This window comes from Ziziphus jujuba, chromosome 2 (genome assembly GCF_031755915.1).
Source record: "Ziziphus jujuba cultivar Dongzao chromosome 2, ASM3175591v1".
Taxonomy (NCBI): domain Eukaryota; kingdom Viridiplantae; phylum Streptophyta; class Magnoliopsida; order Rosales; family Rhamnaceae; genus Ziziphus; species Ziziphus jujuba.
The window spans coordinates 162,700-234,788 of record NC_083380.1 but is presented as its reverse complement, the minus strand read 5'-3'; the positions used below and the strand labels follow the sequence as shown (position 1 = coordinate 234,788).

General features: G+C 29.4%; 1 protein-coding gene across 1 annotated transcript; it reads right to left on the bottom strand.

Annotated features, from left to right (window-relative positions):
* Window positions 1-40,158: 40,158 nt before the first annotated feature.
* Window positions 40,159-60,331, bottom strand: LOC125422351 (putative disease resistance RPP13-like protein 1). Its single transcript, XM_048473731.2, has 2 exons — window positions 59,638-60,331; window positions 40,159-40,397 (listed from the first exon to the last, which is right to left on the bottom strand). The coding sequence occupies exons 1-2, from the start codon at window positions 60,329-60,331 to the stop codon at window positions 40,159-40,161; spliced, it is 933 nt and encodes a 310-aa protein (XP_048329688.2).
* Between the last annotated feature and the right edge of the window lie 11,758 nt (window positions 60,332-72,089).

Sequence of the window (72,089 nt, the reverse complement as noted above, 5' to 3'; positions counted from 1 at the left end):
GTGAGATAAAGAGCACTAGTGTTGTCACAGTATAGTTTGATCTGTTTACCATAAGAGATTTCTATCTCTTGTAGCAAGTATGATATCCATGGGAGTTCAGCTGCAGCAGAAGCCATTGCATCTAAGAGGCGCCTATACTAACAATCTACCATCCTACGACTAAGGAAAGAGTGACTAATGCTCACCTCATGCTTACCTCGTAAAATATCTATCTACTATCTCTCACCTTAGCTCTAATAGGATGGTTAAAATCACATAAATCTAATAATAATCATAAAACATTACTTCCAACCAAACTGCCAAGACCCTCACAGGGTTATCTATCGAAACTCTAGAATGGCATTGACTAAAAGAAACCTCACCAAAAATTTTACAGAAAATCCAGCAGCATCTCCCTTGTGAATTAGACTCTCCCAAATATTTCCTCCCTACCTTGCTATAAATTTTCACAAATTTATAGGACTTCGATAACAATAGCATAGGAATACAAATATAAGTAATAAATAATAAACCAAAAATATCTTTACATGTGTCAGGATCCCTTCTAGAACTTGCTACCTAAACCCCAAGATGGCCTCATCTTTTCCTAAGTTTTCACTTACAACAATATCACATTTTTTTTATAGCATTTCATGAATATACCAATCACATATATATAAGTAGAAATATAATAAAAATAATAATGAGAGATAAAGATAACTTGGATCCCATATCCTAAAACGTATAGTCTACCAAAATATATACATATAAATTGTATAGTTAGTAATTGATAAATTGTGAGACAACTTGTAATAAACTAAATTACATTTAAGACGCATATATGGAAACAATACTTTAGATTGAACAATTAAGGTATTACGCTAACTCTGATAACATCATGACTAACCATAACCTATGTAAATATTTATATACATTTTCTTTATATATATATATATAAATATGCTCACAGTCCCTCAAAGAATTTGTATAAACCTATCTTATCTGGTGTCTAAAATTGGAGTTTTTCTTGCAGTTGGTATTCTAATGAAATTAGACCTTTAACTAATTTTCCATGACCATTAGAAGCTTATATGCATCACAAAATACAAACTAATTTTGCATTCTCGGCCAAATTTTACCACGTATTATCCTAAAGGTTCCCCATTTTGGTTTGTACTCAATACTCAACCAAAATTTAAAATTTCACACCAAATTGAAGCTAAAGGAATGGGTATTTCATTTGTGAATTTACCTGGCCCATAGATGGTTGGTGGTGAATGGATTCCTCGCTTAAAAGTCATCGCCAAAGTGGGTTTCACTCTACCAGTCATACATGCTTGATTCGAGCTAAAAGGAGGTTAGAATCATGTTAAAGAAGTTTGAAAATTGTGGAAGAGAGTATCCCCTCGACCTGGAAGTGATCTGAATCCAGTAATTGGATCAAGACATGGCTGTTGAAGTTGGATGTTGATTTCGGTGCATCGATGAGCCTCCCAATGTGAGATTTGGTGGAGAGGTTAGGTTTCATGAAGGCAACAAGGTGATGCAAGCAATGAGGTGGTAAATGTGGCCGACAGAGGGTTATTTCCTTGGTGAAAAAAGTGCGTCTTATTTGACATCATTCTTTCTCCATTTATTTTCTCAAGCCAAACTGGGATTTAACTTGATCAGTAGGGAGTTCTTCAAACAACATGAGGTGTTATTTGAACAACACTAGTTATAGAAAATCCAAATTTAACACCTGTCAAGGTGTAGTTTGGACAACTTGGCTGGTCAATCATTGAAATTTTGACACATGGCATGGTTAGAAGACATTTTTAATTTACCTTTTCATCTTTTATGAAGAAAACGCTACCTGTGGGACCAATATGTCTAAAACAAATCATCAAACTTTACAGACACATAATTTATTATCCATAACTCCAAATAAAGTGTGTTGCTTGTCTATGAATGCTAAAACCCCTTCCATAATTCCTTACTAGAACTTTAGGGTGGTCTCGACTTGGGAAAACACCATAAAAAATTCTACAGAGAGTTCAGCAGCATCTTACCTGAGATATGGATTTTCCTAAAATTTTCTGTACACAAAAAACACACTTCTAAATATACATTCACTTTATTCCTTCCATTTACTATAATTTTCCATAAATTTTAGTACTCCAATAAATGGTAAGCAACAAAATAAATAAATAAACAAATACAATACCCTAGGTCTATAATTTCCATTAGAGTATTCTAAGAGTATTTGAAATATAAATATGACAAATAATCATATTCACAAATAATTAAAATGAAATAATAACATAATTAAAAATGCTTAAATTAAATTAAATAAATAAACCAATAAACGATTTAAATCCATATTGAAACATTTAAAATACATAAAATACCATATGTACACCTGATGCACCATATTATATTCTAAATGTTGCCAGGTGGATGTTTGGCGTCCTAAACACCACCTAATAAAAAGAGGGAGAAGAGACATATGCAATCTACCCTTTAGCATTCCAAAGGCATCGATATTAATAACCTCCTATGCTATAACTAAGTGGAGAGAGGCTAATGCTCACATCATAAAGTACTTCCCTACTCTTTTTCATCTTAGCTCCCATAGGATTGCTAAATATACATACGCCCTAATTAATGATAACAAGAATAGGGAACACTAGTACTATATGATGTATGTGAGAAGAAATACAAACATACTAACCTTTTAGCAAATCCATTTTATAAACCGTGTCCGAAAATAAATACTAACATGTTTCTCATCAACAGTAAGATTTGTCAAATAAGACTAATAAATAAATGAAAAAAATATTTAAATAAAATTTATAGATTTCCAAATCTCAAATCGACATCTCAATAACTTGAATTAATTATTTTTAAACATATTAAACTGTCTAATAAAAATTTATAAATAAACATGAACAAATATATGTGGATATATATATATATAACTGTCAAACCAAGAATTTATATAGATTAATATATATAACACAAAAATATTGAAAATATATCACATACCAATAATTTGTGAATCACTCTAGATCTCTCACAGGATCTGTCATACAATTTACCCGAGTGTCTAAACTAATATCAAGAATATAAGTATATTTAAAATACTATTTTTTGTCGGGTAATAAACATATAGCTCACTTAGAAGAAATACACAAATCTTAGTCTGAACTTACAACTTATATACCAAAATGAAGCTTAAGGCATGAGAATCGCAAATTTGAACTCACCTCGTGTATTGTATATTGGTACACAAGTTAAAGCTATAACTTCTAAGAATAAAAGTCAACTCTGGTATCTATATCGATCAAATGGTCAAATTTAATCAAAAATCAAAACTTTCTACATAAATTTGGTATGGGGCATTACAATGTACTTGTATTGAAGATCTTTTCGCAGCAGTATAAAAGTCAAAGCCCAAACTCATATCAATAAAAATTCAATTCCAAAACCCTCACCCGGTCAACCCATATTAAATTTGGTTAAAATTTAAAATAATTGGATAAATCACTATACAAACTGTTAGAATCAACACAATCATAATCATAATGGGAATGCACACATTATGCATATATTCAAAATTCGCATAGAATGATGCAAATCAATGTGACGTTAACTAATTAACCATATTGTACCATGATGACCATGTAACGGTTTTATAAGTAGAAGCTTCTAGTGAAAAATCCCAAGAATTATAATATTTTGTTTGCCCATTCACACTTTTTAATGACCATATTTTTAATAAACTGGTTTAATTGTTCGGGATGAATTTTAGATATATATTATTACCTTCATGTAAACTCTATTTATTTCCTAGTCAGTTTTTTCTATTTAGATGAGAATTGATATTTTATTAAGAAAGATGTTATTCTAGTACATTTTTATTCATAGTACATATATTTTTTTGTTTTAAAACAATGTGAAATATCAAATTAGATTGATTCAATTAACCATTTATAATTATACTCAAAAGTTATATATTGGAAACACTAAAACAAAGAAAGAAATTACTCTAAATAATTAAAAGAAACACAGTAAAAGATGGAAGAAAATTCTAGCATACTTTTTTGGATACCAATCACAGCACCTCATGGCACCTCACATGAATGCACTCCATTGCTCCTCTAACACTCAATAATTTAATGGCATGTGCATTAAATTTTTTTTCCATGTTGCCGATGTCATGCATCATGATGTCAAATACAAATTGGAAATTAATTTGCTCTTAATAAACATAAGACAAGTACCAAAGAGTACGCAGTGCTCTAGAATAATTTTTTTTTTCATTTTAATTAATCTTAGTATAATATTTTATTAGTTAATTTGTCGATGCAACTATCTCAAAAACCTATGCAAGGTAATTAAATTATTTAACCATGCAACAATCACTTTGAAAAGTACTGTATCTGATTTTAGATATGAAAACAAAAAAAATATCAAAAGATGAAATATATCTTTTATATAGTTTTTTATAATTGATTCTTTATTAACAAAGAGATATGATCATTTTTTTTTTTGTTGAATAATAAAGATGTATAATTTATAGTTGCTAAACCGAGATACATATGCATATGGTTGATATCACTATAAGAAAAACAATAATAGGCGAAGCAATTAATTCGTCGTGTAAATAAAAGCCTATGCTTAACAAAGCGTCGTCTAATATGGTGTTGTTAAAATTATTAATACAAATCTAACACTTTACAAAGGATCTCTTGATTATAAATCTAATGAATCTTTTTTATTAAAATAACACCATTTGATTATTTATCTAGCGACGTCTTTTTTAAGAAAAGCATCACCTAATTAGGTATCTAGCGATGCTTTCGACTGATTTGATATCTAGCAATGGTTTTTCTTAAAACAGCTTAATCTGATTTAGTATCTAACAATGCTTTTTCTTTAGAAAATCATCGCCATATTTGTTGAAATGTGGTGATCTTGCCACAATGTGCAAGGTAGTTCGGTTACACTTGCACTCTTTGTTTTGCAACATCAAAGACCAAATATTATTTATGTTTATGCATTTTATTTTATCTTGTAATGTTTAAGAACAATATCCTTTTTGTAATGCCCTAAGCTCAATTAACTAAAGCTTAGGGCCTTTTTATCTAGTTGCTAGAATTGTATTTCCAGCAACATAAGTCCACTTCTTTGGATGCCGTTTGATAAAGGTTTGGGATTTGTATCTAAATTTTGGATATAATAAACTAGAAACGTAGAGGAAGTAGCAGCAAAAAGAATGGCCCAATTTGGAGCTGGGAAGGCTGAGTTAAGCCTTAAACAATCTAACCCTTGTGCAGTTTTGAATAGGTAAATGGACTTTGTTTTATTTGATTTTTGGCTAGAACACATTTTAATATTCAAAAAGGCTTCCCTCCAATTTTCAAGTCAAATGGAGCTGGTTTTCAAATTCAAATGCCTCAGACAAGCTGAACTGCCCATTAAAGAAGGATTCTTGCATGCCCAGCACATTGATTAGAGTTAGTTGAGGTAGTTTGGCCTGGTTGGTTACTTTTAATGCTTTTGTATTTATTGCTCAATATGGAAGCATGTCTTATTCTCTTTTTGATGTATTTAAAAGTATGAAAAATTGTAATGAAAACGTGAGGAAGCAATATTCAACAAAATTTTGAAAAACAACATTTTTGGCTCTCTCTCTCTCTCTCAACTACTACATTTGTTTTCTTCTTCTTCCCAAAAGCTAACAACCTTCTCAAGAACCCCAAACCTCCATTAAAAACCAGAAACAAAACCTTAACAAACCCAAAAAACAAAATCAAGAACCAAGAACCAACAACAATCATTCTTAACTAACACCTTGAATGATTGTGCTCTAGGGTATAACAACATAAACCTACACCAAATTCCATCAATATTTTGGTATTTAATGACTCTTTTTCTTGAGAAAAGAGTTGCCTTATTTAATATCTAGTGACGCTTTTTTTTAAAAAAAAAAGCATCGCCTAATATTATATATACCGGTGCTTTTTAAAAAAGTATCGCCTGTTATTATATATGGCGATGCTTTTTTAAAAAAGTGTAGGCTATTCTCCCACATCTAGTGGCACTTTTTTGAAAAAAGCATCATCTATTCCCACATCTAGCAACGCTTTTGAAAAAACATCTCCTATTTCAACATCTAGCCAACACATTTTACAAAAAAAAATGTTGTGTATTTCCTTATCTAGAGCATCGCCTGTTCTCATATCTAGCAAAGCTTTTGGCATGTATTTAGCGACGCTTTTCCTTCTATTATAGGGTGACTTTTTTTTTTAAAAAGCATCATCCCTTTTTTTTCTAATTTGAATTTTGCTTTTAATTTTGCCTAATTAGAATTGTTTAATAGCTAGCTTCATGTAAAATAATTAATACTCAACAAAATTCAAATAAATATTTGCATAATAAACACTTATTTTAAATAAATTAAATATTAATTCATAAAATAATTTTGCTATTTGATAAACTATTTCATATATTTATGTACAAATAAAAGCAATTAAACTATTATACTCATTAAGATGAAAGGTTTGAGATCATAATCGATGCCCATTCAACTCTAAATTGGTGGACGTCATCTTACGACCAAGTTAGACCATCATACTGCATATGAAAAAATTATATATAAAAATTATTAAAATATATACAAAGTAAATAAATATTAATTAGTATAAAGTAAATAATTATCATCATGATATAATAACCACATTTGATAAGTAACTTACTCATCGATTAAGATCTAAAATCTTTATTAATATGATTTTTTAATGAAGTATAAAACCATACCACTGTTCAGTAAAGATCAACAACACCTAACATCTAATGATTACTAAAAATACCCATCAATTATTAGTTAATATGTCATTTGATTAAATTAATTATGTAACAGAATATATTATAACTTAACACAACATACCTTGCATAGTATGGAAAGAACCATAGATGACATTGTCTTGCATGTTGTCATCTATTAAATATATTAATCATTCTTTCATAAATATTTGCATGACCAATTGGTGCAATGATACCGGGACAAATAAAACAATCATTCTCTTCAACTTGTGTATCCATTAGTCCATTATATAAGTACCTGCATAATCAAATTATAAGTAAATATACTTTTTATAATGATAATTATAATTAATTGAATTGAATAATTAGAAATAAACACAAGTTACCTTTTGAAAAACAAAATGCACTCAGAAAATAATTCATGCATGTAATAAAACTTAGTTATATCATTCTGTGATATGCATAAATCTTGTTTATATCCCACGGTTCCTTCAATCATATGAAATGTCCATAAATGATCGCTCTCAACATCCTCTATTCGTTAACAACTCGCAGATTGGTGGGGTAATTATTGATAAGGCATCACCATTGTTGGAGTTTGGTGTGGTTTTGGGTTCACTTGGCCAAGAGTGTTGTACACAAAGTGTTAGTCTTATGCACAACCTTTGATCCGGTTTTTGGTTTGATGTTTGGGTGATTTTTGTGTTTGTTTTTGGTATGGTGATATTTAAGATTGTTAATTGAATGAAGAAGAAGAAGATGAAGAAGAAGAGAAGATGTTAGAGTAGGCCACACAAAAGTAGACAGCACACTAATGCATTTTTGCTTTTCATTCATTTGTTGCATATACAGATACAAAACTTGTCTCATATATGTGAGGTGTGTGGGGGGCCAAATGAAAGGCTTTAATATTCAAAATTTACACATTTCCCACTCAAAATTATGATACATGACCGTTCAACCACCAGCTTTACATGTGAGTGCATAATCATGACAAGAGTTGGTGAGATTTTGAATTTCAAAAAATTGTCTCCACCTAATCCTATACCACTATTTTGACCAGATGGAAGGCTGGGATATCTTCATCCAAATTGCTTGAATTTTGGCATGTGGCATGTTGAAATATCAAGGATGAAATTTGGAGAAGACCAAGTCCAAAAGAATTGGATAAGGCCTCCAATTCATCTCAAACCTATGGGCCATAACTGCTGGAAATCTCAGCAGTTATGCCAACTTGCAACCTGCATGTCTTGGGCTTCCCAAGGTCTTTTTGAGTCATTCTTTTTTCTATATTTTTATTTACATGTCTACTATAACATACCCAAAAATCATAAACTTGTTCTAAAATCTCAAAGAACGCAAGTCCCAACAATGGACCTAGTGTTTCCAGCACATAGCCATTTTACAAAATAAAATCAATACCCAACAAAGAGACAATTCCTAGGTACAATAAAAATTAGGTATTCAAAAGAAATTAAAAGGAACATAAAACATAGACATAAGTGTTGCATTAGGTCATTCAACAAAATATTTCTTTTAAAGAAAGAAAGAGGGTGCAAACCTTGGTGGATTTTGGTTTGCACAAGGTGGCAAGATTACCACCTTTTCAACATTCCTCCTTGGTAATCTTGCTAGAGACATTAAGGAGGGTCCTTAATGCCTCAAATATGGTCTTTCCAAGTGGCTTTGTGAAAACATCCGCAAGATTTTTCTTCGAATTCACATACTCCAAAGGGACTTCTCTAAGATCTTCAAACTCCCTCAAGGAATGATATTTCACCGGAATATGTTTTGTTCTTCCATGTTGTACCGGGTTATTGTCTATTGAAATTGCTGAAGTGTTGTCACATTTGATGATGGTTGGACTTTCTTGAGTATGACCAAGATCTCCCATCAACTTCCTTAACCAAATACATTGGTTTGCACAAGATGAGCAAGCAATGTATTCGTCTTCCGCTTTACTTTGAGCCATTGTGCTTTGCTTCTTTACATTCCATGAGAAAGGACCACTCCTAAGTGAAAATAAGCAGCCCGAAGTACTCCTCATATCATCAATGCAGCCTGCCCAATCACTATCCGAATAGCCAATAAGCTTTAACTCATCCTTTGTTTCATACCAAACTCCATAATCACTAGTGCCCTTAAGATGCCCTAAGAACTCTTTTGGCACCTTTAAGATGAGTTTGGGTGAGTGCTTACATGTATCTTGAAAGCACACACACGACATACATAATATCCGGTCTAGATGAGCACAATAAAGTAAACTACCAATTAAGGATCAATAAAGAGTAGGATTTACCTTTGGTGTGCCATCCTCCTTTTAGTACTTCTCTCCTTGGATCATTGGAGTGCTCATTGGATTGCATTCTTCAAGATTAAATTTCTCCAAAAGATCCTTGATGTAGTTTTCTTGTGATATAAATATTTCACTTTGGCATTACATTAATTCCACACCAAGGAAGTAGTTCATGAGACCCAAGCTAGACATCTCAAACTCCTTCTCAAGTTCATGTCTTAGCTTATCCACATTCCTTAGGTCCTTCCACTCTTTCTTCATAAAGGCTTCTTGCACACATGTAGGGTGACCAAGTGCAACATTACACCTTTCATAAATCTCAGACAAAGATCTCTCCCTTCTAACACCATCAACAACCTCCAAATCGACTCCAATGGTTTCTTGGAGTAGATCATCATCCTCCTCATTTTCTTCATCATTTCCATCTTCATCATTGTTGTTTTCAACATTTCTTTCTTCATTTTCTTCTCCAAACCGTGGCTCATCCTCATTCACCAATAACTCCTCCTTACTCCAATCCCATTTTGCATTCTCATCAATCTTCACATCTCTTGTTACCACAAGCTTTTTGGTCTCTAGGTTATAGACCCTAAAACCTTTGGTAACCTCACTATATCCCACCAAGACACCAACATTAGCCTTTTTGTCAAGCTTATCTCTCATGTGTGAGTGAACATGGAGAAAGCACACACTACCAAACACTTTAACATTCTTTAAAGATGGTTTCTCTCCAAACCATAACTCATAGGGTGTCTTGACTTCAACGGATTTGGTGAAGCATCGATTTTGAATGTAGTAACTAGTATAGATAGCCTCGGCCTAAAATTTCTTTGGCATTTTCTTTTCGTGTATCATATACCTAGCCATCTCCATCAATGTCCTATCTTCCTCTCACACACACCATTTTGTTATGGTGTGTATGGTGTGGTAAATTAATGAATTATTTTATTTTCTTTGCAAAAATCTTCAAGAGCTAGGCTAGTATATTCACCACCATTGTCGGTCCTTAAGCACTTCAAAGTGGACCTATTTTGATTTTCAACCAACTTCTTGAATTCCATAAGTTTTTTTAGAACTTGTGACTTATGTGATAAAATAAATCTAACACATCCTAGAGTAGTCATCAATAAAGGTGGGCAAAGAGGACATGTTGGCAAAGTATGTGCCTTCCTTGCTTGCATACTTTGCCAACATGTCCTCTTTGCTCACATTTATCACAAGTTGCATCCGGTCTCCAAAAGCACTTATTTGGTGCATGTCCATGCTTCTTACAATGGGGGCATGGTGGATAACCCCCACGGTTTTGTTGTTATCCTCCTTCTTATTTCCTTGCATTATTATTGTTGTTGGAATTGTTGTTGTTGTTGTTGTTGAAACCTCCATAATCGGTTCCTCTTTTATTCTTGTTGTTATTCTTTTTATTCTTCTTTTTGCTTTGACTAGACATAAAAGCACTATCCAAAGACTCCTCCTTTCTTATGGCTCTTCTTTGTTTGGTTGCTTGGATGGCATTGATAAGCTCACTCAAAGTAATCTCACTAAGATTCCTTGATTCCTCAAGGGAAGAAATCTTAGTTTTAAATTTTTCGAGTAAGCTCACCAGTACCTTCTTTAGAACCCTTTGGTCGATCAATAGCTCTCTAAGGACTTTAATTTGGTTCATAATCTTTAGTAGTCTATCGGTAAAGTCCTTAACCAACTCATTTTCTTTCATTCTAATTGTTTCAAACTCTCTTCTTAAGTTTAAAACTTGCATTTGTCTTGTTCTAGTGTTTCCTTGCAATTCTTCTTGCAACTTTAACCAAACTTCTCTAGCACTTGTACAAGACATGATTCTAGTGAAGATGGAGTCACTCATCGAAGAATGAAGGGCTGTCAAGGCCTTGAATCCTTTAGCTATCTCGGTCTCATGTGCAAGTCTTTGTGCTTGTGTGGCATTTGCTCTCAACTCCTCAACTTCATAACCTTCTTCCATCACGTCCCAAAGTCCAAAAGCTTGTAGGTAGGCTTTCATCTTTATGCTCCAAATGGAGTAATTTTGGCCCTTAAATTTTGGTGGAGTGGGAGGTGCAAAACTTTGAGAAGCCATAACATAAAACCAGATTTTTGAAGAAAATGGATCTTGGGTTGGATTTTTGGTGAGTTTTCTAGCTAGATTTTTGTACCACTTCAAACCAAAAATGAAAGCAATGAAATGGGGCATTCTCTCACAAGAAAATAGGCTAGAAAGAAAGCTCACAAGGTCCCTCAATGGTTCAAACAAAGCTCTAATACCATGTTGGAGTTTGGTGTGGTTTTGGGTTCACTTGGCTAAGAGTGTTGTACACAAAGTGTTAGTCTTGTGCACAACCTTTGATCCGGTTTTTGGTTTGATGTTTGGGTGATTTTTGTGTTTGTTTTTGGTATGGTGATATTTAAGATTGTTAGGGTTTTTTTTTTTTTGAATGAAGAAGAAGAAGAAGATGAAGAAGAAGAGAAGATGTTAGAGTAGGCCATACAAAACTAGACAGCACACTAATGCATTTTTGCTTTTCATTCATTTGTTGCATATACAGATACAAAACTTGTCTCATACATGTGAGGTGTGTGGGGGACGAAATAAAAGGCTTTAAAATTCAAAATTTAAACATTTTCTACTCAAAATTATGATACATGACTGTTCAACCACCAGCTTCACATATAAGTGCATAATCATGACAAGAGTTGTGAGATTTTGAATTTCAAAAAACTATCTCCACCTAATCCTGTACCACTACTTTGACCAGATGGAAGGTTGGTATATCTTCATCAAAATTGCTTGAATTTTGGCATGTGGCATGTTGAAATATCAAGGATGAAATCTGGAGAAGACCAAGTCCAAAAGAATTGGGTAAGGCCTCCAATTCATCTCAAACCCGTGGGCCATAACTGCTGGAAATTTCAGCAGTTATGCCAACTTCCAACCTGCATATCTTGGGCTTCCCAAGGTCTTTTTGAGTCATTCTTTTTTTTATATTTTTATTTACATGTATACTACTACATATCCAAAAATTATAAACTTGTTCTAAAATCTCAGAGAACGCAAGCCCCAACAATGTACCTATGTTGCTGGAAACACTATTTCCAGCACATAGCCATTTTACAAAATAAAATCAATACCCAACAAAGAGATAATTCCTAAGCTAAATACAATAAAAATTAAGTATTCAAAAGACATTAAAAGGAACATAAAACATAGACATAATATTGCATTAGGTCATTCAACAAAATATTTCTTTTAAAGAAAGAAAGAGGGTGCAAACCTTGGTGGATTTTGGTTTGCATAAGGTGGCAAGATTACCACCTTTTCAACATCACCACATTGATCATCCTCAGCATGTTTTTTCTTCAAACTTGCCTACAAATATCAACCAATAAAATGCTAGTATAACAAGAAAAAAAAATTATTATTCACGCATGCATATAAATTATCATATACAATTGCATCAAACGATACAACAAGATGTCTAGACCATGCAATAAATGCCTCTTCTACATCACTGACACATCTAATATCATATGATGATATAGGTAAAGGGGCAAATTCATCAGTCACCTCATCAATAGTGACTTTCAAATTTCGATCACCTAGCATAACATCATGGCACACATCCGATGGGATAGAAGGAACCAAAGTATCACGTACTACTATATTTTCAACACTGCCTTGTGCAATATTGCATTTAACATCCTACATTAGAAATAAAGTTAGAATAAGTAATTAATATAGAAATATTAGTATTTAGACATATATATTAATGCTAAATATAAATTTCAATTTTTTTTTTTTTATAATACCTTTGAAAATGTCAAAGGTGATGGATAAATAGGAGGAGCATCAAGCTTAGTAGTAGATGAGGGCCTTAGATCGGGAACATCGTTGTCATGTACTGCATGGTCTCCATGTGGTGACCAAGTATGAGTACAAAGAGTGCAATGCCTTTCCATACGGAGATTGTTGTCTGGTGGATGAGGCTGAGATTGTAGGTTAATACCACATGCAGATACCAACTCACTAATCTTTTGAATGTTGCCTTTCTTTTGAATGATCCCCAAAAGACCACTAACAATGAGTTTTAGCTTGGTAATTCTCTCACTCTTCTCGGACTTATCCTTTTTTTGTGAACTTTACTTAGGTGTGTGAAAAAAATTAGTTATTGTATAACCTTTGCCTCTACCCCTAAGCTAATCTTCATACTCATCTGTCCCCAAAGCTTGTGTAAGTATATCATCTGAGGTGAAGATTCAATTTCTCCTTCCTTTGCCTTCTTCCTTAGGACATTCTACAATGTATATTAAATGATTAAACAATTAGAAAATTATAATAAGCCTAGTACCACTTTTGCATTTAGTTTTGGATTTAGATGGTGTTAATATATATATATATATATATATTTTATTGTTATTTCTCATTTCCTTAATTATTTTCTAACCTTCAAATGATATTTGGTTTCTCCAAACATACGAATGATTATAAAGTTGATCTGATGAGCAAAATATGCATGTTGACATAAACACAAATTTTGATTACCAGTCGCAGATCCCAGGTGCAATGTTTTTGTTTCAGGATACAATAAAAATAAATTTTCATTGTGCAGAAATTTGGTGTGCGTTCATCATAGCAACCAAGCCTGTACCTGACAAACATGTTGTTCATCAGTTTGAGACAATATCAGTTTGGCATGTGATGACACAACGCAAACACTTGCCCTCTTTCATGAGGACTAAAAGCTTTGTTGATTTCCTCAAACTCCAGGTTGTGCGTTATGTAATCATCAATCCGGATTACCTGCAATATCATAAAAATTGAACAATCAACTCCCGATCCCTTCAACTGCCTTTTCAGTACTTTATCATGACTTGATTTTAGAAACAACTACAACAAAAACCAAGCACCGTCATACCCCTCATACAGAATTCCAGGATGAATATAGCGATCCAAACTGAAACACAAAATTGTATGTCTGACACGTCCTTTGGTACATCTAAATTAAGAATTTTAGTATGGACCAAATATGTTCAGAGTCTTTACTGCATCAAAAACTAGTACTTTTAGCAACCCATGCTAGCATATAGCATTCAATAAAAGCCACCTTTGGTACTAGAGCAAAAAGTAACTTGCCGTTAATGATGGCAAAACAATAAAGTAGTAGAATATCTTTGGCAGAATATTTACATAGAAGAAGAAAAACGAGGTAATGAAGTTATCATGTTAACTGTTACCTTCTCAGTGTACATGTCCACTAAAGAAGGAAGGTCAGATTTGGGTTTCCATCCTCCAAATAGGGTTCCTTTCAATGTTCTTCCCGTAAGAAACATTGCATTGAGCTGTTATTTCTGGTTTTACTTTTGGCACACCAAGTGTAACTGTCAAACCGCATCCCTACAACAAGCAGCAAAGCAAGAATGAAGCCAAGTAAGTTTTTTCAAATAGACCTCCGATATTTAATCAATTACATCGCAACAAGACTGCAATGCGGTGGTTATCATTCCAATATCACCTATGCATTCGAATGAGTAGTCTGCCCCTCCATTTGTAATACTCTTAATAACCTGAAAACAAATTGCATATAATTTGTCAAACAAAATAAACATCAAATTATTGTCTTAATTAAGAATTTTAGTAGTGTAAAGAGGGCTTTCCAGCTGCTCTCTAAAAAATCAAATAGTAGAGTTTCCTAGCAAATAAGCTAAGTAAAGAGAGAGCAATAGAGAGTTGGAATTACTTGGATGTTCCACGGGCGGTCGTTCGCCAAAGAGTACCAGCCGGATAACGCAGAGCGGAGAGAGAGTAGAATGGAGGCAGAGGTCGACTAAGGCAAACGCAAAGCTTTTATTGGAAACGAATAGAATAAATTGTTAAAAGACCTACATATCCTCTGTCAAATAGCATTACCAGAACACCTTCCATCCAAAAATTGAAAAAAAAATATATATATATATATATTATATATTAAAAATTAAGAAACTAATTATTAGAAATATATAACATTTAAAATTTTTGTCAATATTGTGTGAATCTTTCCTGCCAAGAATAATTTGTAAAAATTGAAAACATTTTTGTATTTAATATTTTTTTGTAGAAATATTTTTTCGTATTATAAAAAGATTGGAACTATCTTTACAGTCCAGTCCAACCAAAAGTAATATATTATCCGGTAAAAATACACCCATATATATGGTAAATTCAAACCGGTTGAAATCTCCAAACATTTATTTGGAAAAAAAAAAAAAAACTGTTAATAATAAATATATGTCAAAGGAAGGATGTATATATATATATATATTATATGAAAAATGCTATTGGATATATTTAGTGTATGTTGAAATCTACATGCCATATGGAAATTTAAGTAGTTATCATTATAGGATTCGGTTTCACTAAAACTAATAAAATTAAATATCTCAAATAAATTTATTATATAAGTTGGTGATCGTCATTAATAATAACAAATAATAAAATTTCTTTATATAATATTAACAAATAATAAACTTTCTTTATATAAATATAAAAAGAGAGTGTGCATTGTTATTATTGTGAGCATCTTATTGTTAGTCAGATTTTCAAGGATTATTTTTTTTTTCTTTTTAATATTTTATCTTGAACACGTCATGTCCACATATCACAATGACTGTTAAATATTAATAACACATTTAATGACATCCAAACTTCAAGGCTTCAGAAATTTCATTCAAGATTTAGTTGAATCCTAAAAATATTTCAAACAAGATATTAATGTGCTTATTGAATTCCAAAGAAGTTTTAACCTTGAGCTTGCAAAGGAAAATGAGTCAATCTGACACCAACTTATCTTGCTTAAAAGCAAAATGCAAAACACACATCCTATCGCCTATGAACAACTTAAGTCAATTTCTCAAATCCATAATCAAGTTGTTCAAATTTGGAGGCATTGTTCGATTGAAAAAGCTAAAGCCAAAATCCAAGTGGAAGCAAAATCAAAGATGAAGTTGAAGCCAAAGATGATATGAAAATTGATTTAAAGCTAGATCCAAATTTGAAGTCAGACTTTAAGTCGAAACCCAAGTCGAAATCTTATTTGAATTCCATGTCAAAGTTGAAGTCGTAGTTGCAGTTGAAGTTAAAGTTAGAATCAAAGTTGAGACTGAAGCTAAATTTGGAGCTAAAGTTGAAGTTGAAGCCAAAACTAAAGCCGATTATGAGATTCTTCTTAAAATGTAATGTCTAAGACGATTATGGATCATGCTTAAATCATCCACTTTGTGATAGGATTTAGGCCCAATAAGGCCAAACCTAAGCTGAAACATGAGAGAGAGAAGCATCCCAGTTCAAGCTTCGGACAAGCACATTAATCCCTTGTCTGAAATTTATTTGGGATTCAACTAAATCTTGGATAAAATTTTTGAAACCTTGAACTCTGGACGTCATCTTGCATATTGGATTTCTTTAATGGTTCCATCGGGGCATACAAAAAAGATATGTTAGTAATACTTCTATGATATAGAGGTATTCAAACTTCAAAATAAAATATCAAATTGAATGAAAAGAATAAACTAAATAATGCACATAAATTTGATTAACAATTATTGTGCTTAAACACAAGAATAACTTAAATCTAATGAGAGCTTCAAATGTCCAATAACATAATCTTTGTTTAATATATAAAAAGGAATTCAACTAATAAAGTAGAATTGTCTATTTTATAAACTTTTAGCAACAAAATTTAAAAGGCGTAGCTAAAAATAGAAAGAACAGTCGATGCTTTTGGGACACCATTGATAAAAACCTAAATAATAGCTGACACTTTTGTTGAAAAGCATTGGCTTTTCTCACTTTTGGTGATGCTTCTCAGAAAAGCAGTGCCTTTTCCCCTTTTTTTAAAATTTTTTTTGGTGTGATTTCGAATGGTGCTTTAAATTTATCAACCCTTTTATATCCTGTATGATAACTATTTTTTTACCCCCATTATTAATTTATTCATCTAGCAAAAAATTTGCTGAAAAGAGCAGAAAAATGGCAAATTAGCCGAAAATAGCGGAAGTTCACCATTTTCGCCAATTTTCCTATGGTTTTACTAGTTTTCTAGATCTTGCAGATCTATAAAATTTTTCCTCCATTTTCATATCATATGTAACATAAGTACGGTTAACTCAAATATAACAGCTCATAGACTAGTTTATTACATACCTATATTAATAAACCCTTAAAAAATACAAGTTCATTAAACGTAATGATGTAGAACTTAATAAAAGAAAAAAGAGAAAAATTTTACTTGATTTTAGCTTCAAAAGTGAGGAAATACAATAAAAGAGAGTGAGAGCATATGCGAAGGATAACAAGCTCGATGGTTTTTCAAGGTGAACTGTGTTTATTTAAGAAAAGAGGAAAAATGAAAAGATAAAAAATGTTTGGTAATTTTCAATTTTAGTCGAGGGTATTTTTGTCCACAGTTGGCTAATTATTTTTTAAAATTGTTTTGCTATTTTTCAATTTTTGAGCCGAACAATGGCTATTTTTCAAAAAAACCCTTATATTATGGCAGAATCTCATGATCAGCTTTAGTTTTGGCTTCAACTTTAACTTGTGAATTTGTCTTCAACTTTGACTTCAATTCTGGCTTCAACTTTAACTTCAACTACGACTTCAATTTTGACATGGAATTCAAATTGGATTTCAACTTGGATTCTAGATTCAACTTTGATTTCGAATTTGGATTTGACTTCAAATTCAATTTTGATATCAGCTTCAGCTTTAACTTCAACTTTGGATTTGCTTGTTGCTTTAGCTTTTTCAATTGAACAATGCCACTAAATCTGAGCAACTCGGTTCTGGACTAGTGGAATTGACTTTAATTGCTCGATGGTGGCAAGAGGAGGGTTTTGCATCTAGCTTTTAAGCAAGATGAGTTGGTATTGGATTAACTCGTTTACCTTTGCAAACTCAAGGTTAATGCTTCTTTGGGATTCGATAAGATCATTAACCCTTTATTTGAAATTTCTTTGGATTATCTAAAATTTCTTTAGGATTCAACTAAATTTTGGATTAAATTTCTAAAGCCTTGAACTTTGGATATCATTTTCCTAGTTGAACTTCATTCAATGGTCCCATCAGGTATGCCAAAACACATGTTGGTAATATTTAGTAATCTCTGTGAAATGTTAAAATGAAGGAAAAGAATAAAATAAATAATGTACGAAAATTTGACTAACAATGATTGTGCTTTAATATAGGGAATAAGAGAAATCTAATGAGTTCTTTAAATGCCTAATAAAATAATAGATAGGACTTTATTAATAAGAAGAAATTCAACTAGCAAAACAGAATTAGAGATAATAAAGAAGGAAAACAAATTGAAATATAAATAATAATTAGATAAAAACTATAAAACAACTAATTAAAAACTAGAAGCTCTAAAACTAATGAATACATGAAAACAATACTATAATGAAAAGAGAAGTTGATTGGACCTCTGAATGGTGATGTCAAATGGTGCACTCCACCACTTTATATGGTGTCCAATAAAAGCTTTTCGTTGATGATGAAAAACTTCATAATACTTCAATTTTGATAAATCAAGTATTTATCTAATTTTCTTATGTTATAAATGAATTAATAATTGTAAATAAATACTTACATATCTATAATTATTGTCTTCATTCCAATCCATTTTTTCATGGATTAATTTATCTTCATCCTCTAGGTTTTCAAATTTTATTCGATCTTGTTACAAACAATTATTTTTAAGCCCAAACACCAACAAACTAAAAGTAATAATAATAATTAAGCTATAATAAACTATTTTATATTGTATTATCATTTTACAATTCACTACCATATTCATTGTCGTCGTTTTGACTGTTTTTATAACTGTTTTATTTTAAATGGATGATAGTTTTTAATAAACTTTTTAATTTTGACAATTATTTTATTAAATGTAGGTTTTGTTTTTTTAGTGTATTAATAATTCTATCTTTAATTATATATATACTAGATCCATACCCTTGCGATGCATGGCATATACAATTGTTGTATATTATTTTGATAATAAATTATAAAAAAAAATTGTAATCAAATCATATATAAAGAATCATAAAAACAATATTAAACCAAAATTTTCAATTCAACATAATTAATCCAAATTTTGAAAAACTTCTTTAATAATATATAATATTATATGCATATATATATATATATAATATTATATTGTATAATAATAAGTGTAATTATAATAATAGCAATATATATTACATATTATATTATATGTACATGCACGATATAATATATATAAATATATATTGTATAATATAACAATAACAAAATAATAATAATAATAATATCACTAACATATAATGACAATTAAATAAATAAAAACCTGTTCATCCATTAACACCATTTCAATTCTATTAATTTCTGATTTGTCATAAAAGCATGGGACCTTCCGAAGTCTTAAAAATTAACAAAATAATGAATACCGAAATTTTAAATAATCAGAAAGTGTCACTTACATATTTATAGCTAAATATGTTTAACTTATTTGGTAAATAAGATAAAATCAAATATTAAATGTGAAATTACATCTTAGTGTACATATATTAGGCATAATTCCGTTATTATATATTATACAATATATAATTAACCAAAAAAGTCACGATCCTTCTAAAAATGAAGGTAATATATAATTTCGGCACCACTTTATATAAGGAAATATTATATTATATAATATTATTATAGTAATTATAATAATAATAATATATATAATTTTAAAAGGATAAAAATATATATTTGGTAAATAAGATAAAATGAAATATTTTAAGTATTTTAAATTTATTTTAAAATTATTATCATAAGTAGTAATATCAATTGTTTGATAGTTATGGAAAATTATATTGAAAATTAATTTAATATATATTTGGTTATATCCATATATAGTAAGATAATGAATATAATAAATAATAACTGATAATAAATAAAATAAAATAAAAAATAAAAATGGTGCTTTTGGAGGGAATTTGAATGAAATATGCTGACACATGTCATATACGTTTCTTCATTTATATATTATATAGATAGATATATATATATATATACACATATAGAGTAGTTATCACATTAAGATATCTTTAGAAGAAATTAGGATATAGTGTAAAAAATAGGATAATGTGTACATAACTGTTCTACCCTGATTTATTTGTACTGTATCCCAATTTTAGAATTAGGATATCTTATAAATTTTTTACTTTTTCCACTTAAATATAGTACTTGTTGCATTTCCCCTTTTTTTTTAATTAATAGTATTTTTAAATGTATAGTTCATATGAAATATGAAAATATAAATCTTACTATTTATCATCACATATGACAATTACCAATTTATATGACAAGTTTTAATTTTATTATCTATATAATATATAAAAGAAGAAGCATATGCGCCATGTGTAAACATACTCTTCTTCCAAATTCCCTCCAAACGCACCATTTTTATTTTATTTATTAGTTATTATTCATTATCTTATATATAAAATTAATTTTTAATATAAATATCCATAACTATTAAACAATTGATAAAATTATATATGGTAATAATTTTAAAACAAATTAAAAATAAATAAAAGATTTGATTTTATCTTATTTACTAAATATATATTTATGGCCTAATTAATGTACATATATATTATAGTGGAATTAAACATATATATGGCCTAATATATATAAATATATATATATATATATATATATATATATATATATATATATTATCACAAAATTATACGTATATATGACCTAATATTGGATGACCTAATATATATTATAACGGAATTATGCCTCAATTGTGGCCTAATATCTATATAATATATAAAAGAAGAACCGTATACGCTACATGTCAGCATATCATTTTTCCAAATTCTCTCCAAAAACATATTTTTATTTTATTTTATTTATTATTTATTTATTTATTATCTTACCTTTTTATGGTTATAAATAAATATGTATCAAATGACATATGGTAATAATTTTGAAATAAATTAAAATAAATAAAATATTTAATTTTTTTTATTTACCAAATAAGTCAAATACATAAAATATATTTGCATATATATAGTTTCTTTAAGTAAATAATTAAATATTTTTACATATACAAATATGGTTACATGAAAATTAATTAATATATCTTTTTATTTGAATATAAAAACATAATATCATAAATAATAATTGTTAAACATAGCAAAACAAGATTTATTTTCAAAATAAATTATTTGATCTTATTTTATTACCAACTAATATATATTTTTATTATTATATTAGATGGATGGTTTAGGAAGATCATATTTTAATCAAGTATATTCGAGTCAATGGAAAACATTATGGATATTATTACCCAAGAATGCAACTATTATTCTTTTAAATTATATTATATTATTATTATTTTATTATAAAATATTATATTATATAATTTAAAAATGGTACATTATTATAATAATGAAATTACGATATTTATTGCATCCAATTACTACATACGGTAATAATTTTAAAATAAAAATTAAAATAAATAAAATATTTTATTTTAGTTCCTTTACCAAATAAGTCACATATATTTAGCGATAAATAAGTTAAATAGATTTCAGTTATAAGATTGATCTCCATTTGATCTTCTTAAATATATATGTAAACATAAATAAATTTGTAATAGAATTGATATCTTTATTTGGCAAAAAATTGAATATAATAAATGGTTTTCTTATTATTACTATATATTTTTTTTTCTAAAATTTCCATATACTAATACATATTCATATATGTATATTAATAAATGGAATGATATTATAAAATAATAAAATTAAAATATATTTTTTTCTAAAATTTCCATATACTAATACATATTCATATATGTATATTAATAAATGAAATTATATTATAAAATCATAAAATTAAAATATAATAATTAATAATGATATTGGTCTCCTTACTAATAAATAAAATTATATTATAAAATAATAAAATTAAAATAGAGTAACTAATAATGATATTGATTTCCTTACTAAAAAATTTAAGGTAAATAATGTATTTTTAAAAAATATTTTTCAAAAAAGTTTAAAATGATGTATATATGTTTATATTAATAAAGGAAACAAATGCTTAAAATGACCTCTATATATATATATAAATAAATTTGTTTTTAAAAGATAATTTTAAGATTATGATAATATATATGTATGGTAAATAATATTTGAATTTATTTGCAAGGAATTAAATAATATATTTGAATTTCAAGAAATCAAATAATATATTTGAATTTCAATTTGAATTTCATAAATAAAAAATATATGTAATAATAAATAAATTAATAATGAGATTGAGCTATTTATTTAATTTATTTTAAAAATTTTAAAAGATAAAAAAATATATTTATATATATGCAATAAAAGATTTTATTATATGGATACATAATATAATTTATTTTTTTACTTAGAAATTTATGATGAATAATGCAATTTTTTTAATATTTTCTAAAAACTTTTTATAGATATGTATATGTTAACAAAAGATATATATATATATATATGTGTGTGTGTGTGTGTGTGATTGTGTAAGATGTATTTTTATAAACGTACTTATATATATATATATAGATATTTTAAGTTGCATTTAAAAGATAATATTAAATTATGATAATATATATATATATATATATATGGTCAATAATAAATGAAATTTTATTATAAAATAATAAGATTAAAATACAATAACAAATAATAAGGTTTATTTTCTTATCAAAAAATATATGGTAAATAATGAATTTTTTTAATATATTCCAAAAAATGTTTAAGATGTACTTATGTTATATATATAGATATATATACCTTAACAAAATAAATAAATATTTAAATATTAAGTTGCATTTAAAAGATCTTCTTAAAATTATGATAATATATATATATATATGGTACGTCATCGAAATATTAACTATCATGTATATTTTATTTTGTTAATGATAATTCATTAAGATATTCTCTTTATTATGATAATACATATATATATATATATATATATAGTCAACTATTATGTATATTAAGATAATATATTTATACATGGTCGAATATAATGTAGATTATGATATACATGATAGTTAATATTATGATAATATATATATAAGAGCCAAATTTTCATTTTTTTCATCTTTAATTATTAGAACATCAAAATATTCTCTCCGTTTATGAGTGTATTCAAGTTTATGGATACATAAATTTTATATACTTATAAGAAAACATTAGAAAAAAGATTCTATTTTATATATTTTTATTAGTTCATTATGTTTATTTTATTACAAAATAAAAAGATTTTATATATAATAATTAATAACGAAATTAATCTCCTTCTTTTATTATATAATAAAAGATATTCTTTTTATTTTACAATAAAAAAGAATAGATATGTTATGTATATATACAACTCTTTTTAAATCTACATTATTGAAAATTAAGTTATAATAATAATAATAATAATAACAATAATAATAAATGTAATTAAATTATATTATAAGGATTTTACATATAAAAGTTAATTATTTGTAAAAAATTAAAAAATACATTTGAATTCAACAAATGGAAAATATTATTTAAATATATTTATATTTGCATTTGAATTTAAATTTTATAAATGGAAAAAAATTAAATTGGTAAACATTTTATAAACTGAATTTCATAAATAATTTATCTTATAAGATAAAAATATTTTTATAGAATAAATAATAATAATAATAATAAATAAATAAATAAATTACGTTATTAGTATTTAATGTATGGAAATTAATAATTTTCAAGAAATCAAAAAATACATTTGAATTTGAATTTGAATTTGAATTTTTTAGATGGGAAACATTGAATTTAAATTAAAATTATATAAATTCATTTGAATTTAAAGTTAAATTCCACATATAAAAAAACAATTGGATAGAAAAATTTCATAAATGGAAAAAATTCGATAGGTAAACATTTTTGAATTTGAATTATATAATTGAATAATATTATATATAGTTGTCAAATTTATAGTTATTAATAAACTTTTATTGTATAGATTAAAAAAAAAATCCAAATATACTTATTAATAATAAAACTTTTAAGTAGGTTTTCAAATGTAATTAACTATTATAGACTATTATTAAAATCTATCTATTATGGTTACACATACCATGCATCGCACAAGAATGGATGCTAGTATCTATATTAAAGAATAAGCGTATGCACCACGTGTCAGCATACCCTTCTTCCAAATTTCCTCCAAAATCACCATTTTTATTTTATTTATTATTTATTATTTATTATATTACCTTTTATGGATATAACCAAATATATATAAAATTAATTTTTGATATGAATATCCATAACTATCAAACAATTGATAAAATTATATATAGTAATAATTTTGAAACAAATTAAAAATAAATAAAATATTTGATTTGATTTTATTTATTAAATATATATGTATGACCTAATTAATAAACATATATATTATAATGGAATTATACATATATATGGCATAATATATATATATATATATATATATATATTATCACGGAATTATACATATATATAGCCTAATATGTTATAATGGAACTATGGCCTAATGGTGGCCTAATATATATTTGAGTAATGTCTACTAAAATGCATTTTGATATATAATATTTTTTTATTTTATTTACCAAATAAATTAAATATATTTGACTATAAATTAGTAAGTGACTTATACATATATATATATATATATAATTTTTTAAAAATTGCATTTAAAAGATAATCTTACAATTATGATAACATATGCATATATATGGTTAGCTATTATATATATTTTATTTTGTCAATAATAATTTATCAAAACATTCTCCTCATTATTGTAGTGTGTATATATATATATATATATATATGATAAATGGAATTTCAATATCCCAATTTATAGATTTCAATTATAAGATTAATCTTCTTATTTGATATCTTTATAATATATGTAAACATAAATAAATTAATAATGATATTGATCTCTTTTTTTTTTTTTTTTTTTTTTGAAATCTTAAAAGATAAGATAAAAAAATATACATAATAAATGATTTTCTTATTAATAAATATATTTTACCTGAAATTTCCATATACTAATACATATTTATATATGTATATTAATAAATTGAATTAATTATAAATAGTTAAATTAAGATATAGTAATTAATAATGATTGATCGCCTTACCAAGAAATTTAAGGTAAATAATACATTTTAAAATATATTTCAAAAAATATTTAAAATGTGCTTATTTATATGTTTATGTCAACAAAGGAAACAAATGATTAAAATTACTTATGTATCTATATATATATATATATATATTTTTTTTTAAATTTGTTTTTAAAAGATAATTTAAAGATTATGATACTAGATATATAGCAAATAATATTGTATATATATATATATATATATATATTCATACCATAATCTTAGTAAATAACAAAAATACAAAAGCAATGATATAGAATATTAAATGTATTTAAAATTGAGTACATAAATTTTATATATTTATAAGCAAATATTAAAAAATTTATAATCTAAATATAAATATTTTTATTAGTTTTTATATTTGTTTTATTGTAAAATAAAAAGATTTTATATACAATAATTGATAATGAAATTGATCTTCTTATTTTATTATATAATAAAAGATGTTCTTTTTATTAAATATATTTCACATAAAATTCCATATACAATACATATTCATATATGTATATGTAATAAAAAATTTCAATATTCTATACAGATTTCAATTATAAAATTGATATCTTTATTTGATATCTTTAAAACATATATAACCATAAATAAATTAATAATAAAATTGATCTCTTTATTTGATTTCTTTCTTAAAATTTAAAAGATAAGGTAAAAAACATGTATGTAATAAAAGATTTTCTTATTATTAAAACATTTCACTTAATAATTTCATAAACTAATATATGTTCATATAGATATGTAATAAATGTAATTTCATTATAAACTAATAACATTAAAATATGATAACTAATAATAAGATTAATCTTCTTACCAATAAATTTATGTTGAATAATGCATTGTTTTAATATTTTCCAAAAAAGGTTTAAGATGTACTTATATATATATATATATATGTTATACTTATATAAATATATATACATATATATATATCTATAGATATGTGTTAACAAAGGAAACAAATGCTTAAAATTATGATAATATTTAATATATAATAATCTTAAATAATAATAATAATTACTTGATTAATTAAATTACATTATGAGTATTTAATATATGGAAATGAATTATTTGCAAGGAATCAAAATACGATTGAATTTGAATTTAAATTCTATAGTTAAAAATTATTATTTAATTATATTTGAATTTGAATTAAATTATATAAATGAATTTGAATTTAAATTTTATAAATGGAAAAAAATAGATAGGAAAATTTCATATATGGAAAACATTATATTAGTAAATATTTTTAAATTTGAATTTTGTAATTGTATAGTATTATATATAGAGGTCAAATTTATAGTTTTTAATAAACTTTTATAGTATAGATTGAAAAAAATAATTCATATATACTTAATAACAATAAAATTTTTAAATAAGCTTTTAAGTATAATTAATTATTATACATTATTTTTAAAATTATTTATGATAATTAGATATATCGTGCATCGCAGCGAGATGAATGTTAATTTTTTATACTAAAACTTTAAAAATGAACCTTTTAATGATAATCATTTAAATTGTTATCTAGTATATAGGTTTTATTGGTGATCCTTTACCAATGATTATAAATAATATTTTTCAAAAATATATGATAATTAGGAAAAAAGAAAAAATTTCCTTACACTATTACATATCAATCCAAATGCAACTCATGGTGAGCCAAGTCTAGTGTGTGTACACTAGGTTTGGCCATGTGCATTGCATGTGGCTTAATCTGAATTGGGGTATTTAATAGTAGTTTGTTATTGGTTTGGAATAGTTCAAATCAAAATAATTTTAAGACTACTATGACATAGTAATTTGACAAGTGTGCCTATCTGCTTTAATAATCAATAACTTATAAGATTTTGATTTAAAATACAAATTATCTACCCATTTTAAATTAGTAGTAAGGAAAATTTTTGAATAGAATGATCATATAAAGCATTCTATGAATGGTGATTTGTTGGTAAAAAATTATTATATGTTATTGTTATTTTTTATCACATAAATAACAAAATTACGAAACACATTCATATTTTTATCTTATATTTTTCAATACCTTGCATTCTTTTCAAGTTTGTTCTTAAGCCAAATAAACTTATTTCTCTTGTTACCCTTATCATCTAGAGCATAGGACTTTATAGTTCCCTTCAATCTCTTCTTAGCATCATTTGGTTATGAAATGTCTATATTACTAGCCATTTTGCCTCACATACAAGACGTCATAATCATTGTTAACCTGATAAAATATTGTCAATTTTAATTCTCTCTCATTTCCAAACATAATAGATTCTGAAAATTATAATATAAATGCATCAATACACTAAATAAAATTCTATATAATTGTTTAAGGATTTCTAATTCAAAAATAGAAATCTCCATGTACCAAGTTGCTTTTGTCAATTAGATATGGCACAAAAATAAAAATAAAAAGTGAAATAATTCCTTCATAAAATGAGTTGCCCCTATATACATTAGTTAAGGAATGATGTTAGATATAAAAGTATAACATTTTGAATCGGGAAAATTCCAATTAGATCCCCTCATGTTTAATATAATTATAAATTACACCTGCAATTTCAGTATAATTTCATTTACTTCCCTTGCCATTATCATTTTCCGTTAAATTTGATAGAAAAATGATAATATTGTAATTTTGACTTTTAAAAGTTAATTGCATGTCATTTAATATGTTGAAAAACATGCAAATCTTTATTTTTTACTTCAAAAAATGTGTGGGTCCTTCATCTCTTTCTCGCTCTCACTCTCATTCCCTCTCACACACATTTATACTTTTAATATATATACATATATATATATATTTAAAACTATCTTTTTCATTTAAATTCATTTTACTTTTAATTAATTTTTATCAATTATTTATACATATCTGGTGATGAAATTGTGGACAACCATTAAGTGGGAAATCCACAAGAAGCTGATGAAAAGGTGCTTGAAGACTTTGGGAATGGCAAAGACAGTGGATGAGAAAGAAACAGACTTGGAGATGTAGAGGGAGGTCACAGTGAAGACCACCACAAGAGTGGAAAGGAGAGAGAAAACGAAGAGGAAGATGAGCAGAATGGTCCATCTAGGTGGGTTTGGCTTGAGTTGGCAGATAGGTTGTTGAGGTGAGCGAGAAGTGGGTGGGTGAAAAGTGAGTGAGCTAAGATTGCGAATGAGAGATGGAAAATTAGGGTTAGGGTGATAAGGTAGAATGTCTTTGGAGATTGTTTAAGGATTGAGGTTGATTCCTTAAGATATCTAAGACGCTCAAGAATTGAAGCTCTTCTGGGATAGATCCATTAGAGATTTGATTGGTAAGAGAGAAAGTCAAAAAGAAAAAAAAAAAAAAAAAGAAAGATAGAAAGAAACTGAGTGAAAATAATAGAAAAAAGAAGAATTGAGAAAGAGAAAAAAAATCTGAGTGGTTTCTTATGCTGTAATTTATGTATTTCCTGATCAATTTTTTTGAGAATATTTTTAAATTTTAATCTAGTAATAGCTTGTTTTTTTTAAAATTGATTTTATGAAAGATGTGAATGAAATTGATTTATGTTTAGATGTTGTAGAGGGTAATTTTGTCATTTAAGGTGCCATAGAGGAGAGGGAAAATGGTTCAATAGAAGGATTTCATCTATAAGGGTGCTGAATGTAATACTCAAAACCTAAGAGATTAGATTTGAATTATGGCAAACCTCAAAGGAGGTACATGGAATTTTCCCTTTTGAATCTTAAATTCAATGTGAGCCAACATAAAAGAACTTAAATATGTAAAAATATTGATAAATATTTCATTGCTGTCAATTATATATATTATTATTGTAGCAAACACACCTACAAAATGTCATTTAACATTAGTAAATAGCATAATTGAAAAACAAAAAACAAGAAAACTACATAATAGTGCTCTTTCTTGTGATTTTTCAGTAGAAAAATTTTCAAGGAATTGATTAAAATATGAGGATGTATTTTTGAAACTTGTTACCAAATAAGGCTAGAAGTGACTTTTTCTTTGTTTTTTGTTTTTTGTCTTTTTGTCTTTTTAATTTTTTTTTTCATTTGAGTATCAAGCCTAGTAAAACAAGAGAAAAGACACTTTGATTGATAGATTTCCATTTAAAATTCTCTCATACCTCCCATAATCCTACTACAAACCTAATCCTAACTTTAGCAGTAAATGAATGAAAACCCATATACCTTTAATATCTAACAATGAAAGAATTGAAGAAAGCAAGTGTTTGACTCATTCCTAAGAACTTCTTCCTCTACAGGTAAGGATGAGTATCAGCATCAGCATTGCATTCTATCCAATGATTGTAACTCATTTAAATCAACTTGAAAGAAAATGCTCCATTCCATTTTCTTGATCTCCCCAACAAAATGATTTTAACAAACTTTTCACTCTTATCTCATCTTCCTAGTTCTCACTACACAATCCCATCTTTTTTGTTCTGGTTTTTCATCTTTTCTTTCAAAATTAGGGCATGTGAAGAATACAAGACATTTGAAAAAATAATAAAAACTTAAGTAAATAGAAATTACAAAATTATATCACAATTATAAGCAAAAATTTAAAATCCCACATCCCTTATATAGTCCTTTTCACTAAATTAACATTAAAACTCAACATCATTTTTACACTTAAATGCTACTTCCTTGATGAAGTAATAAAGCAAGCAAACAAAAGAAGAATAGACAAAAGATAAATAGAATTGGGTTTCACTCACAGGCAAATATGAATACACGTTTCAATTAGGTACATCCACATAGGCATATTCATAAAAATAAAAATAAACAAACCAACTTGGACATATCAAATAGCAAGTTCCAGCAATGGCAGATTATCGAAAGTTCCATTAATGTCTTGATGGTGCTACTATTGGCAATGGCAGCACTTCTTCATCTACTTTATGAATCATATGAATTTTGTTGTAGGTTTGGAAGATGTGCAAGGGCTAGCAAAGAATTTCTGAGGGCGAGATGTTGTTAGTTTCTAATCTGAGAAGAAAAAGAAGAAAAACCTCAAAAATTGAGGTATGGTTTGGACTCGAGGGTTGCTTTCTCTATTTTATACTTTCATTTTTTTTTACAATTGAAACAAGTGTGATATTAAAAGAAGGAAACCAAAAGTGAAAATTTTCTCATGAAAAAAGAATTCTCTTTTGAGATTCTTCGTAGGAGAACCACAATCATTGGTCAAAGAAGAAGATGAAAAAGAATTTTTTTTTTTTTTTTTTTTACATATGGTGAAAAAAGTAATTGCCACATAGTCAAAGTATCCATCACAATCAAAAACCATACTGTTGGATTCCAAAAATTGGATTTATTTTTTTTTAATTTATTTTTTTCCTCTTGATTTGGGTATTTGAATATTTCAACTATGATATTTGGTTTTACATATAGGTTGTGCTTTTGATGATGATTATTTCTGTGTTTGATATGTGTGTGAGATAATTTTTTAATGTTTATTCAATATTTGTGCACCTTCATATGTGATTGCGATGTTTAGTTTTTGAGTGTTGAAAGTGAAAGTGAGAGTAATTGAGATTATATATATGCTAGAAACAACAAATTTTGTAATCCAAACTATTGACTTGTGAGGTCCATATACCAGGAAAATCTGTTGAATCCAATATATCAAATGCATTAAGTCTTTATTAGCATCTGCATGTATATCAGGACAAGAGTACGAAAATTTAATTCTAAGATTTACTTTCTTTTCACATAGTTCAGTTAAGCTTTATCAAGCTTAGCCATACTGTTTGCTTGATACGAACCTAGGTCAATTCGCGCCTAAACCCATATTATATTAGCTTTGATCTCAATTAAATTCAAATTCTTATACAGAAACCTTAACCCCTAACTAACCTGTGATTAGAAATTTTGGTATAATGAAGATGCCATAATAGGTTATGAAAGCCATATGATAAGTTAAAACTAAAACACTCACTCTCTAATGGTGTTTAGGTGTTCAAAGAGAACTTAAGAGAATTCTATCCCACAATTAATTTTCTGAATATTCTTGAAGGTTTTTTCTTCTTCAATATTAAGCCTTTAAATAGGCTAGAGTCATAAAACAATAAACCCAAAAAATTTAAGTTAAAACCAGCCACCAAAGAGAAAAGGAAATATGTTGGCCGAAATTCACCTATTTTTCTAAACTAATTTGGATTAATTAATTCCTTTATTTTGAAGTAGGAATTAATTAATTTACAATGAAAATAATAAAATAATAAATTTCCTAAGTTGATTTATCCAGCAAATAAATAAATAGAAACCAAATATAAGACTAATTTCCTAAACAAAATGTCAAAATCAAATTAGAAAACTTCTTGACTAGTTTGACTACTAAGGTATCTTTGACCAATGTCCAGCTTGTTTGAGCTCCAAATCAGCTTTCATATGCCATGTACGATGCCAAATATGATTAATAATGATTCCCATATGTTGCCCCTTGATTGGAATAAGTCAAACTTGCTTGAACGAGAAGAAAAGTCAAAGTCAGCAGCTAAACAGCATATTTTCGGTCAATTTGAGATGCTGTCCATACAAGCTAATTTTAGGTGCTTTTGATTCTACCTTTTCATGATTCCATGACCTCTTGGTGATTTCCATTGAATCCAAGAAGTGTTGGATCCATTTGTTGCTGCCTGGAGTCCATATTTGCACTAAAACAGCTATGCGAGTCTGTAACGATTTCCATCACTTTGATGCTTAAAACAAGCTTTGTATCTTTAGGTATTAATAAGCCATTTTGAGACTTAATTACTCCCTATATAAAGCAGCCAGGTTTTCCTTAAGTCTCTTGGCTTGAGCTCTAGTGATCGGCCTGGTCTTCATCCGTATCGGATCTGCACCCCAACGGGTTGTTGGTTGTGCAAGAACGAGTTTAGGACACTTACCTGGTTGGTTTTGCATGGCCTTGTTCCCTTGAATAGTTGTTGAAGCCGTGGGTGTCATACTCGTCTTTTCTTTAAACGTTTCGGCCTCCCTCCTTTGTTGTATTTGAAATTAATCTCTAAATACTTTTTTTGGAGTTAATGGCTCCAGCTTAACCTTTTTCTCTTTAAATTTAAATACAATGGAATTCTCTCTCCCATAATGTATGGCATCCTTATCAAATTTCCATGGTCTACCTAACAAAATATGATCCGCATGCATAGGAACAACATCATACAATACAACATCCACATATTTATCAATGGTGAATCTTACTTTAGCTTGTTTATTTACTTTTATCTCACCATTATCATTAAGGCATTGTAATCTATATGGTTCTGGATGTTTAATGGTTGCCAACCCTAATTTATCAACTACTAAATTACTAATTACATTTGGACAACTTCAACTATCAACTATGATACTACATATGTTACCTCGAATTTCACATCGGATGTGGAAGATATTCTCTCTTTGAATTTGATCTTCATATTTGTATACGGTTAGATCCCTCCTTACTACCAAACTTAAATCAGCCCTAGATGCCTTGAGAGTTTTGGTTCATCATGCCTTCGTCTGCAACTTCATCTTCATCTAATTTGGCTTCTCCTTCACTTTCTTCACTTCGGACTCTATCTCACCATTACCAGCACCATTATTGTTCTATTTGGGCATTGGACTCCCTTTACCTTAATTTACCTTAATTTTTGTGTGCTTGGACATATTCGGTTTTGGACTCCCTTTTTGGTCAAGTGGTACTTTCTTCTCCAAGTTTTGGCTTTTTTCTTGCTTCAAAAGTGGGATTGCTTCTCCAAGCACTTGGATTTGACCTCCCGCTGCTTGATACTTGATACGAACCTAGGACGACCTGCTCCTAAACCCGTATTATATTAGCCCGGATCTTAATTAAGTTCAAGTTCTAATGGAATTGACCTCAACCCCTAACCAACCTGTGGTTAGAAACCTTGGTATAATGTAGACGCCACAATAGGGGATGGAAAACCTATTGATAAGTCAAGCTAAAACAACCAATTCTCTAATGGTGTTTTAGGTGTTCTCAAAGAACAAAGAGATAATTAATCTCACAAGTATTTTCTTAATCAAATCAAAGTTTCAAAGTTCTATTATTAATGAAAAATAAGCCTTTAAATAGGCTTTGAAAGAAACAAAATAAACCCTAAAAAACCTAGGAAAAACCAGCCACACAATGAAGAAGTCTACCTTGGCCGAAACTTTCCTTTTCCTAATCTAATTTGGATTAATTAATTCCTTTATTTTGAATTAGGAATTAATTAATTTACAAAGAAAATAATAAAATAATAACTTTCCTAATCTTATTTGTCCAGTAAATAAATAAATAGAAACTAAAAATAATGGTAGTTTCCTAAAACAAAAAGTAGAACAAAATTAGGAAACTAAAATACTAGCTTTTTGACTACATTGACTTTGACCAATTCTTTGACCCAAGTGAGCTTCAAATCAGCTTCTAGATGCTTTGTAGGATGCCAAATAAGCTGAATATGAAGTCCCACACGTTGCCCATGCTTGGAAAAATAAGAAAAGGCTAAAACAGTAAAATACAGTAAAGTCAGCAAGCAATACAGCAAATTCGGCCAAATTGTTGATGCTGTCTGTACAAGCCCTTTTTGATTGCATTTGAGGCTGCTTTAACTTGATTCCATGACCTCTTAGGCATATGTATTGAACCCATAAAGCATTGGAACCATTTCATGCTTCCCGGACTCCAAAAATGTACCAAAACCGTCCCCCGGGTCCGTATCGGCTTCCACCACTTGGATGCTTCGAATAGGCTTTGTATCTTCAAGTATGGACAAGCTCTGTTGAGATTAATTATCCTCTGTATAAATACTCCCAGTTTCCCCTTAAATCTCTTAATTTGAGCTCTTGTGATTGGCCTAGTCTTTATCCGTGTCGAATCAGCACCACAGCGGGTTATCGGTGGAGCGGGCTCGGGCGGAATCACATCATTCCCCTCCTCTTGAAAAGGATTTGTCCTCAAATCAAGATCATCACCTGCAGCAAAAGGAGTTAAATCAGCAACATTAAATGCAGCACTCATGTTATACTCACCCGATAAATCAAGCTTGTAGGCATTCTTGTTATTCGGCTCCAAAACTTGAAAAAGTCCATCCATAGGCGGCATGAGCTTTGACTTTCTTTGTTTAGGAAACCTTTCCTTTCGTAAGTGAAACCAAACCAATTCTCCTGGGTCAAACACTATTGCAACAAAATCTAGAAATACATGCTTATTATGGTAAAAATTACACTTTTTAAAGTTAGCAAACAATATTTCCCAAATTTTCAAATTGCCACTAAGTAAAGCTCTCAACAATGCAGATAAAGTTCTATGCAATAAAGACATCTTTAAATAAGTATCTTTAAAATTCATGGTCAGCAATGATTTCTTATTCATAATTACTTTATTAACATCACCAATGCTAAGATAAAAATTTATATTCTTCCTTTCTTGTCTTCCTTTTCCTTTCTCACTTAATGCCATCTCACCTTCCTCACTCTCGGCTTTTGCACCAAATTTTTCACTCTTGGTTTTATTAAAATCTTTCTGCACAACCTGAGTATTAGAAGACTTACCTTGGATAGCAAGCTCACCTTTTCCCTCTTGATTGGATGGTAGTCCACTTGGAATTTCATTTGGGAAGACATCTCCAAATTCCTTCAAAAGAGAAATCATTGAACTTGGCAATTCAAGTTCTTCAAAGTTAGTTTGATCATTAAAATAATTTTCTTTATAAAGCATGACCAGCAAAGGTTTCTTACACTCAATAACCTTATTAATATCCCCTAAACTCAAATAAAAATTCTGGTTTTTCCTCTCTTTTCTTTCTTTTCTTTTTCTTCCCTCGGTTTGGCTCTCATTGGCGGAAATTTCCAGTTTTTTTATGCTCTCGGGTTTGCTCTCTTTTCTCACCTCTCTCTCGGCTTTTTCTTGGTCTTTCCACTCAATATGAACCTTAGAAACCTTACCTTGGTCAGCAACCTCAATCTTACCTTCTTGAATGGATGGTAAAGCCGTTGGTGCCATGCTTGCTTTTTCCTTGAGCTTTTCGGCTTCTCTCCTTTGCTGCATTTGTAATTGGTCCTTGTAAACCTCTTTAGGAGATAATGGTTCCAGCTTGATCTTCTTCCCTTTAAACCTGAAAACAATACTATTTCCTCGACCAAAATGAGTAGCATCTTTATCAAATTGCCATGGTCTACCTAATAGTATATGTCCCGCAATCATAGGTACAATATCACATAAAACTACATCCTCATATCTACCTATATTAAATTTTACTTTGGCTTGTTTGTTTACTCTCATCTCACCACTATCATTAAGCCATTGTAATCTATAAGGTTCTGGATGTTTAATTGTTTTCAAACCTAATTTATCAACTACAAGATTACTTATCACATTAGTACAACTCCCACTATCTATAATCATGCTACAAATTTTACCTTGTATTTCGCAGCGAGTGTGGAAGATGTTTTCTCTTTGTATCTGCTCTTCATCTTTGTAGACAGCAAGTACTCTCCTTGAAACCAAGCTCAACTCCGCATTAGATGTATCTACAGGTTCGGTTTCATCTTCATTACAACCCTCCTCTTGCTCGGTTTCAGCTCCACTTTCTTCACTTGCGGATTCCAGCTCACCATCACCCTTTAATACCATGATTCTTCTATTTGGGCATTGGCTGGCTATGTGTCCTCTTCCTTGGCACTTAAAACAAATTATTTCTCTGGATTTTTGAGGTTTAGGATCAGATTTTATCTCACCTCTAAGTGCTTGGACAGATTCGGTCTTGACCTCCCTTCTTGGCCGGTTGGTTGATTCTTCTCCTAATTTCGGCCTCAACTTGTTTTCATAAGTGGAATTGTTTTTCCAGCCACTTGAACTTGTCCTTCCACTGCTAGAAACTCCTCCAAACCGTGTACTAACACCCCTCCTCTTGAATTGGTTCTCAAGTTTAATGGCTACATGCAACATCTCCTCCAATTCCAAGTATTGTTGTAATTCAAGTTGGTTGGCAATGTCACGGTTTAACCCTCCAAGAAATCTTGCCATTGTTGCCTCCCTATCCTCCCTCATGTTTAGCCTCATCATTAACATCTCCATCTCTTTGTAATAATCCTCCACGGACCTACTTCCTTGAGACAAAGATTGAAGCCTTTGATGCAGCAACCTTTGGTAATGGGATGGCACAAACCGCTTCCTCATGACTCCTTTCATTTGTCGCCATGTTGTAATTAAGTCTTCACCAACCCTCCTTCGGGTGCTTTGCTCATTTATCCACCATTGGAGTGCATAATGGCCAAACTCCATTGCTGCCATCTTCACCTTCTTACCTTCCGAATAGTTGTGGCAGTCAAAAATCATCTCCATTTTCTCTTCCCACTCCAAATAAGCCTCAGGATCACTTTTACCCATAAAAGGTGGGATATTAACCTTGATATTTCCTAAATCTTCATCTGTATCCTCCCTCCTATATCTCCCACGGCCAGCTCTATCTTGGACAGCAAAGGTTTCGTCCATACCTTCCTCAAAGTCGCCGTCGAATGGCTCCTCATCAAATTCCTCTCTCGGCCTCTCGCGACCTCCTCGTCCTCGGCCTCGTCCTCCATGGAATTCTTGCCTATTTCTTGTATTCGGAATTCCTTGGGAAACTTCTAGCCTTCCCACCCTTTGATTCACATGCTCAACTTGAGCACTAACCCGCTGTATTGACTCCAAAACAGCCCTAATGTCCACTTGACCTCCACTGCCGGTAGCTCGGGCATCGCCATGGAATGCTACGGACTCTTCCTCATTGATCCACAAGGGTGGATCTCCTATTCTTATTCTAGAATCTGCCATGTTAGTAAAATACTGCAAAAATAAAATGAATCCTCACAATATTCACTCCCTCACGTGTTTCACTCAAACAAGGTCTCGACACTCGTGTTTGCTCACTAGTTTCGGCTTTTACCCTCTTTTAAGCTCACACACTCTTGCCTTTTTCCACTCAATGAATTATCTCAAAGTTCTAATTAAAACACCCACAAAACAGCAATTAGATCACTAGTATGTTTTAATTAAACTTATCAACAAAACAGTAGCAAAAAGTAGGCAATACCGAAAGAATCCAACAAATCCTAATTTTTTCGGCTTTCTAGACAAGAAAACACAAAATAATGGGAAAACGTTGGAATTTTTGAAAACTGCACCAGATGGTAGTAGATTATGAGTTCAAGAATAAAATTCCAGAAAAAGAAATTCAAATACGAACAAGAATCAAAGAGAACAAAATTATAGAAAAGTGATGGTTGTTGTTCTTGTAATTCAAGTTTTGTATCAATTCCTTTATCTAATTTTAATCCAAATAATTTAAGCACCCAAAATCCAAATATTCAGCAGCAAAAATAATTCTCCAGCAACTCAAATATTGAATAAATAATAAAAAACCAGCAGCTCCAACAAATTTCCAGCAAACAAATCAAACTCCAACAAACCGAAATATTTTTTTTTCTTCTTTTTTTTTTTTCTTAATATTCGGCTTTACCTTCTTTTTTTTTTTTTTTTTTTTTCACTCACAGAACATAAACAACTGCAGTAGCAAGAATAATTACCAAAATTGCAATTCCAACTCCAAAACAAACACCAAACCCGTGACCTCCAAATAAACAAAATGTGCAGTTTTTTTTTTTTTTTTTAAGTGTTGCCGCAAACTTCTTTTTTTTTTTTTCTTGTTTTTTTTTTTTTTTTTTTTGAATATATGAATGCAAATGTTTAAGACTAAAACAGCAAAGAAAAATCAACAAAACCCAAATTAACAAGAACAATGATAAAAGACAACCAACAAACTAGGAAACAAAAATACGATAAAACTAGGAAATCCTAATTCAACTAGGAATGAATTTTTTTTTTTTTTTTTTAAGATGCTGAACGTGTATAGGATGGATGCAACCTTAACCTAATGCTAAAATTGCAGAATAACACAAAAACAAATAAATCAAATAAAGATAGATCAAACCTGAACAAAATTTAGCTCTGATACCAAATGATACGAACCTAGGACGACCTGCTCCTAAACCCGTATTATATTAGCCCGGATCTTAATTAAGTTCAAGTTCTAATGGAATTGACCTCAAACCCTAACCAACCTGTGGTTAGAAACCTTGGTATAATGTAGACGCCACAATAGGGGATGGAAAACCTATTGATAAGTCAAGCTAAAACAACCAATTCTCTAATGGTGTTTTAGGTGTTCTCAAAGAACAAAGAGATAATTAATCTCACAAGTATTTTCTTAATCAAATCAAAGTTTCAAAGTTCTATTATTAATGAAAAATAAGCCTTTAAATAGGCTTTGAAAGAAACAAAATAAACCCTAAAAACCCTAGGAAAAACCAGCCACACAATGAAGAAGTCTACCTTGGCCGAAACTTTCCTTTTCCTAATCTAATTTGGATTAATTAATTCCTTTATTTTGAATTAGGAATTAATTAATTTACAAAGAAAATAATAAAATAATAACTTTCCTAATCTTATTTGTCCAGCAAATAAATAAATAGAAACTAAAAATAATGGTAGTTTCCTAAAACAAAAAGTAGAACAAAATTAGGAAACTAAAATACTAGCTTTTTGACTACATTGACTTTGACCAATTCTTTGACCCAAGTGAGCTTCAAATCAGCTTCTAGATGCTTTGTAGGATGCCAAATAAGCTGAATATGAAGTCCCACACGTTGCCCATGCTTGGAAAAATAAGAAAAGGTTAAAACAGTAAAATACAGTAAAGCCAGCAAGCAATACAGCAAATTCGGCCAAATTGTTGATGCTGTCCGTACAAGCCCTTTTTGATTGCATTTGAGGCTGCTTTAACTTGATTCCATGACCTCTTAGGCATATGTATTGAACCCATAAAGCATTGGAACCATTTCATGCTTTCCGGACTCCAAAAATGTACCAAAACCGTCACCCGGGTCCATATCGGCTTCCACCACTTGGATGCTTCGAATAGGCTTTGTATCTTCAAGTATGGACAAGCTCTATTGAGATTAATTATCCTCTGTATAAATACTCCCAGGTTGCCCTTAAATCTCTTAATTTGAGCTCTTGTGATTGGCCTAGTCTTCATCCGTGTCGAATCAGCACCACAGCGGGTTATCGGTGGAGCGGGCTCGGGCGGAATCACATCAATACTCCTCCAAGCCATGTACTTGTGCCCTTCCTCTTAAATTGATTCTCAAGTTTGACAGTCACATGCAACATCTCTTCCAATTCCATATATTATTGTACTTCCACTTAATTGGCTATCTCTCAATTCAATCCACCTAGAAACTGTGCCATGGTTGCTTCTTTATCTTCATTCATGCTCAATCTCATCATGGGCATATCCATCTCCTTGTAATAATCCTCCACGGACCTACTACTTTGTGATAAAGATTATAACCTTTGATGTAGCAACCTATGGTAATGACTTAGTACAAACCTCTTTCTCATGGCTCCTTTAATTTGTCGCTAATGATAGGTTCATCTCCAACTCTTTTTTGAGTACTTTGCTCATTTTTCCACCATTGGAGTGCATAATGTCCAAATTCCATTGCTGCCACTTTTACCTTCTTGGTCTCCAAATAGTTGTGACAATTGAAGATCATCTCCATGCACTCCTCCCACTTTAAGTATGCTTCCGAAACACTTTTTCCCATGAAAGATTGTATGTTGACCTTAATATTTGCAAGATCATCATCCTCTTCCCTTGCTGGTTTCCCATGGTTTTGCCTTCTTTGGTAAGCAAAATTTTCATCAAATTCATCCTCTAAATTATCTCCAAAATTACCTTCCCCGAATTCCTCTCTAGGTCAGCCACGGCCTCCTCGACCTTAACCTCGGTCTCGATGGAATTCTTGCCTCAAATTTGGTCCACCTTTGGAAGTTTCTAACCTGTCCATCCTTTGATCTATATGTTCAAATTGACCATTCACCCACTGTAATTTCTCCAAGAAAGCCTTCATGTTCGTGTGCTCATCTCCAGTCCTTGAAGTTTCGGAATCACCCTTGAATCCTATGAATTCCTCCTCAATAATTCTTAATGGTGTATCTCCTCTTCTCACCTTTGAATCTGCCATGTTAGTATGAAAAACACAAAAATAAAATATAACCTCACCAAAATTGCTCCATTATGTGTTTCACTCAAATAAGGTCTTAACACTCGTGTTTGCACACTAGTTTTAGCATTTGACCCTCTTTTAAGCTCACACACTCTTGCCTTTTTCCACTCAAAGAATTAACTCCAAGTTCTAATTAAAACACACTTAAACAGCAACTAGATCACAAGTGTACCTTAATTTAAACTTATCAATAAAACAATAGCAAAAAGTAAGCAATACCAAGTAAATTTTAAACACATAATTCTCAATTTTTCTAAACAAAAATAAGGCAAATTAACAAAGAAACTTTTGGAAACAATAAGAACTAGATCAGATGGTAAGAAATTAAGAATCCAAGAATAAAATTTAGAGAAAAAAATTCAAACACGAATAAGAATCAAATTGAAAAAATATAGAAAAGTTGTTGGCTATTGTTATTTTTAATTCAAGTTTTTATATCAAATCCTTTAACTAATTTTAATCCAAATAATTTCAACACCAAAAATTAAATATCCAGCAGTAAAATTGAATTTCCAAAAACTCTAAATATTGACTAAATGAGCAACAACTCAATAGTTCCAACAAATTTCCAGCAAACAAATTTAAACTCCAACTTTAACCAAATCGACCTCTTTTTTTTTTTATTTGGCTTTTCTTCTTCTTTTTATTTTTATTTTTTTTTTCATTCACAAAACTGAAAACAGAACTCTAGTAGCAAAAATCAACAACAAAATTGCAATTCCAACACCAAAATTTCAATAAAATTGTGACCTCCAAAATTCAAGTTGCAAATTTTGTAATTTTTTGTTTGTTGCTGAAAAACCCTCTTTTTTTTTTTTTTTTTGTTCCTCTTTTTTTTTTTTTAATAACAAATAAAGTAAGGCAAAGAATAAGGCAAACACAAATCCTAGAAGTACCAAAAGCAATACGATCCACAAACATCAATGCTAAATTCAACAAACCTGATTCTCCAACAAAAAGAAAGACAATTGCACAATCTTAGGTTTTTATGCAATATGCTTTCAAAACTCTCTCTCTCTTTTTTTTTTTTTTTAATATATGAATACAAATAATTAAGATCAAAAAATCAAATAAAAATCAACAATAAACTAAATTACTAAGAGCAAAGATGAAAAACAACCAACAAACTAGGAAGCAAAAATACGGTAAAACAAGGAACCTATATTCGGCTATGAATGATTTTTTTTTTTTTTTAAAGATGCAGAACATGTAGGAGTATGAAATAATCTTAACCTAATATTAAAATTTCAGAATAACACAAAAAAAAAGCAAATAAAGATAGATCAAACCTAAATAAAATTCGACTCTGATATCAAATGATACGAACCTAGGTTGACTCGCGCCTAAACCCGTATTATATTAGCCTGGATCTCAATTAAGTTCAAGTTCTTATGGAAAAACCTTAACCCCTAACCAACATATGATTATAAACCTTAGTAAAATGAAGACGCCATAATTGGTTATGAAAGCCTTATTGATAAGTTAAAATTAAAACGCTCACTCTCTAATGGTGTTTTAGGTATTCAAAGAGAACTAAGAGAATTCTATCTTAAAATTAATTTGCTAAATATTATTGAAGGTTTTTTCTTTCTCAAAGTTAAGCCCTTAAATAGCCTAGCATCACAAAAAAATAAACCCTAAAAATTTAGGCTAAAACCGGCCACTAAAGAGAAAAGGAAATATGTTGGACAAAATTCACATACTTTCCTAAACTAATCTGGATTAATTAATTCCATTATTTTTAAGTAGAAATTAATTAATTTACAATGAAAATAATAAAATACTAACTTTCCTAAGTTGATTTGTCCAGCAAATAAATAAATAGAAACCAAATGTAAGACTAATTTCCTAAAAAAAGTCAAAATCAAATTTGGAAACTACTTGACTAGTTTGACTAGTAAGGTATCTTTGACCAATGTCCAACTTGTTTAAGCTCCAAATCAGCTTCCATATGCCATGTAGGATGCCAAATATGATTAAGAATGATTCCCACACGTTGCCTCTTGATTGGAATAGGTCAAATTTGCTTGAATAAGAAGAAAAGTCAAAGCCAATGGCTAAAGAAGTGTTGGATCCATTCGTTGTTGCCCAGAGTCCATATTTGCACTAAAATAGCTACTCGGGTCCGTAACGACTTCCACTACTTGGATGCTTAAACAGGCTTTGTATCTTCGGTTATTGACAAGCCCTTTTGAGAATTAATTACTCCCTATATAAAATCAGCCAGTATGTTCTTAAATCTCTTGGATTGAGCACTAGTGATCGACCTGATCTTCATCCGTATTGGATCTACACCCCAGTGGGCTGTCGGTTGTGTGGGCACGAATGGATTGTCATTGTTGAATACATCAATAAAATGTATTTTATTAAAGAAATATTTGTATATTTTAGCATGTTATGTGTTGTACACTATGTAATTATATTTAAGAGAGAGATATGTAAGCCCAAATCTTCTATGTATGTGAAAGATTTCCATACTTGTCAAAGCTTTTCCTTTTAGTTATGGAAACTCTTAGAAAAACTATTCTCATGTATTCTTTTAACTTAGGCCTTCTACATGCATTCCTGAAGGAATTAGGGATGAAAGATGAACTCCTCCATGCTTATAATAGAAAAATATATATTGATTTCAGTTTGGTTATTTTATTTTGCAAATAGGATTTCTTTGATTTTAGCAAGTGCCTTAGATGATTTACCATCATGAAGCTGACTTGGAAAATTAGTTTGGTATTCAGAAACTATTAGGCCACCAACTGACAGTATCAGATTGCAAATAGTTAGAAACATCAATCTAGTCATCTGCTGTTCAACTAAAATTGATAAAATGAACTGTATATTCTTGGCAGAGAGATTGTATGAATCTCTTATGATAGATTTAGAATTAAGATTTAGTTTTGATTTTTGAAGATTCAACCTTTAAATATTCAGTTCAAACTAGATTAGAAACTAGGTTTTCATAGAAAACATATCCTTATTTACAAGATCATAGACTAGTGTATTTCATGTCTACTTCCAGTTCTCATTTTATTTTTGCTTGAATTTAGATTCATTTACCAAATAATAGTGTAGGTATTTGTGACTCACTACCGCATGCATTTTTATTTGAAAGGGTGGTGAAAGGTTGAAAGGACAAAAGTTAATTTGAGTGTTGGAATTGTCCCTCACTTTGTCAAAGCCATGTTCATCTTTTCTTTTTGTTTTTTTCTATTCAAAAGGGGGGTTTTAGAGGACTAGGGATGAGCTAATGAACAAATCTTTACTAATATTTATTGCGAACCTTGGTAATCAAATCAGGATAAGTAAGTAATGAGACTTAAGTTCATTGTGGTTTATGTATGGTTATTAAGTTTGAGGTCCTTCTTTAGGTAAAAAAGCATAAAATTGTGGTCTCAATATTGGTGTGTAGGAGGATAAAATTTTTTATACTTGAGAATGGAGTAGTGATTTGGTTGCCAGGGTGGCTTTCCCTATGAAATTGGAAACTTCAACTACCGCTTTTGGCCAGACATTTCAAAGACTTGTACTTTGGATAGTGAGTGTAGAATGGTAGAAGTTCTATTTTTGGTAGGTCCCAGTTATCAAACATGTAAATAGTTGTAGTACTTGAATCTTTGATATATGGTGTTTGAATAGTTAATGGCTGTTAAAGATCTTGTTCAATATAGTACATAATAGTTTTTTTAATTTGTTTATTTCTTGTTATTTGCACCAAGATGTTATTTGAGATTGTAATAGATATGTTTGAGGTTGAACAAGAACCATTTTGGATAAATGAACAGGAGTATAATCTCATTAACCTTCTAGATGATGCTAATGTACTAAATTGTGGTTGTAAAACAAATATAGGGAAGAAGATGTCTATTAAAGTTAAGTTACCTTGTACTGTAAGGGCTAATGTGTATATAGAAAATGATGCGAATTTGTTGGTGTTTTTTGCAATGTTTAATAAAAAAAGGTGTTGAGAGAATCAAAATGGAGATAGCCTTTTGCCATTAAATGTTTATGATCCTCATGACAACCCCAAAAATGGCAATCATCAACCTGATGAAATACTAATCCTAGAATGTCTAGGCTGATGGTAGGCAATGTTTACATGCGTAGGCCTGATGGAAAACTTTACTTGTGTAATGAATTAATTTTTGACAATATTATTGAGTATAGAAAGCTTTTGTTAGGTTATGCCATTGAAGGGAGATTTCGTTATGCAAGACTTAAAAATAGAAAGGATAAAGTTTCTATATATTGTGTTGTAAAAGGATGTCTATAGAAGATACATGCATCCCCAATGTCTGACGGTCAAACTGATACGAACCTAGGACGACCTGCTCCTAAACCCATATTATATTAGCCCGGATCTTTAATTAAGTTCAAGTTCTAATGGAATGGACCTCAACCCCTAACCAACCTGTGGTTAGAAACCTTGGTATAATGTAGACGCCACAATAGGGGATGGAAACCTATTGATAAGTCAAGCTAAAACAACCAATTCTCTAATGGTGTTTTAGGTGTTCTCAAATAACAAAGAGATAATTAATCTCACAAGTATTTTCTTAATTAAATCAAAGTATTTTTTCTTATTGAAAAATAAGCCTTTAAATAGGCTACAAAGCCACGAAATAAAACCCTAAAAATAAAGAAAAACCAGCCACCACACATAAAGAAACCTAGTTGGCTGAAACTATACTTCCTTTCCTAATCTAAGTTTGATTAATTAATTCCTTTATATTAAATTAGGAATTAATTAATTTACAATGGAAAGAATAAAATAAAAATCTTCCTAAAGTTATTTTTCCAGAAAATAAATAAATAAAAACCAAAAAGTAATGGTAGTTTCCTAAAACAAAAAGTAAAAACAAATTAGGAAACTAAAAATGCTAGCCTTTTTGATCAAGTTGACTTTGATCAATCTTTGACCTCTTTGAGCTTCAAATCAGCTTCTAGATGCTTTGTAGGATGGAAAATAAGCTGAATATGAAGTCCCACACGTTGCCCATGCTTGGAAAAATAAGAAAAGGCTAAGACAGTAAAATACAGTAAAGCCAGCAAGCAATACAGCAAATTCGGCCAAATTGTTGATGCTGTCCATACAAGCCCTTTTTGATTGCATTTGAGGCTGCTTTAACTTGATTCCATGACCTCTTAGGCATATGTATTGAAGCCATAAATCATTGGAACCATTTCATGCTTCCCGGACTCCAAAAATGTACCAAAACCGTCACCCGGGTCCGTATCGGCTTCCACCACTTGGATGCTTCGAATAGGCTTTGTATCTTCAAGTATGGAAAAGCTCTGTTGAGATTGATTACACTCTGTATAAATACTCCCAGTTTGCCCTTAAATCTCTTAATTTGAGCTCTTGTGATTGGCCTAGTCTTCATCCGTGTCGAGTCAGCACCCCAGCGGGTTATCGGTGGAGCGGGCTCGAGCGGAATTACATCATTCCCCTCCTCTTGAAAAGGATTTGTTCTCAAATCAAGATCATCACCTGCAGCAAAAGGAGTTAAATCAGCAACATTAAATGCAGCACTCATGTTATACTCACCTAGTAAATCAAGCTTGTAGGCATTCTTGTTATTGGGCTCCAAAACTTGAAAAGGTCCATCCATAGGCGGCATGAGCTTTGACTTTCTTTGATTAGGAAACCTTTCCTTTTGTAAGTGCAACTAAACTAATTCTCCTGGGTCAAATACTATTACAACAAAATCTAGAAATACATGCTCATTATGGTAAAAATTACACTTTTTAAAGTTAGCAAACAATATTTTCCAAATTTTCAAATTGCCACTAAGTAAAGCTCTCAACAATGCAGATAAAGTTCTATGCAATAAAGACATCTTTAAATAAGTATCTTTAAAATTCATGGTCAGCAATGATTTCTTATTCATAATTACTTTATTAACATCACCAAAGCTAAGATAAAAATTTGTATATTTCCTTTCTTGTCTTCCTTTTCCTTTCTCACTCATGGCCATCTCACCTTCCTCACTCTCGGCTTTTGCACCAAATTTCTCACTCATGGTTTTATTAAAATTTTTCCACACAACCTGAGTATTAGAAGACTTACCTTGGACAGCAAGCTCACCTTTTCCCTCTTGATTGGATGGTAGTCCACTTGGAATTTCATTTGGGAAGACATCTCTAAATTCCTTCAAAAGAGAAATCATTGAACTTGGCAATTCAAGTTCTTCAAAGTTAGTTTGATCATTAAAATAATTTTCTTTATAAATCATGACCATAAAAGGTTTCTTACACTCAATAACCTTATTAATATCCCCTAAACTCAAATAAAAGTTGCTACTTGACCTTTCTTTTCTTTCTTTTTCTTTTTCCCCCTTGGATTGGCGCAAACCTTCAGATTTCCCTTCCTTCTCCAAGCTCTCGGGTTTGCCACTTTTGTTCCCCTCTCTTTCAGCTTTTCCTTGATCTTTCCACTCAGTATGAGCCTTAGAAACCTTACTTTGACCAGCAACCTCATTCTTACCTTCTTGAAAGGATGTTGAAGCCGTTGGTGCCATACTTGCTTTTTCCTTGAGCTTTTCGGCTTCTCTCCTTTGTTGCATTTGTAATTGATCTTTGTAAACCTCTTTACGAGATAATGGTTCCAGCTTGACCTTCTTCCCTTTGAACCTGAAAACAATACTATTTTCTCGACCAAAATGAGTAGCATCTTTATCAAATTGCCATGGCCTACCTAATAGTATATGTCCAACAATCATGGGTACAATATCACATAAGACTACATCCTCATATCTACCTATACTAAATTTTACTTTGGCTTGTTTGTTTACTTTCATCTCACCACTATCATTAAGCCATTGTAATCTATATGGTTTAGGATGTTTTATTGTTTTTAAGCCCAATTTATCAACTACAAGGTTACTTATTACATTAGTACAACTTCTACTATCAATAATCATACTACAAATCTTACCTTGAATTTCACGTCGGGTGTGGAAGATGTTCTCTCTTTGAATTTCATCCTCATCTTTGTATGCAGCAAGTACTCTCCTAGAAAGCAAGTTTAATTCAGCATTGGATGCTCGCAAGGTTTTGGGTTCTTCCTCCAAGTCCTCCTCCTCTTGCTTGGCTTCATCCTCACTTTCTTCACTTTCCGATTCTAGCTCGTCATTGCCCTTTAACACCATGATTCTTCTATTTGGGCATTGGCTAGCAATGTGTCCTCCTCCCTGGCACTTAAAACACACAACATCATGAGTTCTAGAAGGTTTAGGATCTAATTTTACCTCATTCTTTGGTGCTTGGACAGATTCGGTTCTAGTCTCCTTCCTTGGCCAATTTGAACTTTCTTCTTCGACTTTCGGCTTTGGCTTGCTTTCATAGATGGGATTGTTCCTCCAGCCACTTGAATTGGACCTTCCACTGTTGGAAACACCTCCAAACCATGATCTTACACCCCTCGTCTTGAATTGATGCTCTAATTTAATAGCCACATGCAACATCTCCTCCAATTCCACATATTGTTGCAATTCTAGTTGATTGACTATTTCACGATTCAAACCACCAAGAAACCTTGCCATGGTTGCTTCCCTATCTTCATTCAAGTTCAATCTCATCATAAGCATCTCCATCTCCTTGTAATAATCCTCCACGGATCCATGTCCTTGAGATAAAGATTGAAGTCTTTGATGCAGCAACCTATGATAGTGTGATGGTACGAATCGCTTCCGCATGGCTCCTTTCATTTGTCGCCATGTAGTAATCAAGTCATCACCAACTCTCCTTCGGGTGTTTTGCTCATTGGTCCACCATTGGAGTGCATAATGGCCAAACTCCATTGCTGCCAATTTCACCTTCTTAGCCTCTGAATAATTATGGCGGTCAAATATCATCTCCATTTTTTCTTCTCACTCCAAATATGCTTCGGGGTCACTTTTTCCCATGAATGGTGGGATGTTGATCTTGATATTGCTAAGATTGTTATCTGTTTCTTCCCTCCTATATCTTCCATGGCCAGCTCTATCTTGGACAGCATGAGTTTCATCCATACCTTCCTCAAAGTCTCCACCGAATGGCTCCTCATCAAATTCCTCTCTCAGTCTCTCGTGACCTCCTCGTCCTTGGCCTCGTCCTCCATGGAATTCTTGCCTATTTCTTGTGTTCTGAATTCCTTGGGAAACTTCTAGCCTTCCCATCCTTTGATTCACATGCTCAACTTGAGCACTAACCCGCTGTATTGACTTCAAAACAGCTCTCATGTCCACTTGGTCTCCACTCCCGGTAGCTCGGGCATTGCCATGGAATGCTACGGACTCCTCCTCATTGATCCTTAAAGGTGGATCTCCTCTCCTCATTCTTGATTCTGTCATGTTAGTTTAATAATGCAATAGAAATAAAATAGGACCTTACCAATTTCACTCCCTTACGTGTTTCACACAAATGAGGACTCGACACTCGTGTTTGCACACGTGTTTCGGCTTTTTACTCTCTTTTAAGCTCACACACTCTTGCCTTTTTCCACTCAATGAATTATCTCAAAGTTCTAATTAAAACACCCAGAAAACAGCAATTAGATCACTAGTATGTTTTAATTAAACTTATCAAAAAACAGTAAGCAAAAAGTAGGCAATGCCGAAAGCATCCAACTAATCCTAATTTTTCGGCTTTCTAGACAAGAAAACACAAAATAATGGGAAAACGTTGGAATTTTTGAAAACTGCACCAGATGGTAGTAGATTATGAGTTCAAGAATAAAATTCCAGAAAAAGAAATTCAAATACGAACAAGAATCAAAGAGAACAAAATTATAGAAAAGTGTTGGTTGTTGTTCTTGTAATTCAAGTTTTGTATCAATTCCTTTATCTAATTTTAATCCAAATAATTTAAACACCCAAAATCCAAATATCCAGCAGCAAAAAATAATTCTCCAGCAACTCAAATATTGAATAAATAATAAAAAACCAGCAGCTCCAACAAATTTTCAGCAAACAATTCAAACTCCAACAAACCGAAATATTTTTTTTTCTTCTTTTTTTTTTTTTTTATTCGGCTTTACCTTCTTTTTTTTTTTTTTTCACTCACAGAACATAAACAACTGCAGTAGCAAGAATAATTACCAAAATTGCAATTCCAACTCCAAAACAAACACCAAACCCGTGACCTCCAAATAAACACAAATGTGCAGTTTTTTTTTTTTTTTTAAATGTTGCCGCAAACTCTTTTTTTTTTTTTCTCTTTTTTTTTTTTGTGAATATATGAATGCAAATATCTAAGACTAAAACAGCGAAGAAAAATCAACAAAAACCAAATTAACAAGAACAATGATGAAAGACAACCAACAAACAAGGAAACAAAAATACGATAAAACTAGGAAATCCTAATTCAACTAGGAATGAATTTTTTTTTTTTTTTAAGATGCTGAACGTGTATAGGATGGATGCAACCTTAACCTAATGCTAAAATTGCAGAATAACACAAAAACAAATAAAGCAAATAAAGATAGATCAAACCTGAACAAAATTTAGCTCTAATACCAAATGATACGAACCTAGGACGACCTGCTCCTAAACCCGTATTATATTAGTCCGGATCTTTAATTAAGTTCAAGTTCTAATGGAATGGACCTCAACCCCTAACCAACCTGTGGTCAGAAACCTTGGTATAATGTAGACGCCACAATAGGGGATGGAAAACCTATTGATAAGTCAAGCTAAAACAACCAATTCTCTAATGGTGTTTTAGGTGTTCTCAAATAACAAAGAGATAATTAATCTCACAAGTATTTTCTTAATCAAATCAAAGTATTTTTTCTTATTGAAAAATAAGCCTTTAAATAGGCTACAAAGCCACGAAATAAAACCCTAAAAATAAAGAAAAACCAGCCACCACACATAAAGAAACCTAGTTGGCTGAAACTATACTTCCTTTCCTAATCTAAGTTTGATTAATTAATTCCTTTATATTAAATTAGGAATTAATTAATTTACAATGGAAAGAATAAAATAAAAACCTTCCTAAAGTTATTTTTCCAGAAAATAAATAAATAAAAACCAAAAAGTAATGGTAGTTTCCTAAAACAAAAAGTAAAAACAAATTAGGAAACTAAAAATGCTAGCCTTTTTGATCAAGTTGACTTTGATCAATCTTTGACCTCTTTGAGCTTCAAATCAGCTTCTAGATGCTTTGTAGGATGGCAAATAAGCTGAATATGAAGTCCCACACGTTGCCCATGCTTGGAAAAATAAGAAAAGGCTAAAACAGTAAAATACAGTAAAGCCAGCAAGCAATACAGCAAATTCGGCCAAATTGTTGATGCTGTCCGTGCAAGCCCTTTTTGATTGCATTTGAGGCTGCTTTAACTTGATTCCATGACCTCTTAGGCATATGTATTGAACCCATAAAGCATTGGAACCATTTCATGCTTCTCGGACTCCAAAAATGTACCAAAACCGTCACCCGGGTCCGTATCGGCTTCCACCACTTGGATGCTTCGAATAGGCTTTGTATCTTCAAGTATGGAAAAGCTCTGTTGAGATTGATTACCCTCTGTATAAATACTCCCAGGTTGCCCTTAAATCTCTTAATTTGAGCTCTTGTGATTGGCCTAATCTTCATCCGTGTCGAGTCAGCACCCCAGCGGGTTATCGGTGGAGCGGGCTCGGGCAGAATCACATCACAAACTTTTCAAGTTAAAATATATAATGAAGAACATACTTGTACTAAATTCACCACAAATTCATCGGTGACTGCTAAGTGGATTTTTCTAAAATTTGAGGTAGAGTTTAAGGATAATTCTAATATAGATGTAGCTCAAATATTTGTAACAATTAAATCAAGATATGGAGTGGAATTTAAGAATTCAATCTTCTATAGGGCTAAAAACAAGGCACTGTCCAAGTTAGGTGGTGACCACGATGAGAGTTACTTAGAGCTGTATAAGTATGAAAATATTTTAAGGATTAAGAATCCCAGTACAGTGGTCCAAGTAATGGCTAAGAGGAATGCTTTGTCTATAACCCCGTTTTTCAAAGGTTCTTCTTAAGTTTTCCTACACAAAAAAATAAGTTTTTAAATGATTGTTGACCATTCATTGGTCTAGATGGTCTAGATAGGTGCCAACTAAAATGACAATTTGATGGTATGTTACTAATTGTTGTATTTTTAGATATCAACAAGAGTATATTTCCTATGGTAGTATGTATTGAATCATTTAAGAGTCATAATTGCATATTAATAACCATTCTTTTATATATTTTCAGCAAAAAATAAATTATTTTATTATAAATATTATTATTATAATATTTTTATGGTATTATATATGTTTTTTTATTTTTATATATAATATATTTGGGTTTAGAATTGACGGAATAAAAATATATATATATATATATATTTATTATTATAATATTTTTATGACATAAAATGTATTAGCGTATATATTATTGTCTTAATTAAACATATTTTAAATATTTTTACATATATAAATATGATTATTTAGAAATTAATAAAATATATTTTTATTTGGACATAAAAAAACATAATATCATAAATAATAATTGTTAAACATAACAAAATAAGAGTTATTTTTATATATAATAGATTTATTTTTTGAAATGAAGAAATAAACGATATATTTTTATTATTATAATATTATATATATATATATCATAAAATGTATTTGCATATATATTGTTTCCTTAATTAAACATATTTTAAATATTTTCACATATACAAATATGGTTATATGGAAATTAATAAAGATATCTTTTTATTTGGATATAAAAACATAATATCATAAATAATAATTTTTAAACATAGCAAAATAAGATTTATAATCAAAACAAATTATTTGATCTTATTTTATTACCAATCAATATATATTTTATTATTATATTATAATATTATATAATCGATTGAAAAAATATGAGATTTTTTACTTTTCATGGTTGTATTAAAAATATATAAAAAACTAATTGTTATTAGTTTTGGTAAAATTGATTGTGAAATAATAGAATTAATGTCTGATTGTGGATATTTTATATAGAAAATCAATTAATATTGTATGCATTTAATTTTATTTAGTTTTGGTAAAATTATTTGTGAAAATTATGGAATGAATATTTGATTGTGGACATTTCATATAAAAAACCAATTGATATTGTATATTACAATAATATATATATATATATATATATATAATATTTATATTACAATTACTATGATAAAATTATATGTAATTATGTGGGTAAGCATTATATAGAAAATAATAAAGATATATATAATTTTTCCGTGAAAAAAATTACATAAATAATGTTTTATTTTATTAATAAAAAAATTGAAAATATTTTTTTCATAATATAATTGTTAAATATGGCAAAGTATGATTCCTATTCTAAACATATTATTTGATTTATTTTATTTACCAAATAAGCCACATACATTTAGCTATAAATTAGTAAGCACCAACTTTAGGTTGTTGAAAATTTCGGTGTTTAATATTTTGGTTATTAGAGTTTTATATTGTTTTATTTTGGTTTTTTTTTTTCTTTTATATTTCAATTTAGATTATTAGGGTTTTTCTATTTTTATCATTGCTTAATTTTAATTGTTTGTTTTTTGGTTGGATGAATCCTCATCATTATCATTTGAATCACGAGCATGAAAATGAACCACATTATAATGTTATTTTTTTTTTAAAGATGATAAATTTCATAACAAAGTTTATAATGCTAAATTAAAATATGCTGTAGAAACTAATCTGAAAAAATAAAAAGTTTTTGAGAAAAATTCCTAATTGATTATTAATTCACTTTTATGTATGAATTTCTTCAAGATGATAGAGGATAAGGATTTGAAAAGGAGAAGATGTAAGAAATTCTTCAAGTTGAGAGCATGCAAAAAAATAAAACAAAACTAACGTTTTGGCACTCAGGTGATACTAAAATTTTTGAAATTTGCAATAACTGTATTGGACAAGAAGCAATCTATGTATATTAAGCATTTATCCTAGACAATTTAATTTTTTTTCTTTATGATGTTTCATTTTTATTTTGTTAGAATATATTGTGTTTGGAGCATAATATTTTGATTTTTATTTGTATTGAAATAAAAATAATGGTTTTATTTTATTTACTAATATTTTTAATATTTTCAATTTACATTACCTTAAATGTTTCCAATAATCCAATATTTGTCAATTTACGTTATCATGAATGTTTCCAATAATGCAATATTTTCTAATAATGCATATTGTTTTTTTTTTCTCCAAATTTTGTTACAATATTATGTGAAATAAATATGACAAAATGAATTTGATATATTAAAATTTAAAATTAGGTTTTCAGAATATTTGAAAATATTCCCAAACAAATGGTAAAATTGTGTTTGATAAGTATTAAATGTAATATATATATATATATATATATATATATGGAATCTAATATTTAAAAGTATATAGCAATAAATTAAAGAATTTAAATTGAAATTTTGAAAAGTGGTATCCAATATAAATTAATTTTTTTTAAATAAAATCAATAATAGAGATTTTAATCTATGTATATGTGAATTTTGCTTGAATTCTATATATGACAATAAATTTTAACTTAAGTCAAAGTTATAATGATGAAGATATTAAAAAAAATTAAAGACCTATCTTTATAGCTCTATTAAAAATTATGGTAAGTGTTATAAGTAATGCAATTAAATATAATAAAAAAATTAAAAGTCATTTACATAAAAAATAATTTACTTTTTTACGTTTGTTTATCGTGTATTATATACAATTATTTCCTAAATATTAACTAATTGTCATTTATGAAGAATTATACCATACAATTTCGCAAATAAACAATTTTATATGTGATATTGATATTACATAAGCACAAATTAGTTAATCATTAATTATAAATTTTAAAATTTAAAATTTGAAAGTGTTAACCTATATAAAATTTTTTTTCTTCATAAATTATGAAATCAATACCCACACTGAATACATAAAATTTTTAAACTTTAAATTTAAAAATTTAAACATTTGGCTCACATAAACTATTTATGGAGATTATTTACCAATAGTAAATAACCCATTAATTTAAAATGGGCCATTTCAATACAAACCTATTCAAATTTTAAATTGTACATACTGTTATAATGAGTTTTTAATGTGAGCAATTAAAAAAGATCATATAAAAATATCAATTGTGATATTGAGATGTCAAAATTTAAAGTTTGAAAATTTCCATCCATAAAAATAATATTATTAATCCTAGAACTTTAAAAACATTCTTTTTAATCAAGTAAAAATTATGATAATCAAGTAAAAATTATGATAATATCATGAACATATACTCTCCTATTAATAAATTAAAAAAAATCCAAGTGCATCATAAATATTAATTAAGTGTCATTTATATATGGTTAATATTATGATTGGTAGTTAAGATATATCTAATTTCATTTGGATTTTAAATATGGAAAAAAAAATAAACATAAAGATAACTAATTATTTAAGGCATGTTGGTGCAAAATACCCAAATTACGTTTTTTTTCCTCCTAAACATCCAAATTATGATTTTTAAATAGTAATAATAAATTTAAAAATTAATCATATAATTAAAAAAGCCTGAATAAAACTAATTTTATTTTATAGGATGTACCAACTGCTTATGAATAAGGCAAATAATATCCTTTTAAAATAATAATTATTTTTAGAGAAAAATAAAGCTTGAATAAGATTAATTATTTATTTTGAAAATAAATAACTTTTTTTCCTTAAATAAATAAGTTTTTTTCCTTAAATAAATGATAGTATAAATAACACTAAGTTCATAATATTTAGATTGAGAAAGGTGGTGATCATACATGATTATTTTTTAAATTGACTCAAATAATGAAACAAAAAACTTTGATTTGGACTAATGACTTAATTTTAGGACTTGGAGAAAATTTTCATTCTTGATTTAAAATATTTGTGTTCTTATCAATTTTTGAAGGATTTCACCAACAAATTGACAATGAAGTAAGTGATCTTTCAACTCTTAATCAATCAAATATATAACTATTGAACAATGTTTTTTCTTTAATTTTAATTTTTATTATAATACATTTTTATTATCAACAAAAGTTATTGTTATTTTCTACTGTTTTACGACTAAATTTATATTTAAATGCTCTTTGTTATAAGGCATTTAAGAATTTTTGGGTTGTTCATTCTTTACAAATTAATACAATCACCTAATTTTCGTTATATTTATGTTGTGTAATTTTTATTATTTTATTTATTTTTATAATTGAATTTAGAGTGATATGCCCATTCCCACTAAAAAAGGTGTCCAAACTGTTTGATTTTTGTAAAACTATTATATAATATTAATGAAAATTATAAAATTGATAATAAATTTAGACTTTGATCTTTATTCATTAAAAATAATATAATTAATTAATTTGATTTGATTTAAATATAATTAATGATTATAGATCATTTTTGAAATCATCAATTATAAATAAACATACCACGCGTTGCAAATGATTTAATACTAGTAATAATACATATTGTGGAATTAGCTTATGAGAGAAGGCAAGAGAAGCTCTTATATTCCAAAGTAAGGAGAAGTTTAAAAGAATAAAGATAAGAGCATTAGTAGGAGACTAGCTAATAGCATATAATATATGGCTCAATCTCTTATTTTTATTTTTTTATTTTTTAATGCGAATGATGTTAGAATTTCACCGATTCTCTTTCTTTACTTCAGACTCTTCACTCTTGGGAGCTTTATTTTACTCATTTTTAATATATATTCTTCTAAAATTTTTTGGTAAGAATTTTAAAGACAACCAACAGAGCAAATTCCTTACGAACAAATAGAGTTAATTTTCTTCCCTTGCAAAAATGTACAGAAATTTGTTTGTAGTAAAAAAAAATATAAATAATATATCTAATTATTTATGCTCTCATTCCTACAAGGAATACTTTAGTGACAACGTTCGTTTTTTCTATTGGTGATTGTAAGTTTCGACTTCAAATCGTCTAATGATGATATAAAATTATGTATGTTCCAAAATTCCATTCAAATAGATAAGTTCAAAATAATCCACATAAAACATAAATATTTTTTTAAAAAATAACTAAAGATAATTAATAGGGTGAAATATATATTTTATTTTGTAAATGATAAATGTGAAGAAGTGATCAAACATTGAATTTATGAAAAAAACAAAAAAAAAAAGGAAAATTTTTTTTAAAAATAAGGAAAAATTTGGCTCAACACCCTTATTTGGGAAGGCCTTAAGAATATCTACCTACTTGTTTTGCTTACAAACCTTTCCACATGCTGGACCTAAAATAAAATAAATTAAAAAAAAAAAGGGAAAACCCCTTCCCCGAGCATTCTTACAAACCCTTTTACTGTCTTGTGACCGAAAAAAAAAAAAAAAAAAAAAAAAAAGAAAACGTCTGAAAAAGAAAGCTTGTAAACCCCTAAACCCTTCTTCTCCGTACATCTTAGTCCTCAACACCACAAGGTGCATAAATCTGTTTTCTTCTTTACATTTTCGTTCATATCTCTGTTTTCTTCTTTATATCGTCTTTTATATCTCTGGGTTTAAAATCTTGTTTTGGATGTTTTTATTTACCATTCCTTTTTTATGCCGTTTTGTTGTTTGGTTTGCACGAAAAAGCCTTGGAGAGGAAAGATGAAAATGAATATGGATGATTCCTTTTGGGTTTCATTATTGCTGATTTTATTATCATGTAGAACAATGAGATTCTGGATTTATTTCTCTGTCATTAAATTTCTCTCTCTCTATCTTTTTTTCTTTTCTTTTTTTTTTTTTTTGGGGGGGGGGGGGGGGGGGGGGGGGGGTGGTGTATGTGTGTGTTGTATTTATTGCGAGGTCGTGTTTGGTGGTTAAGAAAGTTCAGAGAGGAATTTGAACCTTTTTTTTTTTTCTACTGGGTCTTCGGTTTGCAAGTTGAAAACTGACAACGAGACGAACTACTTGGCTTAATTTTCTTTCTGGTCTGTCAGACTTCTCTATTTGTTCGTTTCCCGTGATCTGTATAGTTGACTTAAAAAGAGAAGTCGGCCAAGTGTGTTTGCAATAAATAATTATGGGTTTTTCATTTTACGGAAAGTGAAACAACCATTGCCTACAAATTTCCTTTTCCTATAACTTAAAAGAACTGTGAGTTTTTAACCATTTACTTTAGGCAGGTATCCTCGCACTTATGTTGGAGGAAAATGTCTAGGAAACTGTGGATGCTATTAGAAGAATGATAAACATAGGTTTTATCAAATCGTTCTGAAGGCACTAAACTTGATTTTCTTAACTATTTCGCTCTCATTGAAAGTGTAGATATCTTTTTTTATTTGTGTCAGTAACAAGTGATATTTCTGCTGAATGTATGCTGCTCTTAATTTGTTGGTGATATTTGCATCTGTAATTCATGAATTTGCTCACGGTCATTGGATATTTTGTATCTTATATCATGTTGATTTAGCTTTGTTACAGTTCATTGCTAGTTATTTAATATCATTTGACTTCGCCTCTCCACTCTTTCCTTTGACTTTGTGGTGTATTATCATATATTTGTAAATAGCATGAGTATTGATCATTCAGCAAGTCTTCAAGTGTAGAATTTATTTTGGTTAGTGTCGTTGTATATTGGAGAAGAATTTGGAATAAATAAATCTGTTTTTTCCCATATGTTCATTTACTTCTTCCTTGGAATTTCTTATTTTAGAGCTTGCACTTTCCCATTTGTAACGTTGACAGGAAAAGGAAAAGAAAAAATAAAAAATATATGTTACAGATATTTGGAATAGGAAGATTCCCACATGGCGTTCATTGACTAACGAAGACTAGTTAGATGAAAACAAAGCTGCTTTGTTGGGTTTTATACTAAATCTTTTTTCCTACTCAGAGCTAGTTTCTCTTCATATTTCAACTCCCTATTGTGAAAGCTTTCACCAAGTTATGGATTCAGCAGCGGTGGGTGGACATTTCATAGCGGCATTCCTTCAGGTGTTTTTTGATAGGCTAGCTAGATGGGAGTTCCTTGGCTACTTCCGATTAGGGGGGCTTGATAAGAATCAGTTCATGAACATGAAGATGAAGTTAATGTCAGCTACTCTAGTTTTCAATGATGCTGAGCAGCAGCAGATCACAAACCCCTGGGTGAAGAAGTAGCTTGATGACCTCCAAGAAGTGATCTATGATACACGGGAGTTGATGGATAGGATCGACGCAAGGAACTTTTTTGATAACGTCAGACTTAATGAGGTAACTAACTTCCCACATTTTTCTTTTTCCATTTTTCTTTTCTTTTTTTTTTTTTCTTTTTTTTTGGTGTAAATTCAACTCTTTTTTCCCCCAAAAAAAAAAATTTGCTTAGGATTTTTGTTTCTGAAGAATGCTATTAGCATATTAGCTTTTAGAAACTGAAAAAAGTTAGGATTAATCAAAGGTAAAAAGAAAAAAAAAAAATTAGGGCTTATCCCTTGTTTCCACTCTCACACTATCTACCTGTTTCTCTCAATTTCTATGTTTCTTCTTCCCTCTTTTTGAGCTTTTCCTTTCTAAGGGAAAAACGCCTTTATTATCACCATGTCACCTATTATATTTTGAAGGATGTTTATCATAATTTAATTTTTTTCTCAAACAATAATAACATCTCATCCCATACCATACCCTGACATCGCAAGAGATAATGGAGATCCTCATCAAATTAGAAAATATTGTCAATTAAATGGATCATCTTGGTTTGAAATCTGGTGCTCAAAACACAATTTTACCAAGACCACAAACAACTTCTTTAGTAGAAGATTCTGGTGTTTATGGCATGGATGCCGACAAAGAAGCCATCATAGAGTTGTTGCTATCAAATGAAATGAATGGGAACAAGATATCTGTAATTCCCATTGTAGGTGTGGGTGGGATCGGAAAGACAGCTCTTGCTCAACTTATTTACAATGAAATTGATGACAAGGTAATGGAGAAGCCTTTTGATTTCAAAGCATGGGTTTGTGTCACAAATGAATTTAGCATCTTCAGAATAACAAAGACAATTGCTAAAAGAGTCATTACTTCCCTTAAATTTGAGAACGACAGTGACTTGGATTTTCTTCAAGTTGAATTAAAGAAGGCTCTGATAAGCAAAAAGTTTTTGATTGTTCTAGATAATGTTTGGGTCGAGAATTATTCTCTCTAGAGTGAGTTCATGAAGTGTGAAAGGCAGACCTTTACACTTCTCAACAATTTCTCTGCCAATACCTTCTAATTCTACAAGGACAATTAGATTTGAATTGTTGAAGGCAACTTTTTCAAATAAATTCCAACAAGCATCACTGGACAAAGTTGTTAACTGATAAGGTGGAAGATCATGCACCATAGAAGCAATTTTTTTACTTTGTGTCGTCACAATGATTTTACTTCCATATTCCCCATGGCTGAAAGGCTTCATGAACTCACTCCAGAGAGAATAATTCTCGATCCAAACATTATCTAGAACAATCAAAAACTTTTTGCTTATCAAAGCCTTCTTTAATTCAACTTGAAGAAAATCCAAGTCACTGTCGTTCTCAAATTTAAGGGAAGCAATGACTCTTTTAGCAATTGTCTTTGTTATTCTGAAGATGCTAAATTCATTTGTGACACAAAACCATGCTTTGAAATCAAAAGGCTTCTCCATTACCTTGTCATCAATTTCATTGTAAATAAGTTGAGCAAGAGCCGTCTTTCCAATCCCACCCATACCTACAATAGGAATTACAGATATCTTGTTCCCATTCATTTCATTTGATAGCAACAACTCCATGATCGCTTCTTTATCGGCATCCCTGCCATAAACACCAGAATCTTCTACTAAAGAAATTGTTTGCGGTCTTGGTAAAATTGTGTTTTGAGCACCAGATTTCCAACCAAGATAATCCATTTGATCGACAATATTTTCTAATTTGATGAGGATATCCACTATCTCCTGTGATGTCAGGGTATGGTATGGGATGAGATGTTATTATTGTTTGAGAAAAAAAATTAAATTATGATAAACATCGTTCAAAATATAATAGGTGACATGGTGATAATAAATGCGTTTTTCCCTTAGAAAGGAAAAGCTTAAAAAGAGGGAAGAAGAAACACAAAAATTTAGAGAAACAGGTAGATAGTGTGAGAGTGGAAACAAGGGATAAGCCCTAATTTTTTTTTTTCTTTTTACCTTTGATTAATCCTAACTTTTTTCAGCTTCTAAAAGCTAATATGCTAATAGCATTCATCAGAAACAAAAATCCTAAGCATTTGTTTTTTTTGGGGGAAAAAGAATTGAATTTACACCAAAAAAAAAAAAAAAAGAAAAAAAGGAAAAGAAAAATGTGGGAAGTTAGTTACCTCATTAAGTCTGACATTATCAAAAAAGTTCCTTGCGTCGATCCTATCCATCAACTCCCGTGTATCATTGATCACTTCTTGGAGGTCATCAAGCCACTTCTTCACCTAGGGGTTTGTGATCTGCTGCTGCTTTCATCTTCATGTTCATGAACTGATTCTTATCAGGCCCCCCTAATCGGAAGTAGCCAAGGAACTCCCATCTAGCTAGCCGATCAAAAAACACCTGAAGGAATGCCGCTATGAAATGTCCACCCACCGCTTCTGAATCCATAACTTGGTGAAAGCTTTCACAATAGGGAGTTGAAATATGAAGAGAAACTAGCTCTGAGCAGGAAAAAAGATTAGTATAAAACCCAACAAAGCAGCTTTGTTTTCATCTAACTAGTCTTCGTTAGTCAATGAACACCATGTGGGAATCTTCCTATTCCAAATTTCTGTAATATATATTTTTTATTTTTTCTTTTCTTTTTCCTGTCAACGTTACAAATGGGAAAGTGCAAGCTCTAAAATAAGAAATTCCAAGGAAGAAGTAAATGAACATATGGGAAAAAACAGATATATTTATTCCAAATTCTTCTCCAATATACAACGATACTAACCAAAATAAATTCTACACTTGAAGACTTGCTGAATGATCAATACTCATGCTATTTACAAATATATGATAATACACCACAAAGTCAAAGGAAAGAGTGGAGAGGCGAAGTCAAATGATATTAAATAACTAGCAATGAATTGTAACAAAGCAAATTCATGAATTACAGATGCAAATATCACCAACAAATTAAGAGCAGCATACATTCAGCGGAAATATCACTTGTTACTGACACAAATAAAAAAAGATATCTACACTTTCAATGAGAGCGAAATAGTTAAGAAAATCAAGTTTAGTGCCTTCAGAACGATTTGATAAAACCTATGTTTATCATTCTTCTAATAGCATCCACAGTTTCCTAGACATTTTCCTCCAACATAAGTGCGAGGATACCTGCCTAAAGTAAATGGTTAAAAAACTCACAGTTCTTTTAAGTTATAGGAAAAGGAAATTTGTAGGCAATGGTTGTTTCACTTTCCGTAAAATGAAAAACCCATAATTATTTATTGCAAACACACTTGGCCGACTTCTCTTTTTAAGTCAACTAGACAGATCACGGGAAACGAACAAATAGAGAAGTCTGACAGACCAGAAAGAAAATTAAACCAAGTAGTTCGTCTCGTTGTCAGTTTTCAACTTGCAAACCGAAGACCCAGTAGAAAAAAAAAAAAAAAAGGTTCAAATTCCTCTCTGAAGTTTCCTAACCACCAAACACGACCTCGCAATAAATACAACACACACATACCCCCGCCCCGCCCCCCCCCCCAAAAAAAAAAAAAAGAAAAAAAAAGAAAAAAAAAAGATAGAGAGAGAGAAATATAATGACAGAGAAATAAACCCAGAATCTCATTGTTCTACATGATAATAAAATCAGCAATAATGAAACCCAAAAGGAATCGCCCATATTCATTTTCATCTATTCCTCTCCAAGACTTTTTCGTACAAACCAAACAACGAAACAGCATAAAAAATGAATGGTAAATAAAAACATCCAAAACAAGATTTTAAACCCAGAGATATAAAAGACGATATAAAGAAGAAAACAGAGATATGAATGAAAATGTAAAGAAGAAAACAGATTTATGCACCTTGTGGTGTTGAGGACTCAGATGTACGGAGAAGAAGGGTTTAGGGGTTTACAAGCTTTCTTTTTCAGACGTTTTCTTTTCTTTTCTTTTTTTTTTTTTGGGTCACAAGACAGTAAAAGGGTTTGTATGAATGCTTGGGGAAGGGGTTTTCCCTTTTTTTTTTTTTTATTTTAGGTCCAGCATGGGGAAAGGTTTGTAGGCAAAACAAGTAGGTAGATATTCTTAAATTTTGACATCTCAATATCACAATTGATATTTTTATATGATCTTTTTTAATTGCTCACATTAAAAACTTATTATAACAGTTTGTACAATTTAAAATTTGAATAGGTTTGTATTGAAATTGCCCATTTAAATTAATGGGCTATTTACTATTGGTAAATAATTTCCATAAATAATTTATGTGAGCCAAATATTTAAATTTTTAAATTTAAAGTTTAAAAATTTTATATTAAAAATTTTAAGTTTTAAAGTAATGGACATTCAATGTGGGTAGTTGATTTCATAATTTATGAAAAAAAAAAATTTATATAGGTTAACACTTTCAAATTTTAAATTTTAAAATTTCTAAGTAATGATTAACTGATTTGTGCTTATATAATATCAATATCATATATAAAATTATTTATTTGCTAAATTGTATGGTATAATTCTTCATAAATGACAATTAATTAATATTTAGTAAGTAATTGTATATAATACTAGATAAACAAACATAAACAAGTAAATTAAGTTTTGATGTAAATGACTTTTAATTTTTTTATTATATTTAATTGCATTACTTATAACACTTACCATAATTTTTAATAGAACTATAAAGATAGGTGTTTTATTTTTTTTAATATCTTCATCATTATAACTTTGACTTAAGTTAAAATTTATTGTCATATATAGAATTCAAGCAAAATTCACATATACATAGATTAAAATCTCTATTATTGATTTTATTTTAAAAAATTAATTTATATTGGATACCACTTTTCAAAATTCAATTTAAATTCTTTAATTTATTGCTATATAATTTTAAATATTAGATTCCATTCCATATATATATGTATATTACATTTAATACTTATCAAACACAATTTTACCATTTATTTGGGAATATTTTCAAATATTTTGAAAACCTGATTTTAAATTTTAATATATCAAATTCATTTTATCATATTTATTTCACATAATATTGTAACAAAATTTGGAAAGAAAAAAAAAAGACAATATGCATTATTAGAAAATATTGCATTATTGGAAACATTCATAACAACGTAAATTGAAAAATATTGGATTATTGGAAACATTTAAGGTAATGTAAATTGAAAATATTAAAAAAAATTGATAAATAAAATAAAACCATTATTTTTATTTCAATACAAATAAAAATTAAAATATTATATTCCGAACACAATATATTCTAACAAAATAAAAATGAAACATCATAAAGAAAAAAATTAAATTGTCTAGGATAAATGCTTAATATACATAGATTGCTTCTTGTCCAATGTAGTTATTGCAAATTTCAAAAATTTTAGTATCACCTGAGTGCCAAAACATTAGTTTTGTTTTTTGTTTTTTTTTGCATGCTCTCAAATTGAAGAATTTCTTACATCTTCTCCTTTTCAAATCCTTATCCTCTATCATCTTGAAGAAATTCATACATAAAAGTGAATTAAAAATCATTCAGGAAATTTTCTCAAAAATCTTTTATTTTTTCAGATTAGTTTCTGCAGCATATTTTAATTTAGCATTACCAACTTTGTTATGAGATTTATCATCTTTAAAAAAAAATAAAATTGTAACGTGGTTCATTTTCATGCTCATGATTTGAATGGTAATGATGAGGATTCATCTAACAAAAAAATAAAATAAAATAAAATTAAGCAATGATAAAAATAGAAAAACCCTAATAATCTAAATTGAAATATAAAAGAATAAAAAAAAACCAAAATAAAACAATATAAAACTCTAATAACCAAAATATTAAACACCAAAATTTTCAACAACCTAAAGTTGGCGCTTACTAATTTAGAGCTAAATGTATGTGGCTTATTTGGTAAATAAAATAAATCAAATAATATGTTTAGAATAGGAATCCTACTTTGTCATATTTAACAATTATATTATGAAAAGAATATTTTTAATTTTTTTATCAATAAAATAAAACATTATTTATGTAATTTTTTTCACAGCAAAATTATATATATCTTTATTATTTTCCATATAATGCTTACCCACATAATTACAAATAATTTTATCATAGTAATTGTAATATAAATATTATATATATATATATATATATATATATTATTGTAATATACAATATAAATTGATTTTTATATGAAATGTCCACAATCAAATATTCATTCCATAATTTTCACGATTAATGTTACCAAAATTAAATAAAATTAAATGTACACAATATTAATTGATTTTCTATATAAAATATCCACAATCAGACATTAATTCTATTATTTTCACAATCAATTTTACCAAAACTAAATAAAATCAAATATAAGCAAATATACATAATCAAATATTTATTCCATTAATTTCACAATCAGTTTTATCAAAAATTAATAAAATCAAATATATACATTTTTGATATGATAGAATCTCATCACGGTTGTTTAACAACCTAATAACAATTAGTTATATATTTTTTAATACAACCATAAAAAATAAAAAATATCATACTTTTTCAATCAATTATATAATATTATAATATAATAATAAAAATATATATTAATTGGTAATAAAATAAGATCAAATAATTTGTTTTGATTATAAATCTTATTTCGCTATGTTTAAAAAATTATTATTTATGATATTATGTTTTTATATCCAAAAAAAAAAGATATCTTTATTAATTTCCATATAACCATATTTGTATATGTGAAAATATTTAAAATATGTTTAATTAAGGAAACAATATATATGCAAATACATTTTATGATATATATAATGTTAGAATAATAAAAATATATATTTTATTTCTTCATTTCAAAAAATAAATCTACTATATATTAAAATAACTCTTATTTTGCTATGTTTAACAATTATTATTTATGATATTATATTTTTTTATGTCCAAATAAAAATATATTTTATTAATTTCTAAATAATCATATTTATATACGTCAAAATATTTAAAATATGTTTAATTAAGGCAACAATATGTATGCTAATACATTTTATGTCATAAAAATATTATAATAATAAATATATATATATATATTTTTATTCCGTCAATTCTAAACCCAAATATATTATATATAAAAAAAAAACATATATAATACCATAAAAATATTATAATATTATAATAATAATATTTATAATAAAATAATTTATTTTTTGCTGAAAATATATAAAAGAATGGTTATTAATATGCAATTATGACTCTTAAATGATTCAATACATACTACCATAGGAAATATACTCTTGTTGATATCTAAAAATACAACAATTAGTAACATACCATCAAATTGTCATTTTAAATGGCACCCATCTAAACCAATGAATGGTCTACAATTATTTAAAAACGTATCTTTTTGTGTAGGAAAACTTAAGAAGAACTTTTGAAAAATGGGGTTATAGACAAAGCATTCCTCTTAGCCATTACTTGGACCAATGTACTTGGATCCTTAATCCTTAAAATATTTTCATACTTATACAGCTTTAAGTAACTCTCATCGTGGTCACCACCTAACTTGGACAATGCCTTGTTTTTAGCCCTATACAAGATTGAATTCTTAACTTTCACTCCATATCTTGATTTGACTTTTACAAATATTTGAGCTACATCTATATTAGAATTATCCTTAAACTCTGGCTCAAATTTTAGAAAAATCCACTCAGCAGTCACCAATGAATTTGTGGTGAATTTATACAAGTATGTTCTTTATTATATATTTTAACTTGAAAAGTTTGACCATCAGACATTGAGGATGCATGTATCTTCTATGGACATCCTTTTACAACACAATATATAGAAACTTTATCCTTTCTATTTTTAAGTCTTGCATAACGAAATCTCCCTTCAATATCATAACCTAACAAAAGCTTTCTATAATCAATAATATTGTCAAAAATCAATCCATTACACAAGTAAGTTTTCCATCTGGCCTACTCATGTAAACATTGCCTACCATCAGCCTAGACATTCTAGCAATTAGGTTCTCTCCTTCAAAATAATTTCTAACACTCCTATTATCATTATTTGACCCATATATATATATATCAGAATTATCATCATTTTCAAAGTTCACATTCCAATCCTCATCTATATGGGATTCCTCATTTATAGTTTCATTTTCACTCCATCCAAATTGTTTTGAGGCATTAGATTCCTCATAAGCTTTTCTTTTTAAGTAAGGAAGGATTGGTTCAATTTGAAATTGGGACTTAGAAGTGGCAACTGGTTCTATTTGGGGTTCATATTGAGGTTTAAGTTATAGCTTCAGCTTGGATGGGGTCATCATTTAGGATTAGTATTTCATTAGGTTGATGATTGCCATTTTTGGGGTTGTCATGAGGATCATAAACATTTAATGGCAAAAGGCTATCTCCATTTTGATTCCCTCAGCACCTTTTTTTATTAAACATTGCAAACAACACCAACAAATCTGCATCATTTTCTATATACACATTAGCCCCTACAGTACAAGGTAACTTAACTTTAATAGACATCTTCTCCCCTATATTTGTTTTAAACCACAATTTAATAATTTAGCATCATCTAGAAGGTTAATGAGATTATACGCCTGTTTATTTATCCAAAATGGTTCTTGTTCAACCTCAAACATATCTATTACAATCTCAAATAACATCTTAGTGCAAATAACAAGAAATAAACAAATTAAAAAAACTATGATGTACTATTTTGAACAAGATCTTTAACAGCATAAAACTCTATCTTTAAGAACCATTAATTATACAAACACCATATATCAAAGATTCAAATACTACAACTATTTACATGTTTGATAACTGGGACCTACAAAAAATAGAACTTCTACCATTCTACACTCACTATCCAAAGTACAACTCACTATCCAAAGTACAAGTCTTTGAAATGTCTGGCCAAAAGCGGTAGCTGAAATTGGAAAGCCACCCTGGCAACCAAATCACTACTCGATTCTCAAGTATAATAAAATTTTGTCCTCCTACACACCAATATTGAGACCACAATTTTATGCTTTTTTACCCAAAGAAGGACCTCAAACTTAATAACCATACATAACCACAATGAACTTAAGTCTCATTACTTACTTATCCTGATTTGATTACCAAGGTTGGCAATAAATGTTAGTAAAGATTTGTTCATTAGCTCATCCCTAGTCCTCTAAAACCCCCCTTTTGAATAGAAAAAAAAACAAAAAGAAAAGATGAACATGGCTTTGACAGAGTGAGGGGCAATTCCAACACTCAAATTAACTTTTGTCCTTTCAACTTTTCACCACCCTTTCAAATAAAAATGCATGCGGTAGTGAGTCACAAATACCTACACTATTATTTGATAAATGAATCTAAATTCAAGCAACAATAAAATGAGAATTGGAAGTAGACATGAAATACACTAGTCTAAGATCTTATAAACAAGGATATGTTTTCTCTGAAAACTTGGTTTCTAATCTAGTTTGAACTGAATATTTAAAGGTTAAATCTTCAAAAATCAAAACTAAATCTTGATTCTAAATCTATCATAAGAGATGCATACAATCTCTCTGCCAAGAATATATAGTTTATTTTATCAAATTTAGTTTAACAGTAGATGACTAGATTGATGTTTCTAACAATTTGCAATCTGATACTGTCAGTTGGTGGCCTAATAGCTTCTGAATACCAAACTAATTTTCCAAGTCGGCTTCATGATGATAAATCATCTAAGGCACTTGCTAAAATCAAAGAAATTATGTTTACAAAATAAAATAACCAAACTGAAATCAATATATATTTTTGTGTTATAAGCATGGAGGAGCTAATCTTTCATCCCTATTTCCTTCAGGAATGTATGTAGAAGGCCTAAGTTAAAAGAATACATGAGAATAGTTTTTCTAAGAGTTTCCATAGCTAAAAGGGAAAGCTTTGCTTTATTAAAGGGAAAAGCTTCAATAAGTATCTAAATCTTTCACACACATAGAAGATTTGGGCTTACATATCTCTCTCTTAAATATAATTATATAGTCTACAACACATAACATGCTAAAATATACAAATATTTCTTAATAAAATACATTTTATTGATGAGAACAGCAATGACAATCCGTCCGTGCCTGCACAACCGACAACCCACGAGGGTGCTGATCCAATACGGATGAAGACTGGGCTGATCTCTAGAGCTCAAGCTAAGAGATTTAAGAACAACCTGGCTGATTTTATATAGGGAGTAATTAATTCTCAAAAGGGCTTGTCAATAACCGAAGATACAAAACCTGTTTTAAGTATCCAAGTGGTGGAAGTCGTTATAGACCCGAGTAGCTATTTTAGTGCAAATATGGACTCCGGGCAGCAACGAATGGATCCAACACTTTTTGGATTCAATGGAAATCACCAAGAGGTCATGGAATCATGACAAGTCAGAATCAAAAGCACCTAAAATCAGCTTGTATGGATAGCATCTCAAATTAGTTGAAAATGTGCTGTTTAGCCACTGGCTTTGACTTTTCTTCTTGTTCAAACAAGTTTGACTTATTCCAATCAAGAGACAACGTATGGGAATCATTATTAATCACATTTAGCATCCTACATGGCATATGAAAGCTGATTTGGAGCTCAAACAGGTTAGCCATTGGTCAAAGATACCTTAGTAGTCAAACTACTCAAGTAGTTTTCTAATTTGATTTTGACTTTTTGTTTAGGAAATCAATCTTACATTTGGTTTCTATTTATTTATTTGTTGGACAAATCAACTTAGGAAAGTTATTATTTTATCATTTTCATTGTAAATTGAGTAATTTCTACTTCAAAATAATGGAATTAATTAATCCAAATTAGTTTAGGAAAATAGGTGAATTTTGTCCAACATATTTCCTTTTCTCTTTAGTGGCTGGTTTTAGACTAAATTTTTTGGGTTTATTGTTTTGTGACGCTAGGCTATATAAGGGCTTAACTTTGAGGAAGAACAGACCTTCAATAATATTTAGAAAAATAATTATGAGATAGAATTCTTTTAATTCTCTTTGAACACCTAAAGCACCATTAGAGAGTGAGCGTTTTAGTTTTAACTTATCAATAAGGCTTCCATAACCTATTGTGATGTCTTCATTATACCAAGATTTCTAATCATAGGTTGGTTAGGGGTTAAGGTTTTTCCATAAGAACTTGAACTTAACTGAGATCCAGGCTAATATAATACTGGTTTAGGCACGAGTCAACCTAGGTTCGTATCATTTGGTATCAGAGTCGAATTTTGTTCAAGTTTGATCTATCTTTATTTGCTTTATTTGTTTTTGGTTATTTTGAAATTTTATTATTAGGTTAAGATTATTTCATACTCCTACAGTTCTATATCTTTTGAAAAAAAAAATTCATTCATAGCCGAAAAAGAAAGAGTTTTGAAAGCATATTGCATAAAAACCTAAGATGGTGCAATTGTTTTTCTTTTTATTGGACAATCAGGTTTGTTGAATTTGGCATTGAAGTTTGTGGATCGTATTGCTTTTGGTACGCTGGGATTTGTGTTTGACTTATTCTTTGCCTTATTCTATTTGTGATTAAAAAAAAAAAAAAAGAGGAACAAAAAAAATAAAAAGAGGGTTTTTCGGCAACAAACGAAAAATTACAAAAGTTGCAACTTGAATTTTGGAGGTCACGGGTTTATTGAAATTTTGGTGTTGGAATTGCAATTTTATTGTTGATTTTTGCTACTGGAGTTCTGTTTTCAGTTTTGTGAGTTAAAAAAAAAAAGAAGAAGAAAAGCCAAATAAAAAAAAAAAAGGGGGCCGGTTTGGTTAAAGTTGGAGTTTAAATTTGTTTGCTGGAAATTTGTTGGAACTACTTAGTTGTTGTTGTTTTTTACTTAAAAATCACAAGAAAGAGCACCATTATGTAGTTTTCTTGTTTTTTGTTTTTCAATTATGTTATTTACTAATGTTAAATGACATTCTGTAGGTGTGTGTTGCTACAATAATGATATATATAATTGACAGCAATGAAATATTTATCAATATTTTTACACATTTAAGTTCTTTTATGTTGGCTCACATTGAATTTAAGATTCAAAAGGGAAAATTCCATGTACCTCCTTTGAGGTTGGCCATAATTCAAATCAAATCTCTCAGGTTTTGAGTATTACATTCAGCACCCTTGTAGATGAAATCCTTCTATTGAACCATTTTCTCTCTCCTCTATGGCACCTTAAATGACAAAATTACCCTCTAAAACATCTAAACATAAATCCATTTCATTCACATCTTTCATAAAATCAATTTTAAACAAACCAAGCTATTACTAGATTAAAATTTTAAAATATTTTCAAAAAAATTGATCAGGAAATACACAAATTACAGCGTAAGAAACCACTCAGATTTTTTTTCTCTTTCTCAATTCTTCTTTTTTCTATTATTTTCACTCATTTTCTTTCTTTCTTTCTTTTTTTCTTTTTTTTTCTTTTTGACTTTCTTTCTTACCAATCAAATCTCTAATGGATCTATCCCAGAAGAACTTCAATTCTTAAGTGTCTTAGATATCCTAAGGAATCAATCTCAATCCTTAAACAATCTCCAAAGACATTCTACCTTATCACCCTAACCCTTATTTTCCATCTCTCATTCGCAATCTTAGCTCACTCACTTTTCACCCACCCACTTCTCGCTCACCTCAACAACCTATCTGCTAACTCATTTGGCTCATCTTCCTCTTTGTTTTTTCTCTCCTTTCCACTATTGTGGTGGTCTTCACTGTGACCTCCCTCTACATCTCCAAGTTTGTTTCTTTCTCATCCACTGTCTCTGCCATTCCCAAAGTCTTCAAGCACCTTTTCATAAGCTTCTTGTGGATTTCCCTCTTAATGGTCGTCCACAATTTCATCACCTTTTCATCACCAGATATGTATAAATACTTGATAAAAATTAATTAAAAGTAAAATGAATTTAAATGAAAAAGAAAGTTTTAAATATATATATATATTAAAAGTATAAATGTGTGTGAGAGGGAATGAGAGTGAGAATGAGAAAGAGATGAAGGGCCACATATTTTTTGAAGTAAAAAAATAAAGATTTGCACGTTTTTTAATATATAAAATGACGTGCAATTAACTTTTAAAAGGCAAAATTACAATATTATCATTTTTCTATGAAATTTAACAGAAAATGATAACGGCAAGGGAAGTAAATAAAATTATACTAAAATTGCAGGTGTAATTTATAATTATATTAAACATGAGGGGATCTAATTGGAATTTTCCCGATTCAAAATGTTATACTTTTATATCTAACATCATTCCTTAACTAATGTATATAGGTGCAACTCATTTTACGAAGGAATTACTTCACTTTTTATTTTTATTTTTGTGCCATATCTAATTGACAAAAGCAACTTGGTACATGGAGATTTCTATTTTTGAATTAGAAATCCTTAAACAATTTTATATAATTTTATTTAGTGTATTGATGCATTTATATTATAAA

What these genes read in the sequence shown, in the direction of transcription:
- LOC125422351 (XM_048473731.2), bottom strand. Translation starts at nt 60,331, where the DNA reads ATGGATTATCTTGGTTGGAAATCTGGTGCTCAAAACACAATTTTACCA. An exon ending in AATTGTTGAGAAGTGTAAAG is followed by an intron (nt 40,398 to 59,637) that starts GTCTGCCTTTCA and finishes CTAACATGGCAG; the next exon opens with ATTCAAAGGTGAGAAGAGGA.